The sequence below is a fragment of the Sceloporus occidentalis genome, unplaced genomic scaffold, assembly GCF_023333645.1.
Source record: "Sceloporus occidentalis isolate IW3139 unplaced genomic scaffold, rSceOcc1.0.p SCAF_39, whole genome shotgun sequence".
In the NCBI taxonomy this organism is placed as follows: domain Eukaryota; kingdom Metazoa; phylum Chordata; class Lepidosauria; order Squamata; family Phrynosomatidae; genus Sceloporus; species Sceloporus occidentalis.
Window position 1 is genome coordinate 7796989 of NW_028317019.1, and position 70512 is coordinate 7867500.

Sequence of the window (70512 nt, forward strand, 5' to 3'; positions counted from 1 at the left end):
TAATTGGGAGAAGGGTTGGGGGTTTGGAATTTTAATTGTATTTCTTAAATTGTATGTTATTTTATTACTGTAATCCTCTTTGATTCCATTGAAAAAAGGTGGAATATAAATAATAATAATAATAATAATAATAATAACAATAACTTTTCTTCAAGGGAGTCAAAAGCCCTTTCAGTATGCTCCCAGAACTGGGGGGGATGTTTCTGGGGCTGTGGGTCTCTCTGTTGGTCCTCCTCTGCAGGGTTGTTGTGAAGGAAAAGATAACTATGTGAGGGAGGATGCCCAATCTGGATCCTGTGGGTCTCTAAGCCTACTTCCCAGGTTGACAGGGGACTGCCAGAGTTTTGAGCTCCCTCCGTCTCCCTCCTCTTGGCTTTGGCCAAGAGGATTTTGGCTCTTCTCTCCCCCCCCCCAGAGCCCCCTCCCCCAGGACTCCATAGGAAACCCCCCCCCAAGAAAAATGCCATTGAATCCTATCCTGTGCAATGCTTTCTATTTGGCACAAAACTCTTCCATAAATGAGGCATCAGAAGAGAGGGGTTCTCCTCAGCCCCACTTCCCACAAGGGAGGGGGCTCCTCAAAGACCTTTTTACCCTTAGATCCCCCTCCCCTCCATGGCCATGCCTCTCTCCAAGGGTCCCACCGGCCTTCATGTCTCATAATAACTCCCCAAGTACCCGGGACCCAAGGAATCCCCCAAGGAGGGGGCAGGGAAGAAAAGAGGGATAGGAGGCCTTGCAGGACCCCTTTCTTTGGGGGGCGAAGAGGGGCTTCTCCCCTCAGCCATTCCTCTGAATGAACAAGGGCTCTCCCCACTTCCCTCCCTCCCTAAGAAGAGACTGTGAGGGCAGCAATGGCTTCTGGGGCTGAGACTGTGCAGGCGCATATAGTCCCAAAGGCCCCTCCTCTGCATGCACAGGGATTGCCAGGTCCTAGATGCTGCTGCTTATTCCGCTGGCGGCCTTTGTGGGAAAGGAAGGTATGCGCCGGGGTTCAGTGGCCTCCCCTTCCTTCCCTCCTTTCTTCCTTTGAGGAGACTGCAATGGAGGCCAAGGTGCAGAGCTGGACTCAGGAGGGAAAGGCAGGAAAGGAAGGCTCTGCTTTGGAAATATAGCTCTCTCTGTGTATCCTGTATGTTTGTGTCTGTGTGTCTGTGCTGTTCTTATGGCTGGGAATGGAGATGAGAACTGAGGAGAGAAAAAAGGGTAAGTTTTGGGCAAATTCAGAAATTCTGTGCATCAAAGTCCAGTGTGTTGAAACAGTAAAGAACTTTATTGAGAACACATAGAAATTCAGTGTTTAAGCCAGAACTGACCACTCCAATCCAAACAATACATTAAAACCCCTAAAACCAAAAACACGACCCTCTTCCAAAACTAGCCCCCACCTCCAATTCCCACAGTCTCTGCCCCACAGGTAACAAGGCCCCCTTTTGCCATTCCCAGAAACTAGCCCTTTCTGTTAATACTTGCCCCCAACTTTCTTAAGCCAAAATCCCAAACATTGCAAAAGCTATAATTCCCATAACTATTCTAACCAGCTGCAACAAATCCCAACCTCCCATCTACCTAACCTATACCACAACCCACAATCCCCAGCCAAATTGACAACCCAAAGCACTTATCTATACTATTGGCAATTAAAACCTAAACTTAACAAAATCCAACTTGAAAACATAGAGACATATTGAGAGAGAAATTTTACAAATAAGATCACAAGGGCCTTTTCTGTATTCTGTATTTTTTGTATTCGTTATTGACAAATATAATGATAGGATTTGTGTGGCTTCTCTCCTCTGTGGACTCTCTGATGTTTCACTAGGTCTGACTTCTGAGAAAAACATTTCCCACAATGCTGGCATTTGTATGGCTTCTCTCCTGTGTGGACTCTCTGATGTGTCACTAGGTTTGACTTCCAAGAAAAACATTTCACACAACGCTGGCATTTGTATGGTTTCTCTCCTGTGTGGACTTTCTGATGTATCATTAGGATTGACCTCCGAGAAAAACATTTCACACAACGCTGGCATGTGTATGGTTTCTCTCCTGTGTGGACTTTCTGATGTATCATTAGGATTGACTTCTGAGAAAAACATTTCACACAACGCTGGCATTTGTATGGCTTCTCTCCTGTGTGGACTCTCTGATGTGTCACTAGGTTTGACTTCTGAGAAAAACCTTTTCCACAACACTGGCATTTGTATGGCTTCCCTCCTGTGTGGACTCTCTGATGTATCATTAGGATTGACTTCCGAGAAAAACATTTCACACAACGCTGGCATTTGTAAGGCTTCTGCCCGGTGTGGACTCTCTGATGTATGACAAGGACTGACTGGAAAGGAAAACATTTCCCACAATGCTGGCATTTTTGTGACCTCTTTCCTGTGTGGACTCTTTCATGACTCAAATGTTTTTCTGTAAAGAAGGACAATTACAAATGAGACTGAAAATCAGACTTAACAAAGGAGGGTGTTACCACATAATTTAGCCCTCATTAATCCCTCCTTCTTAGAGATTAAATTAATAAAGTTGCTGTGAGTAACCCAAGCATGACCCTGCTACTTATGCCCCTAAATCCATTGAATGGTTGCATTCTTACTCATAGGAGCTAGCAAAGAAGAGACCATATGGGAACTGCCTTGAGGGAATCAGTGGAAGAAGATAGTCAAACGACTGTTGAAAAAAAAAAAATTAATTAAACATGTGCAAAAATACTTTGATTGACAGGTGGCATCATATCCTGTGAGACGGCCATAGACTGCTGAGTCAGAGCACATGGCATATGCAAGCTAACTGCAGAGGATGTTTCATGCTATGTGGCACCAGGAGATGACTCACAACCAATACAGTATGCAGCTCACATGAGGATTGGAGTGGATTGGATCTGAGTTGTGTGTACAAGGGATGGTGAAGTTGATGGAAGTTGGAGAGGAGAGCTTGCAAATATTTGTATTATTTTGCAACTCAAGATAGAGAAGCTCCAAGGATTTCAATGAAATCGACTGTGTTTGTGTCTTATTTTTAAGTGTGAAAAGTGGTCAGTGCATTGCAGATGCCTATATCTGGATATTTGCTTCCGTACTCTGCTATGATATTTTTGAGCTGTATTTGGTGCATCACCCTCAGATTGTAGTGTACATTGGCTTGTGAACGCGATCAACATTCAGAGCCAACAAGAATCTGAGAGGCGGTGTGCTAATCCCTTTTGTCTGATGTATTTGCATCAAACACCCTTTGCATTCAGTTTGTTTCACACCATTCTTCCCCCACAAAGGAAATATTCTAAAGTGATATAAACCTTTCTGAACCCACAGTTTCTGCTCCCAAGCACCAATTTCAGTATAAATATCAGCCCCGACTTGCTGTTCTTCGGTGTCAGTCCAGTTACAGATAGAGACTCTGTTTGTTTTCATGGCTAAACACCTCAATGCACTCACCAGCCCAATTGTCATGGGAACTATGGACCTCTCCTTATTTCAAATCCTCAACAGTTGGAATAAAGATCTGGATAGATAACATATCACCATTATCAAAGCCTTACATCTATTCACCACTCCACCTTTGTTACCTAGTTCTTGTGTGTGTGCATGAACACTTATATGTATGTGTCTGTGTGTTTTGCTTTACCCCTAAATAAAACACAAAAACCTATTTCAAATGCCTCTGAATTTCTGTTTGATTCAGGAATTGCTATAGATTGGCTGAGTCCAGAGGTCACTATTGCCCCAGTAAAACTATTTCACTCTATTGAGCTAAGTACCAAAATCCCCTAAAAGCATAGCACTTGCGTCCCACAACATTCCAGAATTGGCAGTTTAGGGTTGAATATTTAGAAACCTTACAAAGTGGAGAACAATAGTGCCTCACTAAAACTAGAAATTTCACGATTCTGCAGGAAGTTGTTATGACAATTAAATTACGTGTGAAAGGGAACTAGGAATGGTAGTAGAGCACAAGTTGAACATGTGTCAACAATGTGATGCAGCGGCTAAAAAGGCCAATGTGATCCTAGGCTGTATCAATAGGAGTATAGTGTCAAGATCAAGGGAACTAATAGTGCCACTCTATTCTGTTTTGGTTAGGGCTCTCTTGCAATAATCCTGTGTCCAGTTCTGGGCACCACAATTCAAACAGATGTTGAGAAGCTGGAGCATGTCCAGAGGAGGGAAACCAAAATGGAGAACGGTCTGGAAACCATGCTCTCGCAGGAATGACTTAAGGAGCTGGGTATTTTTAGCTTAGAGAAGGGAAGGTTAAGAGTGGATATGACAGCCCTGTTCAAATATTTGAAGAGATGTCATATTCTGGATGGAGCAGGCTTGCTTTCTGCTACTCCAGAGAAAAGGACATGGAACAATGGATGCAAGCCACAGGGACAAGAGATTCCACTTAAACTTTAGGAGGAACTTCCTGAGAGTAAAAGCTCTTCAGCAGTGGAATATACACCCTCAGATTTTGGTGGAGTCTCTTTCTTTGGAGGTTTTTAAACAGAGGCTGGATAGCCATCTCTTGGGGATGCTTTGAATGTCTGTTCCTGCATGGCAGAAGATTGAACCGGATGGTCCTTGTGGTCTATTTCAACTATTTGATTCTATAATTCTAAAGTGGAATCATAGCGCTCTGACAGTGAATTATGAAAGGGCCCTCAGTCTTCACAGGAAGTGCAATGGATTCAGGTTCCTTACCCACAGAGGCCACATTCTCATAATTCTCCATCATAACAGAACTGTACATCAGTCTCTGCTTCTTCGTCAACAGTTTCCATTCGTCCTCAGTGAAATATATTGCCACATCCGCAAAGGTCACCTGCAACAGAAAATAGCTCTCATCCAGAAAATGACTAAACAAAAGGGGAGGAAAGCACATGGTGCATTGCAAATATTATTTCAACACTGCAGAAATCAGTCCAGGAAATAAACTTTAAATTCTGCAAGCAAGAAAAAGCTACAGCCTTTGAGATCCAGTTTGTCTTAAATTCTTTCAATATAATATATAATATGATAAACAATATAATTTAGGCCATTTCTGGAATATTATTGATTGATTAAGATACTGACTATGTCAACATGGATAGTACATTTAGTCACCAATGAATCATTTAGCCATATCTCACCTAATTTCAGAGGCAAATTTCCTTTTTAAAGAACAGTTCTGGGGAGTACTCTGGGCTTGAGGGCCACTGGGCCCACCCTCAATTTAAGTCCAGAGATATTCTTCCATATCCCCCAGCATTTCACAGATTGGGAAAGAAAGACTCATGTGGACAAGCAACATCAGAAGGTGGTCCAGATGGCCAAAGTTGTTAATTATAATGATTACACAAGTGAGGAAGGGTACAGAAGTTTGTTTTTGCTCCGACTCCTGGCAAGGGAAAGATCCTGCCCCCTTCCCTCCTCCCCTTTCCCCTATTTTGAGTTGATGGGCTGCACACTCTTTTGAACTTGGAACACATTTTGCAGCAACTGAACTGACCTGAGGAGAAGGGGGAAAGTGGGAGGAGGAGAGTGAAATAGGACATTTTCAAAGCCCCCTCAAAAAATGAGGTAATAGAGGATTAACCAGGACTCTCTCTGCCAAACTGGGACAGTATGTTCTCTGCTTGCTTTCATGAGCCGGCCCAGACACAGATGAAACTAACAGTCAGGATGGCAACTTACCAAAGAGTTGTTGTACCTCTGAAGCCTCTTTCTGTTGGAGCCCAGCTCCCTCTGCTTGGCCTTTGTGTTGGCCATCATGTGGGAAGGGGGATCCTGGTGGCCCTGCACTTCGGTCACTTCCAACAAAAGACACTCCAAAGCCGTGTCCAAGGTGTCCAAGATGAAGTTCCTGAGAAAAGAGACAAGGGTTAGGCTTGGTTTGGCTAGAAACCCTGCAGCACTCAAAGTCACTGTATCATCATGACTTCTCTTTCACAAAGAGGAGGAGTGGGAGGACCTGCTTTATGTCCCAGGTGGAGAAGCTGTAGCTCCTGGGCTGCATAAGAGCTACATTACCTTAGAGATCTGATCCATGGTCTCCCCTCGTCATGGCCCCCTCCCCATTTAGACACTGATCAAAATAATTATTTCATTTTTGTAGATGATACTATTTCTCTGAGCTTAACTGCTGTTTTTGTTATGTCACTCATAGCAGGAGCATGAAGTATGCACCTCCTCCCTCTGCTTGCTAAAGCCACATAGAAATTGAGGTATGTACATTTGGGTGCATTGTTTCTGAACGGATCTATTGTCAAAATGACGATTTCTTCACTTTTCCTTGTATATTTTTTAAAAAGATGCACACTGCTGAATATGTTGCACTTATACAACAAAAATCTATAAATGTATAGGCTTATGACTGAACACTGAACCGTGGATTATGCTCATTTGGGGGAAGTGAAGATGTATGTAAACTCATTTTATAAACCCAGTGAAACTAATACCTCATAAAACTCTAGCAAACACCACATACACACACAGTCCCCACACAAAGGACTCACTGGAGCATTGTGTCTGAGGTCTTGAAATCTCACTTCCACCTTCTGGGAAAACAATGCTGCTAGAGACTGAAATTGGGGCTTTATGCCTGCAAAGCATAGGCTCAGTCTCTCAGCTGCAACCCTTCCATACAATCCTGGACTGAAACATTTAAACAAAGTCCTCTTTCAGCTCCAGGAATAAAGGTCTACCTTCAGTACAAAGACACTGACTTCTTCAGCCCCAGAAAGGCATCTTCTGCAGTCCTTTATGGCCGGAGCTTCCCTGGGTCAGAGTCCGTCTCCTCAGCCGTAGGGAAGGGTTGCTCTGAGTGCGAAGGAGGAGGAGGTCCACAGGGCTGAGGGAGGGAAGGCAATGGGGAAAGGTCAGTGCCAATGGCCATGGAGGGCAGAAGGTGACAATGCCTAGGAAACTCCTCTGAGTCCCAGCCATTCTAGGAATGAGTGGCAGGAGTGAGTCCAGGGGGCTGAGGGGGTCTCCTTTCCCAAAGGGGGAGGCAAGGACCGGTGGACCCTCCCCAGCTAGGGCCCAAAGGGAGGGTCTCTTTCCCCACCTCTCTCTCCCAGCTCCCAAAGCCCAGCCTCCCCACTGGCCCTGAGTCCCTGCCTCCCCTTCCTCAGACCCCACAGGCCCCTTACTTCTTTCCTTCCTTCCTTCCTTCCTTCCTTCCTTCCCCCCAAAATGGAGGGCCCGAGGCACAAAGGGACACACTTCCTTCCTTTTGGCCCAAGGAGCCTGGCCTCCTTCTGACTCTGGAGCCTCAGGAGAGGAAGAGAGGCCTCTGTTCAACTGAGGCCTCAGAGAAGGTTCCAGAACATTATTCCCCACAGTCACAAGCAGAACAAAATGGCCACCGGAACACAAAAGCACTGCCAGAACACAAAACGGCCACCGGAACACAAAATGGCTGCCAGAACATAAAAGCGCTGCCAGAACACAAAATGGCTGCCTCTGCCTCAACGCTTGGCAGTTGGCAGTTTGAGGCCTTCAGGGGAGAGAGAGACAGGCTGAGGGAAGAGTGGAAGGAGGCCCTGGAGGGATGGGGTCTTGGGAGATAGAGCGCCTTCTTGAGATATTCGGTGTTCGCTTCCTAACAAAGGGGTTTCTGGCCTCATAAAAGATTTGGGGCAAACTGGATCTGAAAGGCAGTAGTAGCCTTTTCTCTTGCCAATGGGATTTACAGTGTATTTCCTGGACTTGATCTCCCAGCATCCACATGGCCAGAAAGAGGAGGGGTCCTGCCCTGCAGTAAAGCCCCTCCAGTCCCTCTGAAACAAGGACTACAACTCCCACGTCTTCTTTCTTTCTTTCTTTCTTTCTTTCTTTCTTTCTTTCTTTCTTTCTTTCTTTCTCCCTAGCTGCCTTGTGTTAGTGGTGTTACTTCACTTTTGTCATTTTGTGCTTTCAAGTTGTTTCTGACTTATGGCAACCCTAAAGAAAGCCCTTGCAGGCTTTTCTTGGCAAGATTTGTCCAGAAGTGGTTTTCCAAGTGCCTCCCTCTGAGGCTGAGAGAGTGTGACTTGCCTAAGGTTAGTCAGTGCGTTTCCGTGGCAAAGAGGGCATTTGAACCCTGGGCTCCAGGGTCATAGTCCAATGCTCCAGCCACTGAACCACACTGTCTCTTTTTTGAGTCTTTGTCGTTTCTTGTGGAGTGGCTCCAAGTCATTGTTGACTTCTGGGGAGCCTCTCCTGGGGTTTCCTTGGCAAGAATTGTTCAGAGGAGGTTTGCCATTGCCTTCCCTGAGGCTGAGAGAGTGTGACTTCTTGTCCAAGGGACTCAGCTGGTTTCATGGAGGATTGGGGCACTGGACCATGGATTCCAGAGTTGTAGCCCAACATTCCAACCACTGCACCACACTGCCTCCCGTTTAGGGATGCCATAATCCGGTGGCCCCCGTGACAATCATGCTTTTCGAGGGGCCCTCCCGGTCCCGGCCCAGTTTGTGGCCCCCCATGCCTTGTTCACGGTTCAGGGTCCGCTCCTCCTGCGACCATAGCCGTTGCCGCTAATGCAGCTGGCTGCGGCGCAAACCCACCTCCTCCTCCTCTTCGTGGTGGGCTGGGCAGTGCAAACCCACCTCCTCCTCCAGCTCCACCTTCCTCCTCCTCCTCGGCGGCAGAAGCGCCGCCGCCGCCACCGCATCAAGGCTTGCCCACCCGCGCGCGTGCCATTGGTCAGCTGGCCAGCTGGCCAAAGAGGACGGGCTCCTCACCACGCGCCGCCCAGGCCTCAGCAGGCACGCCAGCCAGCCTATGGAGGAGGAGGGGGGAGCAGGAGGAGGAGGAGGAGGAGTAAGGAGCCGGAGGAAGGGTGCCTGAAGGCCAGGGCAGAATTGGGCCGGAGGAGGAGGAAGAGGAGGAGGAGGAGGAAAGCTGAGTCAGTGGCCATTAGGTCTGCCTTGGTTTTTTGGGGTTTTTAAATTATTTTTAAAAATATAAAATACTTATTTTATTTTATTTTATTTTATTTTATTAATTTTTATTATTGCTTTTTATTTTTTATTTCTTTAATTTTTATTATTGATTGTTTTATTTTATTTCATTAATTTTTATTATTGCTTATTTTATTTTATTTCATTAATTTTTATTATTGCTTGTTTTTATTTTATCTCATTAATTTTTATTATTGCTTGTTTTAATTTTATTTCATTAATTTTATTATGGCTTGTTTTTATTTTATTTCATTAATTTTTATTATTGCTTGTTTTTATTTTATTTCATTAATTTTTATTCTTGCTTGTTTTATTTTATTAATTTTATTCTTGCGTGTTTTATTTTATTTTATTAATTTTTATTATTGCTTGTTTTATTTTATTACATTAATTTTTATTATGAAATATATACACCCCTGCCTTGTTTTTTATTTTCCCCCCATTATTTTTTATTATTAAATATATGCAAGTGCATTTTCTGTGTATTTGTGGCGCTTTGAATGCTAACAAGTCTGCCTTTCTTGGCCAATTATAGTGATGATGATGATGATGATGATGGTGGTGATATTGATATCACGAAGCCTCTGAGGCACGGCCAATGTAACTTGCTGTGATTTTTACAAACTCATGTGCAGTGAAGAAGAACAACAGTCCCTTGACCAAGTACACACTTTGGAGAAGTACAGTTGAACCCGAGGGCAAGTCCATTTCTGCCATCTGTCTAGGAATAATGCCAAAATGTCCTCCATTTTGATCATGCCAAAAAAACATGCATTTATATTAACAGTTAAAAAAAATCCTCAATTTTTTGCACGTCCTCCATTTTTTAAAAATGTGTCCTACATTTGAAATTGTTGCCCTACATTTGTCCTACATTTGTCCCGGTTTGGAGCTCCTGACTTATGGCAATCCTACTCCCGTTCCCATGTACAACCTGAGAAATAATTGCAGACTTTTATCTGTTCTTCATGTGTGTCTTCAATTCAATTACAACTTATGGCAACCCTAAGGCAACGTTATCATGGGGTTTTCTTGGCAGGTTTCTTCAGAGAGGGGTTGCCATTGCCATCCTCTGAGGCTGAGAGAGTGTGACTTGCCAAGGGTCATCTAAGTCCAAAACAAACTGCAGCAATAATCCAATCTGAGACTGCATTAACTTCTACGGAATTCTGGGAAATGTAGTTTTGTGAGACATTGAGCCTTCTCTTTCAGAGACCTCTGGTGCCATAATAAACTCCATTTCCCAGGATTCCCTAGCACTGGGCCAGGGCAGTGAAAGCGCTCTCAAACTGGACTATTGCTGCCGTGTGTTTTGGACCTTACTTGGCCGCAAACTGTCCATAGCCTGCAATGCATCTCCTATTTCTGTTGGCAGTCCCTCCCTCCCAAAACTTTCTCATTTCCCCCCAAAACCAGCACAAAGCTGGCAGATGGAAAGAGGTTTTAAAGCAGCATTTAAATGTGCCATATTTGTTATTAAAAGACTAAATGTCCCAAATGCTATTATCAGTTTTGTAGCTATTATTACAGAAAGACGTAGAGTGCAAACTCCTCAAGTACCTTTATTTTCTGGAGTGAGATGGGCTTTTCCAACTGACTCTCTGTGATGATCTCCGGTGGTCCAAGCAGCCAAACTGCGGCCCTGTAATAATAATAATAATAATAATAATAATAATAATTTATACCCCTTTCTTCAGCCAAAAGGCTATCAGAGTGGATTACAAATTGTTAATTAGACATTTAGACATTATGGCTCTTAGCCCAGCAGACCCTTAAATTCCTTAAATCTCGCTGCCTCCACCCAGTGAATTATAAAAGGGTTTCCCTTAACCTACACTGGGACCAGTTAAGGAACCTTATTTCTACTTCTTTACTGATCTTCCCAAGCATCAACTGAGCCAAAACACGTGTAAAAGGAGCGTCGAGTAGTAGATATGTATTATAGATAACAAAATATAACTAAAATATAAGTCACACAAGGTATTAAGAATCTTGCAGGTTACAATATTTGTAAGTATATAATATTCAATTCATACAAGCTATTAAAGAAATAAATAAACCTAAGCATCCAATTCTGAGACTAACTTCCAAGATCCGCTCTTTAACTCTCTCTCTCGATCTCCAACCGACACAATTCCCCCAACTGTCTCTTGCTCTCTCAGGCCTTATATCTCCTTCTCACGGAAGCTTCCAGAAGAACCTTCATCTTGCTCTCTCATTGGTCAAGCAGTGATGTCACTGTGCATTTGCATAAACCTTCCTTTACTGCCTGAAGACCTCCATTGACTTTCACTTTCCTAAGCCACTCACCAGCCTCACCTTCCTTCACACCAAATACAAACTTATGGGGTTCCAGGTTCTCTTTTCTTCTCGCTAGCAGCAATTGTTGTTGTGTGCCTTGAAGTTGTTTGGACTCATGGTGACCCTAAGGAGAATCTATTATAGGGTTTTCTTGAAAGATTTTCATCAGAGGGGTTTGCCATTGCCTTCTTCTGGAGCTGGGAGAGTGGGACTTGCCAAGTGTCAACCATTGGGGTTGCATGGCAAGCAGTGTTTCACTGACTTCAGCCTGTTACAGATGGGCTCTTGAGGCGCCCCCATCATGTGCTAGGGATTGACTGGGGACCTAGGGTCCACACCGGCCTCACTCCTAGCACGTGACAGGGGCGTAATAATGGCAGCGCCCTATACACACAGGCACCGCCATTATTATGTGCCATAACCGCACCGCGGGAAGAAGTCCCATTTTGGGGCTTCTTTTTTGCTCCATGCAGGAGCCGCACGGTTTGGCTGCTGCGGCTCCCTCACGGAGCAACCAGCAGCGCCAGCAGACCGCTGCTTTTAGGCAGTCTGTAAGGGGCCTTCATTACCAAAACTGACCCAAAGCAGCCACTTGCCTTGCTCAATATACCAGTACTTTCTCTCTTCTCTCCCTCCCCCCCCAGTAAAACAGTGGACCTAACGCCATGAAATAGGTATGGAGGGTGCTAGGGTTGTTCCTCAAGAGGAAAGGGGGCAGTCGCCCAAAAAAGTTTTGGGACCACTGATCTAGACAGTATATTTCTATTAAAATAGCCTACAATCACACTGGCCTTTTTAGGTTTCGTCGGGGGGGGGGGGGGTTGCTATTGCCTGCAATAGAGTGCCTTGGGTTGCCCACCCCCAGAAGTCATGCCCCTGGAAGATTGAAGTCCTGGCCCCAGAAGTCCCACCCCCAGAAGGGGGACGTCCCGCCCCTGAAAGTCGCGCACTGGCACCCAATGAGTCCCAGTGCAGGAATGCCACTGACTTATGTATTTATGGCACCCTTCCTGCTCCATGTAAAAAGAGTAAGGGAAACACATGTTACAGAAGAAGCAAACCCCCCCCCCCCCCCAAATATAATACTTTCTAGCCAAGGTTTAAGTCCTGGGAAAAAGAAGGAAAATAAGGGTTTGATTCAGGGGTCATCAAATGTTGTGTGCGTCAATGAAAGGCTAGAGAGAGGTCAGAAATGCATCTTCAGCATCCTTTCTCATGGTCACAAGCCAGTTGAACTCTAGCAGCCCCTCATTAATCCTTAGACTGATGCTTCCATAATTGATGCTGTCTTTCACAGATTCTAGAAATGCAATGAAGAATACAGAATGCTCCAAATAATGCAAAGGTTTATTCAATGTTCTTATAAGGATAAGATACTTTCAGACCAAAAACTTTGTAGAAGATGTGCCATAAATGAAGATTATAATAGAACATTACAAATAGAATAGGACAAAATGTATAAAATATGCCTCTCCAAAAAACTATATTCAATTGCTGACATTTATACCATTTCTCTAAAGGTGTAAATTCTGAGAAAAACATCTTCTGCAGTTCAGGCATTTCCATGGCTTCTGTCTTGTATGAATGCTCTTGGAGTATGTAAAGATAGCACCTGAAGTAAAATATCTGCATCTCCATTGCATTGATGGCATCTCCAAGGTTTTTCTCCTGTGTGGACCCTCTGATGCACTTCAAGCTGTGACTTCTGAGCAAAGCATTTTCCACACTGCTGGCATTTGTGTGCTTTCTCCCGAGTGTCCATGTCTTTGGTACTTACAGATTCAAATAGACCCAGTATGATCTTATTCACAGAGTCACTGGACACCTTACCTATAGCCTCTGCAATAATGCCAGTGTCCAATTCGGCTCTTATCTGAGAGATGTTCTCTGTGAAATAGTAATTTAAATTGTCAAAGTGAGCTGTGGAAGACTCTAATAATGAGTTCTGGGGGGGGGGGGAAGGTGCCTGAGTCAGGTCCCAGATGCCCCCCCCCCCCCAACTTCAGCACTCCCTTTATGCTTTTCTTTCCTTGGCACTTTCACTCCTTTATTCCTTCCTTCTTCTCCTTTAACATACATCCCTTCAAGGGAGTCCAAGGCCCTTTCAGCATGTTCCCAGAACCGCGGAGGGGGGGGGGGCTGAGGGTCTCTCCGCTGGTCCTCCTCCACAGGCTTGTTTTGAAGGGAAAGGTATGTATGTGGGGGGGGGGGGGCGCTAATCCGGAAAATGTGGGCCTATAAGCTTAGTTCCCAGGTTGCCGGGGGGTGTCAGTATCCCCAGAAGGGGTTTTGGGGTCCCTCCATCTCCCTCCTCTTGACTTTGGCCTAGATTTGGGTCTTCTCTCCCCCCAGACAGATCCCCCCCCCAGAGAAAACTCCACCCCTCCCGAATAATGTTGTTTCCAATGCTATTGAAGTACCTGGGCCCCAAGGCCATGCCTCTCTCCAAAGATCCCACCTGCCCTCTTTTCTCATAATAACCCCCCAAGTACCTGGGCCTCAAGGAATCCCTTGAGGAGGGGGCAGGGAAGGGAGAGGAGGAAGAGGAGGACTGCCTTTCTTTGGGGGGAGGAGATCAGGGTTTCCTTCCTTCTTACAACCCCCCCAACTCCCCCCTCCCGAAGACCCTGCAGCCAAATCTTTGAACGAACGAGGGCTCTCCCCACTTCCCTCCTTCAGAGCAGGCTGTGAGGGCGGCAGGTTCCGGGGCTGAGACTGTGCATGCACATTTGCCACCAAAGGCCCCTCCTGACCATGCGCAGGGACTGCAAGGACCATGCTGCTGCTGCCGCTTACTCCACTGTCGGCCTTTGGAAGAAAGGAAGGAGCCCTGGTGGCGCAGTGTTTAAATCCCTGTACTGCAAAACCATAAGGTTGTGAGTTCAATACCTGTGAAAGGGTTCAAGCTTGACTCAGGCTTGCATCCTTCTGAGGTCGCTAAAATGAGTACCCAGATTTTGGGGGAGCAATTAGCTTATCATTGGAAACCGCTCAGACACTGTTAGTTCAGTATGAAGCGGTATATAAATGATGCTGTTTGTTTTTTTTTGTTCCAGAATGGAACCCAAGCTGCGGAGCTGGACTCAGGAGGGAAAGGCTGGGAAGGCTCTGCTTTGTACATATTGCTCTGATATCTGTCTGTCTGTCTGTGTGTCTATAAATATGTGTGTGTTTGCCTCTGTTCTTATGGCTGGGAATGGAGCTGAGGCCTGAGGAGAGAAGAAAGGGTCAGTTTTGTGCAAATGCAGAACTTCTGTGCATCAATCAGTCCAGTGTGTCAAAACAACAAAGAACTTTATTAAGAACACATAGTCAGAAATTTGGTGTTTAAGCCAGTACTGCCCCCCCCCAATCCAATGAATACATTACAACCCCCAAACCTAAAACTCCACCCTCTTCCAAACCTAGCCCCCACCTCCAATTCCCACAGTCTATGCCCCACAGATAACAAGGCCCCCTTTGCCGTTCCCAGAAACTAGCCCTTTCTCTTAATACCTGCCCCCAACTTTCTGAAGCCAAAATCCCACACATTGCAAAAGCTAGCATTCCCATAACTATTCTAGACAGCTGCAACAAATCCCAGGCCCCCATCTAGCTAACCTATACCACAACCCATAATCCTTAGCCAAGTTTATAACCCAAAGCAATGATCTATACTAATAGCAATTAAAACGTAAACTTAACAAAATATAACTTTAAAACATAAACAGACATATGGACAGACAAACCTTACAAACAAAATCATAAGGGCCTTTTTGCTGCTGCATTGAAAATACATTTTCTTTTTAAAAAATTATTGAACATTCATTAAAAAGACATACAAAACAAAACATTAGTACACACTTAAACATATTTACACAATATACAAAGAATATATATATATATATATATATATATGAAAAAAGCCAAATTAGTTTCTGTATCTCTAAACTATGTATACTTCCTAGATGGTGTCTAAACTTCTTAAATTTTCATTTCTTCTAGTATCCTGTTTTAATCTTTCAGCAAAGAAAAATAGAGCTAGATAAACAAAAAACCAATCTCCATTTTTACTTGGTTCTTGTTTCTACTCTTTAAGAGAAGAGGAGATTAATTCATCCTAATTTATATATGTTTTCATAGTTGATTTGAATTGAAAAATCAAGAAAAAAAACATTTTTTCTGAAAATATATTTTCTGTATTCCTTCCTTACAAAAATAATATTAGTTCACTGCTGGGATTTTTTTGGCTTCTCTCCTGTGTGGACCCTCTGATGCCTCACTTGGACTGACTTCGAAGTAAAACCTTTCCCACAATGCTGGCATTTATATGGCTTCTCTCCTGTGTGGATCCTGTGATGTTTCAAAAGGTGTGACATCTGAGAAAAACCTTTCGCACAATGCTGGCATTTGTATGGCTTCTCTCCTGTGTGGACTCTCTGATGTGTCATTAGGACTGACCTCCGAGAAAAACCTTTTCCACAACGCTGGCATTTGTATGGCTTCTCTCCTGTGTGGACTCTCTGATGTGTCATTAGGACTGACCTCCGAGAAAAACCTTTTCCACAACGCTGGCATTTGCATGGCTTCTCTCCTGTGTGGACTCTCTGATGTGTCATTAGGACTGACTTCCAAGAAAAACATTTCCCACAATGCTGGCATTTGCATGGCTTCTCTCCTGTGTGGACTCTCTGATGTGTCATTAGGACTGACCTCCGAGAAAAACCTTTTCCACAACGCTGGCATTTGCATGGCTTCTCTCCTGTGTGGACTCTCTGATGTCTCACTAAGTGTGACTTCGTAGAAAAACATTTCCCACAATGCTGGCATTTATGTGACTTCTCTCTTGTGTGGACTCTCTCTTGACTCACAAGTTCTTCTGTAATAAAGGACAATGACAGATAATTGAAAATCAGAGTTACGAGAGAAGGGTGTTATCTCCAGATTTAGCCCCCATTTAACCTTCCCTATTTGACAATAAATTAATAAAGTTGGTATGAGTGATCCAAGCATGATCTTGTTCCAGATACCCTAAATCCATGGAACGATTGTATCCTTACTCATAGCAGCTAGCAAAGAAGAGACTGGATGGGGACTGCCTTGAGGGAATCAGTGGAAGCAGATAGTCAAAGGTCTGTTGAAAAAATATTCCTTTAAAAATGTGCAAAAATACTCTGATTGACAGTTGGCATCATTTCCTGTGAGGCTGCCATAGAGAACAGAGTCAGAGCCCAAGGCATGATGCAAACCAACTGCAGAGGTCTAAACAGAGATCTGTTTAAATTTTTGAAGGGATGTCATACAGAGGAGGGAGCAAGCTTGTTTTCTGCTGCTCCAGAGACTAGAACCCGGAACAATGAATGCAAGCTACAGCAAAAGAGATTCCACTTCAACATTTGGAAGAACTTCCTGATAGTAAGGGCTGTCTGACAGTGGAACACACTCCTTCCTCGAAGTGTAGTGGAATCTCCCTCCTTGGAGGTCTTTAAGCAGAGACTGGATGGCCATCTGTCGGGGATGCTTTGATTTGAATTTGCTGCATGGCAGAATGGGGTTGGACTGGATGGCTCTTGCGGTCTCTTCCAACTCTATGATTCTATCTTGAAATAATTATGACATAGAGTCAGTCTACTGTTTTAAGTCTATATTTCTCAAAATTATTTGGGACATTTTTTACCTGCAAGGTTTAGTATTTCATTTTATGAACTGATGTTTACCCTTATTGGTAGAATGCAATTTACTTATTGTGATGCTTTGTAATACTTGTTTTTACTTTGTTTATTTTTTTAAGCTGGCCATGTGCCATAATAAATTATTCATTTATTCATTTGTATTATTTTGTAACTCAAGACAAAGAACCTCCAAGGATTTGAATGAAATCTACTGTGTCTGTGACTTATTTTTAAGTGTGGAAAGTGGTCTGTGTATTGCCAATACCTATATCTAGATATTTGCTTCCATACTCTGCCATGTTAATGTTGAGCTGTATCTGGGAGCGTCACCCTCAGATTGTAGTGTACATTGGATTGTGAACGCGATCAAAATTCAGAGCCAACAAGGACCTGAGAGGAGGTGTGGTAATCCCTTTTGTCTGAGGTATTTGCATCAAACACCCACTGCATTCAATTCGTGTTCACGCCATTCTTTCCCCACCCAGGAAATATTCTAAAGAGATATAAACCTTTCCGAACCCTCAGTTTCTGCCCCAAGCACCAATTTCAGTATAAATATCAGGCCCAACTTGCTGTTCTTCAGTGTCAGTCCAGTTACAGACAGACACTCTGTTTGTTTTCAATCCACTCACCAACCCCAATTGTCGCAGGAACTACTGACCTCTCCTCATTCCAAATCCTCAACAATTGGAATAAAGCTCTGGGTAGGTAATAGATACCTTTAACAAAGCCTTACATCTATTCATCACTCCCACCTTCGTTACTTAGATCCTGTGTGTGCAGATGAACACTTATATATATATAGTATGTGTGTCTGTGTATTTTGCTTTCCACCTAAATAAAACACAAAAACCTATTTAAAATACCTCTGACGTACTGTTTGATTCAGGACCTGCTATAGCTGGGCTGGATCTAGAGGTCACTGTTGCCCCATTAAAACTATCTCGTTCTATTGAGCGAAGTACCAAATTCCCCTAAAAGCATAGCACTTGCGGGTGTCCTCCCCAGACTCCAGCATTTTGGGTAACAAAGGGCCTCTTGAATCAATCATGGAGCTAAGCAAGCTCAGGATGGAAAAGAAACATTAGAGAAAAAGCAGGTTTTGTGTCCCCCTTTCTTCCCTTCATAGATATTACTCATAACTGATCACAGAATCATAGAGTTGGAAGAGACCACAAGGGCCATTCAGTCCAACCCCCTGCCATGCAGGAACTCTCAATCAAAGCATCCCCAAAAGATGGCGATCCAGTCTCTGTTTAAAGACCTCCAAGGAGGGAGACGCCACTACACTCCAAGGAAAGAATGTGTTCCACTATCGAATAGTCTTTACTGTCAGGAAGTTGCTTTTTAATTCTAAAGTGGAAACAAAGCACTCTGACAGTGAATGATGAAAGGGCCCTCAGTCTTCACAGGAAGGGCAATGGATTCAGGTTCCTTACCCACAAAGGCCACATTCTCATAATTCTCCATCATCACAGAACTGTATGTAAGTTTCTGCTTCTTTGTCAACAGTTTCCATTCCTCCTCGGTGAAATATACTGCTACATCCGCAAAGGTCACCTGCAATAGAAAATAGCCTTATCCAGAGAGTAAGTAAGCAAAAGGGGAGGAAAGCACATGGTGCATTGAAAATATTATTTCAACACTTCAGAATTCAGTCCAGGAAATAAACTTTAAATTCTGCAAGAAAGCAAAAAGCTACAGCCTTTGAGATCCAGTTTGTCTCGAATCCTTTCAATATAATATACAATATAATAAACAATATAATTTAGACCATTTCTGAGATATTATTGATTGACTGGGATACTGATTACCCCAACATATAAAGTACATTTAGTCACCAAGGAATTATAGTGAATTTAGCCATATCTCTCCTAATTTCAAAAACAGTTCTGGGGAGTACTCTGGGCTTGAGGGCCACTCGGCCCATCCCCAATTTAGGTTCAGAGAAATTCTTCCATATCCCTCAGCATTTCACAGATGGGGAAAGCAAGACACATATGGACAAGCAACACCAGAAGGGGGTCAAGATGGCCAAAGTTGTTAATGATGAAGATTGCACAAGCGAGGAAGGGCACAGCAGTTTGCATTTGCTTCCAACTCCTGGCAAGACCCTGCCCCTTTTTCTCCTCCCCTCTCCCTCTTTTGAGTTGATGCGCTGCACATGTCTTTTGAACTTGGAACACATTTTGCAGTAACTGAAGTGAACTGAAGAGAAGAGGGAAAGTGGGAGCAGGAGAGAGAAATGGGTCATTTTCAAAGCCCCTGAAAAAATGAGGTGACAGAGGATTAAGCAGGACTCCCTCTGCCAAACTGGGACAGTTGTTCTCCGCTTGCTTTCATGAGCCGACCCAGCAGCGACCCAGATGAAAGTCAGGATGGCAATTTACCAAAGAGTTGTTGCACCTCGGCAGCCTCTTCTTTTTGGAGCTCAACTCCCTCTGCTTGACCTCTGTGTCAGCCATCAGGTAGGCAGGGGGTTCCTGGTGGGCCTGCACTTTGGTCACTTCCAGCAAAAGATACTGCAAAGCAGTGTACAAGGGGTCCAAGATGAAGTTCCTGAGAAAAGAGACCAGGGTTAGGCTTGGTTTGGAAAGAAACCCTATAGCACTCAAAGTCACAAAGATCAGCATCCTGCTGGTGATATACGCAGGTGACATATGCCTCCTTTGGCCCAATTGACAGGTGGGCATCACTTCCTCCCTCTGCACCAAACAAAACCCCTTGGACCTAGCATAGACTCACAGCATCTCCCCTACACAACAGTTACTCCATACCTTGTTAGATTAGCTGGGGATCAGGGGATGGGAAATTGGAAAAGGCCCTGGTTATGTCCCCATAGCTAGATGTGAAATGAGGGCATCACCTGCTGAAACCTGCAGAGGTCCCCAGTGGCCCTCACAGGAAAATGTCTTCATTTTGCTTCTGGCTATAGAAACACAGCTGGATGCATCTCCAATACCTTGCACCAAACACCCTCACCAGGCATGGAATGGTCATGCGGGATGGCTTCCACAACTCTATGGTAATACCTGGGTCATTGAATGGCCAGTTGCAGCCTGATTCCACCTGGAGCAACACTGGAGCATAGAAGGTTCTGCTGGGTCAGGCATGTCTGGCCTGGTGGCCCCTCATTCTCCCAGTGGCCAAACTAGTTGCCGTCCATCCCCCAGAGAGGCCCCCGGTCAGGCAGGGCAGGAAAGGAGCTCTCTCTTCTCTGGTTGCCCCCCTTCCATGGGATCCAGCCCTCCTTTCCAATTCCCATGGCAGCCTTCTGCATGCAGAGAAGTCACAATTCTGTGAGTGTCTTTGCCCACATAGAGATTGCCTATTTTCCACACTATTGCCTGGCCATGTTGGCTTGGGAATGTCCTGTTCTAGCTACATAGATTCATAGAATCATAGAATTGTAGAGTCGGAAGAGACCCCAAGGGCCATCCAGTCTAACCCCATTGTGCCATGCAGGAACTCTCAATCAAAGCATCCCCGACAAATGGCCATCCAGCCTCTACTTGAAGACCAAGGAAAGAGACTCGACTGCACTCTGAAGAAGGAGTCTGTTCCACTGTCGAACAGCCCTTACTGTTTCTCCTAATGTTGAGGTGGAATCTCTATTCCTGGAGCTTGCATCCATTGTTCCGGGTTCTAGTCTCTGGAGCAGCAGAAAACAAGCTTGCTCCCTCCTCAATATGACATCCCTTCAAAAATTTAAACAGATCTATCGTATCACCTCTTAACCTTCTCTTCTCTAGGCTGAATATCTCCACCTCTCTAAGTCATTCCTCATAAGGCATGGTTTCCAGACCCTTCACCATTTTAGTCACCCTCTATGATTCTATGATTTATATCCCAGGTGGAGAAATTCCAGTCCCTGGGCTGAATAAGACCTATATTACTTTATGGATCTGATCAATGGCTTCCCCTCATTAGGCCCCCTTCCCCATTTAGACACTGGTGAAAATAATCATTTCATTTTTACAAATGAGACAAATCTCTGAGCTTAACTGCTGTGTTTGTAATATAAAAATATAATAATAATACATTTATTTATATACCGCCTTTCGAAAAAGATCAAAGCAGTTTACAAATTGACAATTACAAAATTTGTGTGTTTGTGTGTGTCAGTCATAGCAGGAGCATGAGGTATGTACCTCCTCCCTCTGCTTGCTAAAGCCACACAGAAATTGAGGTATGTACATTTGTGTGCATTGTTTCTGAACAGATCTATTGCCTCAGAGGCTCCAGCAAATAACCACACAACAACATATTGGAAGAAAGGCCACAATTTTATTAGCAAGCAATTGGTAAGGGTTGGCACAAAGCATGAGGTCAGGATCTGCGGAATCGAACAACCCGATGTTGTCTGATTCAAAACCTGGCACCCACCAGGCGCATGGGATGACCTAGGGGCTAAGGAACACAACCTTGACCGCAAACCATGTCATGCGTTCACATATTCACTAAGCCCCTAGTCACCGGGAGGCGCTCCCACGTATGGCCCCCGCAATGGCCATACGCCTGCCCTATTCGCCCCCGGGTACCTTGTGACTCCCAAACCAGAGCTCCCTATCCCTGGTATCACACCGTGCAGATCCTGGCCTATGCTGCCGCCACAAAAGGCCTGCGAGCAGGCCTACCGCCAACCCTGCCAAGAGCGATGCTAACATTCATTGCATAGGTCCAAGTGCAGATGAACAACCAGCATAGGCCAATTCTTCCCAACGAGAGGCAACGTGCTGCGAAGGCAATCCTGCAGGCAGCAGCAAATCGACAACAGCAACAAAGGGGGGCCTGGCTGTCCCCAGGTGAGAGCCCAGAACAACAACGGACAAAACAAACAGTGTAATCAAATAGCATATTATTGCAGTAAATAGACATGAACACAAATGAACAACCCCAGGCCAAACCTAACAAATTGGAAAAGCCTGAGCAGCCTAGAAATAATTGAACCACAAAGCAAATGAACCATACTGCCAGACCCAGACCGTAGGTTGCACTTGGACCATAAAGGTAAAGTAACACCATGTTACATGAGCAAATGCCATGGCACCACAGCCCCCCGGCACATCGCTCTTGGACCCAACCACCAGCTCTCCCCCACAAGAGCCCTCAAAGAAGACCACCGGATGTAGAACAGATTCATAATTGACGCAATAACAACAGGAAAAAAAGGGGGAGGGGTAGACAATGGATGTCAAATAAAACATATAGAACGCCTGGCAACCTTGGCCGAAGCCTTAGCTCCAACCATCCCATAGCCCCTTATTTTTCTTCGACAGGAGCACCATGGTCACTGGAACCTTGGCCTGTAAATGAAAGAACATCATCTAATTGACCAAAAATATTAGGAGCAAATATATAGTGTAAAACCAACAAAAGCACAAACCACACCTGTGATTCTCGAGCCAGACACAGCAGCAATGCAGAATTATGAAATAACAAAGAAAATATAAAGCATGTTGAATGGCAGGTATCAAGGTGGAAAGGAACTCAGCACCTAGCCATAACAACAAACCTCCAAAAGGCTATAAAAGGCAACATAGAAACACCCCTTCTGGACAAACTGAGAGCTGTGAAAGAAATTACCGTTAAAAACATAACACATAATAGACCATATTCCTAATTCCTTGAATCAAATTTTGCATGGCTCAAACTACCATAACCAATTGAACAAGGGGGAGACGAACCTGTTACTGAGGAACTCAGCCCAAATAGGCTGCTTGAAAGAATGAAACAGCTCCAAATGGACAAAATTTTTTATGAAACTGACCCATAACACCCCTCAAGCCAAATAGAAAACCAAAGGAAGAAGTGTAGAGGAGGAAAAAACAAAATTGGCCAGACACACAGCTGGGCTAGAAATTAACAAATTCTGGGACTAGAGCCTGAATCTGGAAGGGAAACTGAAGCCAAGCTGAGGCAGCTAAAGGTTGGGGAATGCTACAAGCCCCAGGTGAAGGAGCACCAGGAATCAGATCAAAGCCAATATAGTTTTATAAAAGCAGGGAAATATTGGTTAATTACGGCCCCAAAGAACCAGCAACTAGGCCCCCTTCACCAGCAGGCTTGCCAATGGTGGCAGGAGCAGTGCGCCCTCCACGAAAAGTCTGATTTGTTTGAGCCGGACGAAAACATGAAGATCTAGGATGAGCCCCTCTACAGCCAGTGCAACTATGTTCAAAATTACATTGGATACGAGCACAATGACCAGAATTAAAGTCCCAACATGGTAAGAATTTAGAGTCCTTCTTGACAAGTCCCTTCTGTCGTTCCTTGAGGGCAGCAGGTGTGCCAACCTCCAACAACCAAATTTCGTGATGGAGCAAATCCCAACGCTCCCTGGAATTCTGGGATGCATGTTGCCGAAAGGCCGCATCGTAAGCGATGGCAGCTGCATCTCCCGTGAAGTCCCTTGCCCGCAAAACATTTAAACAATGGCTGTCCAAATGCCAAGCACGTTCAGGGAAGGCCATAGAAACCACAGCCCTAAAGATGGCAAAACCTTCCAACCAATTGGAAAAGGTGGGCTCCACCGGAACCACCTGTGGCTCACGCTTGCTCTTCTTAGCTGAAGTGACAGCAACCACATCACTTCCTTTAGGCTGCAGCAGGGTAAAAACATCAACGTAGCAACCCCTTAAGATGTTTTTGCGCACCTTCTTGGATAGATGAGCACCAGGTGGACGCTCACCTGGCGAACAAACAGGAAAATCCGCCGCAAGCGGATCCATCCACACACCTTGAAGGCCCGGGCGCCAAGCCCTTTTCTTGATGGCCCACGTAGGCAGACCTGGAACCAAGGCATGTTCCACCCAAAAACCATCCCTCCCAACAGGCACCCCACGAAGATCTCGACCTCCTGCGGCAGGCTGAAGAACTCCCTCGCGGCGCACTCTGCGACGTCTCCTCTTGGCCTTGCGTTTTCTTTTCTTCTCCTTTCGACACTCAGCCGATGAAGTCGACGACGAACTCGAGCCCGACGAGCTGGAGGAACTTAACCCCCACCGATTTAGATGACGAGATGCAGGAGCTGCAGAACTGGAGCCTTGACCACCAGAAGATGTCGAAACTGGAACCGACGATCTGGGGAGTTGTCGATCGGACGCTCGAGGCTCGGGTGCAGCAGATGCTGAAGGACCGGGTTGACCAGATGTAGTAGCTTTCTGGATGAGTTTTGCAATGGATTCGAACAGATCAGCCAGAGAGTCCTCAGTCAGCCCAAAGGCCCCAGCCGGCAATGGCAAGGTACTATCAGACTGACCAGCAGCAAGCGAAAGCCCTTCGTCTATTTCACTGCCAGAACTGGGAGAGATGTCTCTAGGACCTGGAATCTCACTGGGAGCAACCGAAAGTCTGAGCTGCTGTGCAGCTCCAGAGCTCTGGCCCCCACTCTTGTTGGACTTCTTGGGAGGCATGATAAAAGGCAAACTTGCAAAAGGGGGGGGGGGGAACCCCCAAAAAACAGTATCAGGCAAAATAATTAAAACAAAAAGGCAGGCAAAGATAGAATTTCTGGTGGACACCCATCCAAGGGATATCCAATTATGACCCTGCTTAGCTTTCCAAATAAAATGTAATGGACAAATATACCAGGTTCATGAAAAGGAGCCCACAATAAAACCTCACATGAGGCTAATAGATGTGACTTCCAAACTGGCGGCATCCCGCCAAAACAAAATGGCGGCTTCCCGCCAAAACAAAATGGCGGGCGCACCAAATTTTCCCGCTCAGGGAAACAGGATGGCGGGCGCACCCCAAAGGCCTCCTAAAAAGGAGACAAAATGGCTGCCGCGCCCTCTGGCAAGGCCCTAAACGGGGCCGCATGGACCCCCGCGGGTCCGTTGGCTGTGGAGCCGCGGACCGGGGCAAATAGCCCCAGTGGAACGGGGATGGGGGGAAGACAACTGCCCCCCACCACACCGCCCCACTTACCCCGGCCCTGGCTGGCTCCAAAGGAAGGGAGGCCAGGCCTGGGAGGAAGATTCCCGGTCTTCCTCCCTTCCTATCTTGGCTCTGCACCGTGCAGAGCCAAGCGCCAACTGAGGGACTGGGCCGACAACGCGGCCTTAAATAGGCCTAAGCCCCGCCCCTCCAACGTGTGGCTACGGAGCTCCTCCTCCAAGGCAACCCGGCCAATGGGTTGCCCTGGAGGACCGGGAGCTCCAACCACAGAGCCCGGCTCCCAGAGCATCGCGGGGAGGAAGGACTGCCCCTTCCGCCCCGCGCACCAATAGGGAGCCGGGGCAGGCCCCAGAGCACTCTGGGGCCTGTAGTTCTTTGCCGCCGCGTCGGCCAAATCGGCTTGCCCGGCGATACGGGCAGCCGTCTTTTGTCAAAATCACAATTTCTTCACTTTTCCTTGTATATTTTTTAAAAAGAAGCACACTGCTGAATATGTTGCATTTATACAACAAAAATCTATAAATGTATAGGTTTATGAGTGAAGATTGCATCCTGGATTATGCTCATTTTGGGGAAGTGAAGACCTATGTAAATTCATTATATAAACCCAGTGAAACAAATACCTCACAAAGCCCTAGTAAACAACACGTACACACAGTCCCCACACAAAGGACTCACTGGTGCATTGTGTGTCTGGGGTCTGGAAATCTCACTTCAAACTTCTGGGAAGACAATGCTGCCACAGACTGAATTTGGGGCTTTATTCCTCCAAAGCAAGGTCTCACTCTCTCAGCTGCAACCCTTCCATACAATCCTGGACTGAAGCATTTAAACAAAGGTCCTCTTCCAGCTCCAGGAATAAAGTCCTACCTTCTGTACAAAGACTGTGATTCTTGCAGCCCCAGGAAGGCCTCTTCCGCAGTCCTTTATGGCTGGATCTTCCCTGGGTCAGAGGCCGTCTCCTCAGCTGTAGAGAAGGGTTGCTCTGAGTGCGAAGGAGGAGAAGGTCCACAGGGCTGAGGGAGGGAAGGCAATGGGGAAAGGTCAGTGCCAATGGCCATGGAGGGCAGAAGGTGACAATGCCTAGGAAACTCCTCTGAGTCCCAGCCATTCTAGGAATGAGTGTCAGGAGTGAGTCCAGGGGGCTGAGGGGGTCTCCTTTCCCAAAGGGGGAGGCAAGGACTGGTGGACCCTCACAGTCACAAGCAGCACAAAGTTTCTTCCAGAACACAAAATGGCTGCCTCTGCCTCAGCACCTGGCAGTTTGAGGCCTTCAGGGAACCCAAAATGGAGGATGAAAGGGCCCCAAAGTCGGAAGGGACTCCAAACAGGATCTCTGACCCTAAACAACACAGAAAGGTTTTCCTGATGGCACCCGATGGTTGTGAGAACACAAAAAGTCCCCAAACAGGATTTGCAAACCTTAACAACACCTAAACATTTTCCTGATGCTATTGAAAGGAGGAACCTGATCCCCTCCTTAATTACAATCAATAGTGAAAGATATTAATATTAATATCAAGAGTGCCCATCGTCCACAACCCAGCTCAGGTCTTGACCGCTCAGGGAGGCCAGTCCAGCTGCAGGTGGCCCTCCATCTGTCCATCCTCCTTTCCCTCTTCATTCCTCCTCTTTTTCCTAGCATCAGCCCCTTTCCCAAGAAGGCTTCATCCGCACTATAGAAATAAGGCAATTTGACACCATTTTAACCGCTCATTCCTATGGAATCCTGGGATTTTACCTTTGGACACTTAGCCTTCTCTGCCAGAGAGCTCTGATGCCACAACAAACTACAAATCCCAGGATTCCACAGGATGGAAACAGGAGAGTTAACACACTTTAGAACTGGATTATTTCTATATTGCAGATAAAGCCTGGGTCGGATGTAAAAGTCTAATTATTATCCTGTTAAAAATGGTTTTGCTTTTTTAAAATATAAGCAGTTTGTTTTTCTGTCTAATCCTTGTTCTTCTTCTTGTTGTTTGTTTCCTTCTTGGTAATCTGAGTTATTCTGGTCTGCCTCCTTCCTTCCTGAAAATCTCTTAATAAGGAAACTGGGGAGACTCTTAAAACCTCCCAGAGGAGCCACTTTTGGCTTTTTGGGGGGGACTAGCTTCCTCTTAGGAGCCAAAGCCCAATGTTTGTGAAGAAGATGAATAAGGCTTGTATTAAAACTATCCTCCCCATTTCTGATCCCTTTTAAAACCCATGATCCCCAGAATGAGCAGAGCTTTGTAATAGGAAAACCCTCTCAGAAAACATACACACAAAAGACACACAAAGAGACACACTTCCTTCCTTTTGGCCCAATGAGTCTGGCCTCCTTCTGACTCTGGAGCCTCAGGAGAGAAAGAGAAGCCTCTGTTCAACTGAGGCCTCAGAGAAGGTTCTGGAACATTATTCCCCACAGTCACAAGCAGCACAAAATGGCTGCCAGAAAACAAGGAGGCAGGGGCTGAGATTCTAGCAAATCAGGGCCAGGGATGGTGGGAGGGTGTGGACTCCAGCCAATGGCAGCCCTCAGAGTGTCCTCAGGAGGCAATCATGTGTCAAATACATGTCATAAAAACATCACAAAGTATAGACATTCCAATTGCAGTAATCGCAGGGCAGTTATGCTGTTATGACCGGAAGTAAACATATATACAATTATAATTATATATACATGCTGATGTTGACCAGAACCTGGGGGGTGTATACATGCGCATTCATATGTACTTACATAGTCCTCTATGCATTTCTTTATGTTTAAATTGTATGCAAGTAGAAGAGTATATATAAATATATAAATCATATATATATGATCCAACATATATGTGTACATGTGTTTGCATCTCTCTCTCTCTCTCTCTCTCTCTATATATATATATATATATATATATATAAAAATACATGTGCGTACACAGGTATCTATGGGTATGTATAGATGTATCTATGGGTATTGTATGCAAGATCTATAGACTTTAAACATTCCATGTCTGTGTGTGTAGGCTCTTAAAAGTATAAGCCAGAATGCACTTAGATAGAGATGCCTCCACACACACATATATATACACATATATCCATATATGTATATGCGCAAACACACATGCCACATCCATCTGTTGTTGTCCATTGTTCTGGTCCGTTGTTCCAGGTGATGCTGGAGAAGAGGCCCTGCCTCCAACGGAACCAGAGGCTGCAGGAGATGACCCAGCCCCCATATTTTAAACCAAACCTTGCGGTTAGCAGTGGCCCAGAACTCCAAGGCCTGTCTCTTATAGTGGAATTGTATTGGGTTAACAAAGGAAGTGTGTCCCCACTGCTTGGTTAGTTCTCTTTCCGCTTTCAGGGATCAGTGCAGAAGCTCCAGAAGGTGAAATGAGAGATCACACACCTGTCACCAATCTAGGTGTTCTTCTTTACATCCAGAGTGGTGAGTAAATACAGAATTGGACTATAAAACTTTTAATCAGACACATAAGAGACCAGATCTGGGTTCAAACACTTTGTATGTAACATTTATTCTAACATTAGGGACATTCATTCTAATATATTACATATCAAGAGGCCTCAAATCATGCACACATTCACACAATGCTCATGCACACAAATCTTCCCAGAGGTCCATCAGTTTTCTGAAAGAGCGATGGGTGCCAGTTCCAGCTGATTTTGGCACACTAGCACCATGGTTTTGAATATTCCTTTATGCTTTTCAATATGTGCATCATTTTTCCTGATGAGTGACTTCTTGTTCCCATTCCATTCTTGTTCTGGTGCTCTTTACATCAAGTTGTGTTATACACAGTCCATTCTTCTTTTAGTACATTCGGTTTCATGTCCTTGCATTATGGTGTCTTTATCTTTTGCACATTCAGTTTGAGCTTTTCTTGCTTCTCTGTGCCAGATCCTTCATCTCATACTTCATCTTCTAATTCTGTCACATTCACACATAACACACCTACCCACCATGCTACGTCTTTCTGTATGGCAGGGGCTTGGACTAGATGGCACTTGTGGTGCATTACAAAGCCAGAATCCTATAAATCCATGCTTTGTCATCCTGTGTGTCGGGGGTTGGACTGCATGGGTCTTGTGGTCCATTCTTATTCTAGAATTCTATAAAAAAATAAAATAAAAACAACTACAACAACAACCCAACACAACACAACAACATACAAAAATCAATAACTTTATGAACAGACAACCCTTAAAAACAAAACCACAAGGGCTTTCTCTTATCACCAATGCATTGAAAATATTTTTCTTGTAATACTTCTTAACAAATACAGTGTTAGTTCACTGCTGGCATTTATGTGCTTTCTCTCCTGCATGGACTCTCTGATGTATCATTATGTATGACTTCGAAGAGAAACATTTCCCACAATGCTGGCATTTGTATGGCTTCTCTCCTGTGTGGACTCTCTGATGTTTCACTAGGTCTGACTTCTGAGAGAAACCTTTCCCACAATGCTGGCATTTGTATGGCTTCTCTCCTGTGTGGACTCTCTGATGTTTCACTAGGTTTGACTTTAAAGGAAAACCTTTCCCACAATGCTGGCATTTGTATGGCTTCTCTCCTGTGTGGACTCTCTGATGTATCACTAGGTTTGACTTTAAAGGAAAACCTTTCCCACAATGCTGGCATTTGTATGGCTTCTCTCCTGTGTGGAGTCTCTGATGTGTCACTAGGCTTGACTTCTGAGAGAAATATTTCCCACAATGCTGGCATTTGAATGGCTTCTCTCCTGTGTGGCCTCTCTGATGTCTCACTAGGTGTGCCTGCTGAGAAAAACATTTCCCACAATGCTGGCATTTGTGTGGCTTCTCTCCTGTGTGGACTCTCTGATGTGTCACTAGGTTTTGCTTCTGAGAAAAACCTTTCCTACAATGCTGGCATTTGAATGGCTTCTCTCCTGTGTGGACTCTCTGATGTATCAGGAGGTTTGACTTTGAAGAAAAACATTTCCCACAGTGCTGGCATTTATGTGGCCTCTCACATGTATGGACTCTCTCAAGACTGACATGTTCTTCTGAAAAAAAAAGAACAATGACACACAAGACTGACTCTCTGAATCAAGAGAGGAATGTGTTACCCCAAGATTTAGCCACCTGTTAACCCTTCCCTATTTGATATAAAATTAATAAAGTTGGAGTGGGTGCCCTGAATTTAGCATTTTTGCAGGTATGGATCCCTACTCATAGGAGGTAGCAAAGAAGAGATTGTAGGAGAACCTGCCTTGAGAAAATGAATGGATTTAGCTGCATGATCCATTTATGTCTGTAGAGGTTGAAGGGATTATGGCTAAGGAATGGGACTGGAAGGAAATAGTCAGAAAAAGGCTCTGAGAATCAGTGTGCTAATCCCTTTTGTCTGAGGTACTTGCACCAATAATAATAATGATGCTGATGATTTATTTATAGCCTGCCCAATCACAAGGAATCCGGGTGGGTTACAACAATAAAAATAAAGAGAATAAAATAAAATACAAAAATAAATACAATACAGTAAAATAAAACAGAGCGACGTGAGTTACAGTAAAATTCACAGTTAGGCCTGATGGAAATCGGGCCTGTCTTTTTTACTCCCTCCTAGGTCTGATGATGACACTTGAAATGGAGGGAGGGCTCTTCTTTTTGAGGCCAGAATATAATTTTAATTTAATTTAATTCTCCTCATTAATTTAAGAGAAGAAGTGATGGACAGAGTGAAGGAAGTCACAGTAAATGGGGAGAGGTTAAACCAAGCCCTCATTGCATTAAATTTGGTTTCAGACCATTCTTTCCTCACCCAGGAAACATTCTAAAGCAATTTAAACCTTTTCATACCCTCAGTTTCTGCCACTAAGCAACAATTACAGCATAAATATCTGCTCCTAGTGGCTGTTCTTCAGCCTCAGTCCAGTTGCAGGCAGACACTCTGCTCCCTATTGCATGGGGTAAGAAAGCCAGGGTACCTTTCCCAAACAGAATTTTAATTTGGGCTATGTCCGGGTCCAATCTTATGTAAATCACTGCTGAATCTATTGGCCAAATCCATCCCAGATGTAGCCTGGGTCCGAGGCATGCTCAGCCATCCCCCCTCTTTTTTAAGTGGAAGCTTCCAACACTAAAAAAATGGCCGCTGAAGTGCTGTGGGGATTCGGGCTGAATCCAGGATGGATTTGGCTGGTGGATTCAGCGGAGATTCACATATGATAGGACCCGGATGCAGCCCGAATCAGAATTCAATTCAGAAAAGTTAAGCTGGCTTTTTTATCCCATGCGATAGGGTCCTCTGTCGGTTTACATGGCTAAGCACCTCAATACACGCTCCAACCCCACTTGCCATGGGAGCTACTGACTTCTCTCCCCATTCCGGATTCTCAGCAACTGGGATTGAGATCCATCCAGGCAACATATTACCATTAGCAAAGTCTTACATTTATTCACCACTCCCACCTTTGTTACCTAATTCTCTCTGTGCATGTATGTTCATTTTGCCTTTCAAATGCCTTTGGAGTTCTGTGTGATTGCAGACCTGCTATAGCTTTGCTGGATCCTGAGGTCACTGTTGCCTCAATCAAACAATATATGTCCCCTTTGAGCTAAGTATCTAATTCCCCTAAAAGCATAGCACTTGCAGGTGTCTTCCCCAAACTCCAGCATTTCAGGTAAAAGACCCTAAGCAAGCTCAGGTAGGAAAAAGAAACATTAGAGAAAAAGGAATTTTTGTGTTGCCTTTCCTTTCTTCATAGACATTGTTCATAATTGCTAAATGGAAGCCCTTAATATGTCTGAAAACCAGGGCCTGAACCGGTTCTCACCAGTTCAGTTCTTAAAACCTGTCAGGTTGGTGGCTGCCTCCCAATCCCCAAGGCCCCTCTCTTGACCCTTCCCAGAGGTCCTTTCCTGTCCACATACCTCACCTTATTTCCCCTCACCTTCCCACTAGGGCCCTCCGTTCTGGTAGTCAAGCCTGCTGTCCCAGCCCAGGATTTCCTCTGCCCCATCTAGGATTCGCCCCTTCTCACTCGCTGCCCCTCACTCCTGGAACCTTCTTCCCCCGCAAGCAAGAGCCATCACTTCATTAACCAGCTTCAAAACGGAGCTGAAGACCATCCTGTTCAGAGAAGCGTTCCCAGGCATTGCATAATTGTCACTTGCTATTTGATGTTCTTTTATTGTCTGTTTTATTGAATCATTTCCGGTATTGCTATGTATTTTATATGTATTATCTTAGTAGACAGGCCCCTTAGCCACCACCACTCCCTTCTCCTTCTGTGTCATGTCTTTTTAGATTGTAAGACAGAGGGCAGGGAACCGTCCAATTAAAAAGATTGTATGTACAGCGCTGTGTAAATTTACAGCGCTTTATAAATAAAGGTTAATAATAATAACAACAACAACAACAACACAGAGCTAGGCAATCCTGGCTTTGCTCCTGCTTTCCTTTCCTGGCTCCCAGAGACCTGATCCCCTTCCCTTTCTCCCTCCACTCTCCAACCTTCCCTCTTGCCTATCCGCACTGCTTCAGCATTCACCTTCAGCATCTCTTTCCTGCCTTTCTGTTTTTCCCATTCCCTCCATCTCTCTATCACAGACACACATCCACAGCATGTGATGCACAAAAGGGACATTCTGAGTCCCATTTGTTGAGAAAGGCAGGATAATCAATATACAAATAAGTCATTGGGAAAGCAAGAGCAAGGGGGCTGGGACCTGGACTCCAATTTTGGTGAGGGTCAAGTGCCAGCCTTAAGGCATCTATAAGACAGGGATGGCCTACTGTTGGGGATGGGGGGGTCACACTGGCCCACAGGGGATCTCAGGAGCAACCTAACATTGTATTGTCTGGGGGTGAAATGAAATACTATTTTCTCCTCAGTATCCCACAGCATCCCTTTGGGGAACCAGAGGCCATTTTGCCACTATTGGGCTCTCTCTGAGCCATTGTAGGGCCAAGGGAGGCCTTTTCCCCAAGAAGACTCTCCTGAGCCTGAAAAGCCTGGAAGAAGGGCCAAAAAAGCCAGGAAACTTAGGACCTTTCCAGAAGGGCACCCTAGTACGTACTGTGTACGTACTAGGGTTGCCCGGGGGCATCTTTTTCAGACGCCCCCAACCCTAGTACGCACACAGTACGTACAAAATGGTGGCGCCCATTCTACATGCAGATGGTGATGCCCATTAGGATGTCACGACTGCGCCGCATTCAAACGGAGCGGCATGGACATGACGTCCTGGTGTCATGAAAGGGCGCTTGTGGCGCCCTTTCCACGGTGCAGGAAGGAACTCCATTTTGGAGCTCCTTCGTTCATTTGTGTCGCTGGTGCAGCCTTTAGAGAGCTGCGCCAGCGATACAAAAGAGAAAGGTGCAGAGTGGCCCCTTTCTCCTTTCCACGCCGCTGTTGGGGTGTCTTTGGTGCTTGAAGCCCCAAGGACACTTTTTCCAGGCCATGGCGTGGAAAAGCAGTGGATTGGGGCCTCAGGGCTGCCGCTGTGGCAGCTGAGGCCCCGATCCGTTGATGAAAGGGGCAGGTACAGGCCACCCCAAAGGGGGGGAGTCTGTAAACCGCCCTACTGAGGGATATGCTGAGGAGCATTTGGGGGTGAAAAGCTTTTATCTCCATAGTTCCTTCCCACAGAATCCTAGAATTGGCAGTTTAGAATGGGATATTTAGAATCCTTAGAAAGTGGAGAGCAATAGTGCCTCACCAAACTACAAATTCCAAGATTACACAGGATATTGTTATGACAATTAAACTACGTGTGAAAGTAGCTTAGGACTCATAGTAGACCAGAAGTTGAACATGAGGCAGCTAAAAAGGTCAATATGATCCTAGGCTTTATCAATAAAAGTATAGTGTCTAGATCAAGAGAAGTAATAGTGCCACTCTATTCTGCTTTGGTCAGGCCTCACTTGAAATAACCCTGTGTCTAGTTCTTGGCACCACAATTCAAAAAGGATGTTGAGAATCTGGAGAGTATCCAAAGGAGGGCAACCAAAAAGGTGAAGGAACTGAAAACCATCAAGCCCTATGAGAAGTGGCTTAGGAGCTGGCTATATTTATCCAGGAGAAGAGAAGGTTAAGAGTGGATATAATAGCCCTGTTCAAATATTTGAAGAGATGTCACCTTGATGGATCAAGCTTGCTTTCTCCTATTCCAGAGAAAAGGAGAGGAACAGTGGATGCAAGCCACAGGAAAAGAGATGCCACCTAAAGATTAGGAGGAACTTGCTGACAGTAAGGGCTGTTCGAGAGTGCAATATACTTCCTCTGAACGTGGTGGAGTATCATTATTGTTATTATTGGCCTGGTACAAATGGGCACTTTGTGGCATGCCGGCAGTGATTTTAGGGTTTGGGAGCATGCAGTAACTGCACACTCCCAAAGCCTAATACTTATGGGCAGCACAATCTTGACGCAGTGCCATCCATACGGCGCATGCATCCATGACGTGTCTTGTGTGACGCGTCCAAACAGCACGGCGCATAAGACATATCACCGTGACGCTCCAAGGTGCAAATGGCGCCTTGGTGGCATCACAGGAAGGAGTTCCATTTCTGAGCTCCTTTTGGCTGCAGATCGTTCTTGCAGCCATGAGGTTGCTGCGGCAATGATCCGGAGGAGAAAGGGACAGCCTGTGGCCACCCCTTTCTTCTAATCTGTACTGAGCCATTGTTATTATTATTATTAAGATTTATTTCTAAAGCGTTCCTTCTTTGGAGATCTTTAAACAAAGGCTGGATGACTATCTGTTGGGGGTGCTTTGAATGTGTATTCCTGCATGGCCAGGGGTTTAACTGGATGGCCCTTGTTGCCTATTCCAACTCTATGATTCCATAATTCTAAAGTAGAAACATAACACCATAACAATGTAGTATGAAAGGACCCTCAGTCTTCACAGGAAGGGCAGTGGAGTCAAGTTCCTTACCCACAGAGGCCACATTCTCATAATTCGCCATCATAACATCGCTGTACAGAAGTCTCTGCTTCTTTGTCAAGAGTTTCCATTCATCCTCGGTGAAATATATCGCCACATCCGCAAAAGTCACCTGCAATAGAAAATAGCCCTGATCCAGAGAGTGACAAATAAAAGGGAAGGAAAGCACATGGTGCATCCCAAATATTATTTCATTACTTCAGAATTTATCCCAGGAAACAAACTTTAAATAATGTTAGCAAGCAAAAAGCTACTGCCTTTGAAATCCAGTTTGTCTCGAATCCTTTGTGAGGCTACAAGCCCCTCTGTTTGGAAGAGAAAACTGAATTTCTCAGGCAGGCTCCATGCTTTTACACAGGAAAACTTGTAGGTGTTGATAAGGTAAAACATGCCAATGCTGTCCCAATTTAAAAGATATTTTAAAACCTTTGTTGGAGGTAGCAACCTCCAATAGTACAGGTCCCATCCATTGGCCTTCTCTTTATCATTCTCCCGTGAAGCCTAAAATGTGGTATATTCACATCCATATAACATATCCGATATCCTAGATTTGTGGATTTGGGATGCTACTGCTATATGGCCAACATGGCTCCCGCTGGATATGTCAATTGTGTGTGTCTTTGTGTAGGATAAAATCTGGGAAGCAAAGCTCTGAGTTTCTGACATTCTCTGGGTGTCAATAGGAAGGTCTTTTCACATCATCCTGTTTCCCATCCATTTCCTCCTGGGTTCACCCCACTCCATTTTCTTCCAGAGCCCCCCAGCTCTCTGTCCCCTCCAAGGGACTGACCGGGTCTGTGGCCTTCAAGTATGGCCTCCTTTGGAGGAAATGGTGAGCTAACAGGGAGGGCTGAAGGACAAACTCTGCCAGAGCTGGAGAACCATGGTGGCTGCATTACTGGCTCTGGTCAAAGGTGGGGCAGCCCTTGAGGAGGGTGAGGAATGCCTGGAAAAGACACCCCAGCCCCACCATCACCAGACACATAGAGGTTAGAAGTCAGTTGCTCTGCCTTCCCTGAGGCCATCTCAGTAGCAAGAGCCCCACAGAGTGAGAGTCCAAAAGGACAGGGGGCTACCTGGGTCTCAGACATTTCCTATCCCTTCTTGTTCCTCCCAGGAATGGTCTATTGCAGTTGCTTGCATGGCCAGAGGAATGCAGCCCATAGCAATGTGTTGTGGCTGGGAAGACCCGTTTCCGTCCCACTGACCACTGGGGCTGAGCTCTGAGGGGGTGAGAGGAGAGGGTCAGGGGGCTGTTGCCAGAGGAAGGGGCACAGACCAGGTTCAATGCTGCAATATCTTTCACACAGTTGGTCTCAAGGGTGCTGCAAAATCCCTCTGCACACAATCACTACATCTTATAAGTATAACCCATCCAATCATATTTGATTCACTATTATTCAGTCTGAACCATGAAATGATTTTCATTACCATGATAAGGGCCTGAATCATACTGTTAGTCTCAGTGCAAGAAGACCTATTGATCCCATAGGATTTACAACCATGTGTGGAATAAGCTGAGTTTCACAAGTATTGTGATTTCACATAAGCAAAACTGCCTCTGTTCCTCACCAGAGTAGACCCACTGAATCAGCTGAATTTACCTAACTGTTGAAGAATCATTTAGTAGTTGATTGAATGGGTCTATTCTAGCTCGATATACACAATATATAATATATAAACCAAAGATAAGATATAAACAAAATAATTTAGGCTATGGCTGGGATATTGAGGATAGATTAAGATATTGACTATAACAAAACATATACTACATTTAGCCACCAAAGAATTATAGTGCATTTATCCATTTGTTGCCAAATTTCATGGCAAATGTCATATTTAAAAAACAGTTCTGGAGAACGCTGTGGGCTTGAGGGCCACAGTTTAGATCCAGAGATGTTCCCCCATATCCCCCAACATTTCACAGATGGGAAAAGAAAGACACATGTGGACAAACAACACCAGAAGGTGGTCAAGATGGCCAAAGATGTTTATGAGGAAGGTCACAAAAGCGGGGAAGGACACAGCAGTTTGCTTTTGCCTCAGACTCCTAGCAAGGACTCCCTGCTCCCTTCTTTCCTCTTCTCTCCCCACTTTTGAGTTGATGGGGTTCAAAATCCTTGGCACTCATTTTGTAGGAACTGAAGTGAGCTGAGGACAAAGGGGAAAGTGGGAGGAGGAGAACAAAACCGGGACATTTTTGAAAGCCCCTGAAAAAGTGGGGTGACAGAGGATTTACCAGGACTGTCTCTGCCAAATTGGGAGAGTATGTTCTCCACTTGCTTTCATGAACTGGCCCAGCAGTGAAACACATGAGACTAATAACCAGGATGGGGACTCACCAAAGAGCTGTTGTACCTCCGCAGCCTCCTTCTCTTGGAGCCCAACCCCCTCCGCTTGGCCTCTGTGTCGGCCATCAGGTGGGCAGGGGTCCTGGTTGCCCTACTCTTGGGTCACTTCCAGCAACAGAGGCCCAAAGCCGTGTACAAGGAGTCCGGGATGAGGTTCCTGAGAAAAGGGACCAGGATTAGGATTGGCTTGGAAAGAAACTCTGCAGCACTCAAAGACACAGAGAACAGAATCCTGCTGGTGACATACGCAGGTGAGCAGAGCTGTGTCATAAGAAAACCCTCTCAGGAAATATACACAAAAGACCCACAAAGAGACACACTTCCTTCCTTTTGGCCCAAGGAGCCTGGCCTCCTTCTGACTCTGGAGCCTCAGGAGAGAAAGAGAAGCCTCTGTTCAACTGAGACTCAGAGAAGGTTCTGGAACATTATTCCCCACATTCACAAGCAGCACAAAATGGCCACCAGAACACAAAATGGCTGCTGGAACACAGAATGGCCACCTCCACCTCAGCGCTTGGCAGTTGGAGGCCTCAGCACAGCAGTGAAGCCTACCACTTCCAAGCCTTGTCCCTCTCCTTCCTCCTTGTCTCTCACTCTCTACTCCTCACTCACTCTTCTGCACAGAGAGCTAAATAGAGAGGCAGAAGCTCCTCCCCTTCTTCAGTCTGGCCAATGGGGGCAGAGGAGCTGGAAGACCCCGCCCCCTGCCCCACCCTCACAGGCTCCTCCTGCAGTTAATATGGAACAAGGCAGGAGGGACTCTGGAGCCCCAGCCACACGGACGCTGGCCAAAGGCACACGTTCCCAGAGCCTAAGGCACATGAGATGGCAGCCCTATGCAGGGCAGGACCCTCCTCTTTCTGGCCATGTGGATGCTGGGAGATCCAGTCAAGCAAATACACTGTAAATCCCATTGGCAAGAGAAAAGGCTGCTACTGCCTTTCAGAACCAGTTTGCCCCAAATCCTTTATGGGTCCAGAAACCCCTTTGTTAGGAAGCAACCCCAAATATCTCAGGAAGGCCCTATATCTCCCAAGGCCCCCTCCCTCCAGGACCTCCTTCCCTCAGTCTCTCTCTCCCCTGAAGGCCTCAAATGTCAACTGCCAAGCACTCAGGCAGAGACAGCCTTTTTGTGTTCTGTCAGCCATTTTGTTTTCCGGTGGCCATTTTGTGTTTTGGAGGCCATTTTGTGTTCCAATGGCCATTTTGTGTGCTGTTTGTGAGTGTGGAGAATGTTCCAAAACCTTCTCTGAAGCCTCAGTTGAACAGAGGTACACTGTTGCCAATTTTGTGACTTTCACACGGAAATTGGGATTTTTGAGTGCTTTCCGTGTGATTTCTGTGCCTGGCTCTATTCTGTGGAGATTCAGGGACTTTTGCACATTTCAGCTCCAGCCCTGAAAAAAAACAACCCAATTTCCGGGACAAACCCCCGAAATTGGCACCAGTGGCCCTGACTCTGAGAGCGAGGCTACAGAGCAACCAGTCCTGTTGGGAGTCACACGGAGAGTTTTCAGGCAATCAGAGAGAGGAGAGTGGTCGTCCGCCCCCCCTCCGCCCTCAGGAAAAGCTCAGCCAGGGCAGACGTGCGGGAGACAAGGCTCTTATACACACACACACACACACACACACACACACATATATATATACACACACAACACACACACACATATATACACATACATGTCACAACAAACTACAATTCCCAGGATCCCCTGGTTTGACAAGGGAATTGCCTCCACGCTTAGAGATCACAGCCCCAGAGAAAGAGTCTACAGTACATCAGTGTTGCCAATTTAAGTCCACTTCTTCTGCTGCATTTGGATTTAATAATGATAATAATAATGGTGATGATGATACAGAGATAGATCTTGTAGCACCTTTGAGACACACGAAAGAAAAGTTGCCAGCATGAGCTTTCCTAGACATAAGCGTACTGCCTCAGATGCATGGGAATTGTAGTTTATTGTGGCACCAGAGCTCTTTCTCAGAAAACTACAATTCCCAGGGTTCCCTAGCACTGAGCCAGGGCAGTTAAAGCAGTCTCAAACTGGATTATTTCTGCAGTATGGATTGGATCTTGAGCATTTATAATAACAAAGGTCCAAAACACACTGCAGAAATAATCCAGTTTGAGACCGCTTTAACTGCCTTGGCTCTGTGCTAGGGAATCCTGGGAATTGTAGTTTGTTGTGGCACCAGAGCTCTTTCTGATAGAGAAGGCTCAATGTCTCACAAAACTACAATTCCCAGGGCTCCCTAGCACTGAGCCAGGGCAGCTAAAGGGGTGTCAAACTGGATTATTTATGCAGTGTGGTTGCAGCCGAACACGTTTCTATTTGGCACAAAGCTTCCTGGACCCCCTTCATGTCAAAATAAATATCTTAAAGGTATTAGAAGGACTGAAAGATTCTTTGTTTGGTCCAATGGTAATTTTGAGAGTTGAAATAAGTTACAATTATTTTTATTCAATTAGGGTTACGTTTATTTGCAAAAGATCCGCCATATTAATAAATATATAAATACATCCTATTATTATGATGATGATTATTATTAACATTACGGGAACGTTACAGGGATTTTGACTGAATATTCCGTGTAATATATGGGGGGGGGATTCCATGGATTTTGGTAAAACATGCCGGGAAATATTTTCGAGGATTGTTAGCAACACTGGTCCTGCCCTGCAGTAAGGCCCCTCCAATCCCTCTGAACCAAGGACTACAACTCCCACATCTTCTTTCTTTCTTTCTTTGTTATTTTCCTTCTTCCTTCCTTCTTTTCTCCCTAGCTGCCTTGTGTTAGTGGTGTTACTGCTCTTGTTGTCATTGTGTGCCTCCAAGTTGTTTCTAATGTATGGCGACCCTAAGGGAAGCCCTTCTCAGGCTTTTCTTGGCAAGATTTGTCCAGAAGAGGTTTTGCAAGTGCCTCCCTCTGAGGCTGAGAGAGTGCTACTTCTTGCCTAAGGTCACTCAGTGGGTTTCCGTGGCCAAGAGGGCATTCGAACCCTGGTCTCCAGGGTCATAGTCCAGTGCTCCAGCCACTGAACCACGCTGGCTCTTTCTTGAGGCTTTGTAGTGTTTTGTGGAGTGCTCCAAGTCATTGCCGACTTCTGGGGAGCCTCTCCTGGGGTTTTCTTGGCAAGAGTTGTTCAGAGGAGGTTTGCCATTGCCTTCCCTGAGGCTGAGAGAGTGTGACTTCTTGTCCAAGGGACCCAGCTGGTTTCATGGAGGAGTGGGGCACTGGACCCTGGCCTCCAGAGTTGTAACCCAACACTCACCACACTGCACCAGACTGCCTCCCATTCCCATGTACAACCTGAGAAATAAGTGCACACTTTTTTCTGTTCTTCATGTGTGACTTCAAGTCGTTTCCAACTTATGGCAACACTAAGGCAACTTTATCATGGGGTTTCCTTGGCAGGTTTCTTCAGAGATGGGTTGCCATTGCCATCCTTTGAGGCTGAGAGAGTGTGACTTGCCAAGGATCACCTAAGTCCAAAACACACTGCAGTAATAAACCAATCTGAGACCGCTTTAACTGCGCTGGCTCAGTGCTAAGGAATTCTGGGAAATGTAGTTTTGTGAGACATCGAGCCTTTTCTGTCAGAGAGCTCTGGTGCCACAATAAATTCCATTTCCCAGGATTCCCTAGCACTGGGCCAGGGCAGTTAAAGCGCTCTCAGACTGGACTATTGCTGCCGTGTGTTTTGGACCTTTCTTGGCCGCAAACTGTCCATAGCCTGCAATGCATCTCCTAATTCTGTTGGCAGTCCCTCCCTCCCAACACTTTCTCATTTCCCCCCAAAACCAGCACAAAGCTGGCAGATGGAAAGAGGTTTTAAAGCAGCATTTAAATCTGCCATATTTGTTTTTAAAAGACTAAATGTCCCAAATGCTATTATCAGTTTTGTAGCTATTATTACAGAAAGACGTAGAGCGCAAACTCCTCAAGTACCTTTATTTTCTGGAGTGAGATGGGCTTTTCCAACTGACTCACTGTGATGATCTCCGGTGGTCCAAGAAGCCAAACTGCGGCCCTGTAATAATATTAATAATAATAATAATAATAATAATAATAATAATAATAATGTTTTTATACGCCTCTCTTCAGCCAAAAGGCAATCAGAGTGGATTACAAATTGTTAATTAGATATTTAGACATTTTGGCTCTTAGCCCAGCAGACCCTTAACTTCCTTAAATCTCGCTGCCATCATCCAGTGAATTATAAAAGGACTTCCCTTAACCTACACTGGGACCAGTTAAGGAACCTTATTTCTCCTTCTTTACTGATCTTCCAAGCATCAACCGATCCAAGACACGTGTAAAAGTAGCGTTGAGTAGAAGATACTCCAAGGAGATATTTACTATTAATAACAAAATATAACTGAAATATAAGTCATACAAGATATTAAATTTACAGTGCTATATAAATAAAGGTTAATAATAATAATAAGAAGAATAAGAATAAGAATCTTGCAGGTACAAAATTTGTAAGTATATAATGTTCAATTCATACAAGCTATTAAAATAATAGACATAAACATCCAATTCTGAGAGTAACTTCCAAGATCTGCTCTTTAACTCTCTCTCTCGCTCTCCAACCGACACAATTCCCCCAACTGTCTCTTGGTCTCTCAGGCCTTATACCTCCTTCTCACGGAAGCTTCCAGAAGAACCTTTATCTTGCTCTCTGATTGGTCAAGAGAGCCTTCCGTAGCAGTGATGTCACTCTGCGTTTGCATAAACCTCCCTTTTCTGCCTGAAGAAGACCTCCATTGACTGGAGCCCAGTCATTACACTTTCCCAAGGCAAGGCTTGCACCTATTTCCCAATGTTGTTCTTGGGGTCTGCCTCCCAGTTGTTTCCAGGTCTTATGGTGACCTTATGGGAGTCTCTGAAGGGGTTTTCTTGGCAGGTTCCTTCAGAGTGGGTTTCCCATAGCCATCCTTTGAGGCTGAGAGAGTGAGACTTTCCCAAGGCTTCAGTTCTTTTGGAAGCCTTTTTGCTTTATCTTCTAGAAGGAAGCTGAGGGGTTGCTTCTTGAAGAATGAGAGGAACCTTATGGCATCCAAAAGGCTAACATTCCCTGGAGTTATGTCTGATGATATGTATATATAGGATTGAAATACCTGTTCTTTTATTAAAAGGTTTATAGTGCACCCCATATCATAGAATCTCATAGCTATGTCCCTTAATAGCAGTTAACAAAATTAAACAGTATATTAAAAAAAAACATGAAAACAAGCTGGACAAGGAAACTGTTACATGGATTTGTAATTGGTTGACCGGACGAACCCAAAGGATGCTCAGTAATGGCTCCTTTTCATCCTGGAGAGAAGTGACCAGTGGAGTGTCCAGTGGGGCTCTGTCCTGGGCCCAGTGCTATTCAACATCTTTATCAATGACTTGGATGACAGAAATGGAGGAATACTTATCAAATTTGCAGATGGCACCTAATTAGGAGGAGTAGATAATACCCCAGAGGACAGGATCAAAATTCAAAATGACCTGAACAGACAAGAAAGCTGGGTCCAAGCGAACAAAAAGAAATTCGACACAGAGAAATGTAAGGTACTGCACTTAGGGCGGAAAAATGAAGTGCACAGATATAGGATGGGTGACAAATGGCTGAATGGGATCTAGGAGTCCAGGTAGAACACAAGTTGAACATGAGTCCACAATGTGATGCGTCAGCTAACAAGGCCAATGCGATTTTTGGCTGCATCAATAGAAGTATAGTGTCTAGAACAAGGGAAGTAATAGTGCCACTCTATTCTGCTCTGGTCAGGCCCCACCTGGAATATTGTGTCCAGTTCTGGGCCCTACAATTCAAAAAAGACATTGAGAAATTGGAGTGTGTCCAAAGGAGGGTGACTAAAATGGTGAAGGGTCTGGAAACCCTGCCCTACGAGGAACGACTCAGGGAGCTGGGGATGTTTAGCCTGGAGAAAAGAAGGTTAAGAGGTGATATGATAGCCCTGTTTAAATACTTAGAGGGGTGTCATATTAAGGAGGGAGCAAGCTTGTTTTCTGCTGCTCCAGAGACTTGAACCTGGAGCAATGGATACAAGCTCCAGGAAAAGAGATTCCAGCTGAACTTTAGGAGGAACTTCCTGACAGAAAGGGCTGGGTTTTGTTGTTGTTGTTTTTTACATTATATCTTTATTAATTTTTTCAATAATGTCTTCATCAATGCAAGTCACATGAATGCAAACTTCAATAACACAGAAGACATTTGATCTTCTTTCTCTTCTTTTTCTTCACTTCTTGCTTTAAAAGAGCTTATCTGTGTTGCCTATCACACTTCTTTTTGTTTCTTGCAATGAAGTTATACAATCCCCCCATTGAATTATCACATTTCCCCCTTTGTTTTCATATAGAAAGGGTTGTATGTCCATACGTATTCTCCTAATTTTATCCAATAATCCTTATAACTTTGATTTCCTTGAAAAATATTTATTCTCCTGCTCTCTTCACATATTTTATTTTGCTCATATTAATACATAATATCAGACCAGGTTTTTATCCACAGCCCATCTTTTCTCCCAATACGTCATTATCTGCATCCAATCCTTTTCTATTTTGTCTCTCTTCTTATCCTCCAGAGTACATGAAAGTCTATACAACTCTCTAATCTCATTAAGTCTTAACAGCCACTCATCTACCTGTAACTTCTCCTTTGATTTCCAATATTTTGCTATCAATATCCTGGCCAGTGTTATCATGTATAGTATAATTCGCCATAGCTTGTTCTCATCTCTGCCTTCATGAAATGTGTCATATTCAGAAGGTACAATTCCGGTCTTTTCTTGTATTTTATACCATAAATTTGCTGTATTATTCTGTGTATATCTTCCCAAAACCCTTTTACCTTTTCACATTTCCACCAGATGTGGATCATCATTCCTTTTTCTTTTTGGCAGTTCCAATAACTATCTGTTTCTATTTTAAACGTCTTTTTCATTCTACCTGAAGTATAATACCACCTATTGCTGATTATTAAAAATGTTTCCCTTAAATCCTGACATTTGGTGAAAGAGTTTGTTTTCCCCCAAGCTTTCTCCCATGCTTCTAATGGGATTTCATGTCCAATATCCTTTGCCCAGTCTATCATATATTGCTTTATTGCTTCTTTTTCTCACTCTCTATCTCTGAATAATTTATAATATTTAGCTATTTTTTATCTTCTTCTTTTATTATTAATTCCTCAAATTCTGTTGTATCTCAATTCCCACCGTCTTCATGTCCTCATTAAATCTATATTTCATTCGATAGTAACTATATCAATTTATTTCTTTTTCCCCAGAATCAATTCCTCCCTAGATTTCATACAAATTTCTTGTTTTTCATTTATTTTAATTATATCATTATATCTTAACCAATCTTTTTTATGAGTCCCATCTATTAGCAAAAGCCTCCTGTCTTGATCCCCAACCCAGTATTTTGTAATAAAATTTTGCTTTTACCAATTTCCATGTTTCCGACAGTGCTCTTCGAATTGGGTTGTTATTGAAGTCTTTATTCACCAAAGCTTTATTGTACCATAGGAACGCATGTCACCCAAATCGTATGTCTGGTCTTTCCACATTTAATGTTGTTTTATCATTTAATTTAATCCACTCCTGTAGCCATATCATCTTACATGCCCATCTAAAGATGTTTATATCTGGCATGGCACATCCTCTTTCTTCTCTTTTAAATTGTTCCACTTAATTCTTGCTTTACCCCCTTTCCAAATAATTTGTTTAAGTTCTTTATTCCATTGATCTATGATTCTTGGGGTTATACTAATTGGTAAATTCATAAAAAGGAATAGAAACTTAGGGAGTGTGGCCATTTCTATTGCATTTATTCTGCCAAGGAAAGATAAATTTAGGTTTGACCATCTATACAATTCTTTACATATCTTATTCCACATTGTTTTATAATTATTATCAAAAAGATTCATGTTGTTATTGGATAACCAGACTCCTAAATATTTTACTTTATTTGTGACTTGAAATCCCGTTTTTTGTTTCAATAATTCTTTTTCTTGCTTATTCAATTTTTTTGGTATTATCATAGATTTTCTCTTGTTGATCTTAAATCTTCCGAACCAATTTATTTCACACATTAAATGTTCGGTATTATTTATTGGGTCTTCAAGAATCACAATTAGGTCGTCCGCAAAGGCTCTCACCTTTGTTTCTTCTCCCTTTATTTTAAGTCCTTTTATCCTTGAATTATTTCTAATCTTATTTAACAAAAATTCCAATACAGTTATGAATAATAATGGCGAGAGCGGACATCCTTGTCTCCTTCCTCTTCTTATATTAAATTCTTTTGTTAGTTCTCTATTAATTTTTAGACAAGCTGACTGGTTTTTATAAATTTCTCTCACTCTATCTTGATCCTCTTCTTTCTCTTTCTTTCTTCTGTAATCTCTCATTCTTTAACCTGAACCTTTGCTTTCCTTGATTCTTCTTGTCGTATTCTTGTTTGTAACTCAGTCACTTACTTTGCCTTTTGCCCCTTTCTTCTTAAACACTAACACTTTCTCTCTACTCTTACATCCATAACACACACATTACTACTTATCTATGACTTCCTCCACTTTGTGAGAATGAACCAACTAAATACTCTCTTATACCTTGTTCTCTCGTTTATACCCTCCTCCTTCAATGTCTTAACAATACTATACTTTCCAAATGTTCCAACTACTATATTGTATCTGATACGGATATCTTTGACACAGATAATAACCACTAGGTTTTCCAGTCTTCTTTTTCTTTCGCTATATTAGTCATCGTCGAGATTCTATAATAAGCTATATCGCTTTTTTGTTATTTGTTTGTTTGTTTCTATACTGCTTCCTTAGTTTATCTCTTTCTCCCTCTAACAAAAATACACATTATTTTCCTATATCATGAAATTAAAAATACACAGTAGAATAACATAGTTAGTAAATTAAAGTACAACAAGAAGGATCGTCAATAGATAATCAATATCATTTCCCCATTTCTTCCTAATGAAACCTAATACTTTCCCCCACTCTTCTGATATACTTTCTCCCGAATTTTCTCTCAATATGCGCGATAGTTTGTCCATCTGCAATAAATCATAGAGATAGTTAATCCATCCTTCTGTTTCTGGTATTCCTTTTGTCTCCCATTTCCTGGCGTATAAACCCTGGCGCTAGATAACATAGACATCCATATCCTCCCATGCTTCTTATCTGTATTCTCCTCCAACATCCTTAATAACATTCATCCTGGGGTTTCTTCTGGTGTAATTTCTAGCATCGTATTTATTGCATCTATTCTCTGCCTCCAGTATTCTTTCGCTTTTCCGCATTTCCACCAACAATGAAAATAGGAGCCTGATGTTTTTTCACATTTCCAACATAAATTCTTCCTTTTCTTATACATTTTGGCTATTTTTATTGGGGTTAGATTCCATCTCAAGTACATTTTCAACCAGTTTTCTCTCAAGCTTTGTGCCAATGTAAATCTGATATCTTTCTTCCATATGCTTTCCCATTTGTCGTAATCAATCGCGTCTCCTGTGTCCTTTGCCCAACTGAGCATTACTTCTTTCACTGTTTCTTGCCTCGTGTCCCACAATAATAATACTTTATAAATTTTGCCCATCATACCTTTTTGTTTTCTCTAATTTCTAATATTTCTTCTCATTCAGATTTTTTTAATCCGTCCCCATTCTTTTAAATCACATCATGTTCTCTCTTGAATTTGTCAATATTCAAAACAATTGAAACCAATTCCTTCAACTTTTAACTCTTCCTGAGATTCCTTCCTTCTCCCAGACAGCCTCACCTTGAAGAGCGGTGTTCCCAAGACAAGTCTGGGGTCCAAAGAAACTTGCTCAACCCTTCCCTAAGCCAGCCCCCAATTCCCAAGCTAAAGCAACACAAGGGGAGGTTACATAGATACCAAGGTTGTCTTACTTCCCTTCCCTTTTCCCAGACAGCCTTACCTTGAAGAGCAGTGTTCCCAAGCCAGCTTCACTCCTCCTTGATAACCATTCTCCAACTGCAGCCCCAGCCCCTCTCCAAACGCCCTCCTTCATCTAAAAGCCACTCCATCTGTCTTTGTAACATTTCCCACTACATGCTTTCTATGACCCATCACTCTACATTACCTACTATGAACTACAACTATAACTCCTACTTTAACTCTAATAATCAAACTCTAATATTTTACCCTTTATGACAGAACCCTTATACCCTGTTTCTGACACACAATGGGCCAGTCCCAATCCTTCAGGTATACAGCACCAGTCTGAAGTGACAATTCTCCCATCTCAATCTTTCAGGCAAGAAGCATGAGCCTGAGGTTGCAAAGGGCCAGTCTCAATCCTTCAGGTAAAGAGCACCACCCTGAAGTCACAATAGTACTGTCTCAATCCTTCATCCAAGGAGCATCAGACTGAAGTCAAAATGGTCACATCTCAATCCTTCAGGTAATCAGCATTAGCCTAAATTCACAATGGTTCCATCTCATGGCAGCAGACAAGGAGCATTGGTCTGAGATCACAATGGGCCAGTCCCATTCAGGTATGGAGCACCAGCCTGAAGTCACAATATGTCATGAATCCCTTCATTCATGCATTTAGGGATTCATGCCATAAGTGTTATAGGTTTAGGTTTAAATTAGAGTCAAGATAGACAGGATTTATGGTGGGTTAAAGTAATATGACTTAATATGTGCTTTAATAAAAGATACTAGAAAGAGGTAAGGAGATCATGACTAAAGAATGTGATTGTTTGCTAGGATTGGAATGTGTGGGAATCATCCCAACAGAGGCTTGAGTTTAAAAGACTGGTCTCTGTAAAAGGAGGGGGAACATAGAGAATTATTGGTATTTTTATATTGTATTATGTTGTTATGGATTTATGCTTATTATATTTTCATATGGTATCATATTAGATTGGGATGGATGAGATTTCATTATACACACACACACACACACACACATCGTTAAGCCATAATGTTAATTAAACTGTTGTGTGGCTGAGTTCTGTGGTCCAAGGCCACAGATGCAGTGGTTGAGAAAAGGCACATGAGAGCTTAATTGTTTTTAGAAAAGCTGCCAGAATCCCAGATGGGAGGACACTGAGCAGAAAAGGGTGGGAGAACACTGTGCGGGAAAGGGCTATCCAATTAATCAGCTTTATTGGTTAATGGAGTGGAGTTAATTGATATGGATATAAAAGTGATAAGTTTATACTCTCTTTCATTCCTGACATAAAAGTCACTTCTGTTGCATGTATCTTCTTCATTACAAGCTGTTCCTTTTTCAAAGTACTGCCTTTTGTGTTGCAAGAGGGGCTGCAATTAGGACCCTGACAGATATCTCTCTCCCCTTCCATTCACCCTGCTGTCCCAAAAGGGCTGGAGAGCATACCAAACCAGCCACAGACCCTTTCCCTGCTCTTGTGTAATGCCAGGTCAGTCAAAAATACAATGCAAATAGTCCAAGATCGCCTACTGGACGAAGAGGCTGACCTGTCTTGTTTCACAGAGACCTGGCTGGGTGATGATAGCTCAGCCTCCTGGGCTCAGGCCTTACCAGTTGGGTTCTCCGTCAGTGAGCAGGTAAGGGGACATCGCTTTGGTCCATGCATACAATCTTGCTTTGGCCAGGATACCTATCCATAAGATGGACCACATCGAATGTATTTGCCTCAGCTTAAAGACTAGGGAAAGTCTGGGGATTCTGTTGGTTTAATGTCCACCCTGTTGCTTAACATAAATACTCTCTGGAAAAGATAACATCAGAATTAACACAAACCAGGGAAAGAGTGACATTCCTGGAGGAAGAATATTAAAAATTGGGAAAAGAGATAGAGAGATTAACAGAAGAACATACTGAAGATACAGCAGAAAGAATTAAATTAGAGCAAAGATTTAGGGAGAGATGTCTTAGAATAAGAGGTCTTCCCGAACAGAAGGACGAAGATCTATATAAAAGGATAATACCAGCCTTGGCTGAATTTATGGACCTAGATAATGAAACTTTTCTCCTTGAGGAGGACAAGATGTTTAGAGTAAGCTCCTGGGTCGCAAAACAGAAGAGACTGCCCAGAGATATCGTCATTTATTTTGTTAGGACTCAAATGAAAGAAGCAATTCTCCAACAACACTTTCATACAAGATTCAGAATTGAAGCAAATGAAATTTTATTGTTTAAAGATATCTCTGGGAAACTGTTAAGGAAGAGGAAGGAATATGGACCACTGACTAAGGTTTTACGCAGCAATGGGATCTACTACAAATGGGAACTAACTCAGGGCCTATCTTTTAAATTCAGGCAAAAAAGATACCAAATCAACTCGGTACAAAAAGCAAGAAATGTTCTACATGAGAATGAAAAAGAACTTAATAAAGGGGACAGTCAGAAAGAAGAAAGAAAAAAACCCGGGAAAAGGAGAAGAGGAAAAGGAGGAAGAGAGCTTAGAAGAAGAAATAGAAGAAGGAGAATTGCTTAGGAAACCAGATCCAAACACAAGAGAGGAAGATATAGATGGAGAATATGAGGATGAAACGGGAAAAGGCAGACATCCTATCATCGAATGTTAAAGGAATTAACAGCCCAAAAATGAGGTAAACTTTTTCATTATTGAGGGAAACAGAGACTTGATGTAATTTGCCTTCAGGAAACCCATATAAAGAAAGAGGATATAAGATTGTTAAAAAACGCCAAATTGGGGAAAGAATACATAGCAGCCTCAAAAAAGAGGGGAAAAGCTGTAGTGATTTATGTAAAGGATAAATGAGAATCTAAAGAGGTATTCTCAGACCCCAATGGATACTTGGTTGGTGTAGAAGTTACTTTACAAGACCAAAAGATCCTAATGGTGGGAGTTTATGTACCCTTAGGAAATAAAGGCCTGTTCTTTGGAAAATTGAAAAAAACAAATGCCAGACCATATGTGCGATAGGACCTTAACAATGGGAGATTGAAATGGGGTGATAGACCCCCAGATAGATAGAAAGGCAGAAAACTAAATATACTTAAAGCAAGGGAAATTACTGAAATCTTTCTTTGAATTAAAAGAAGCCTTTGCATTAGAAGATACTTGAGAATCAAGTATGGTCTGTCTAAGGATTTACGTTCTTTTCAAAGACCCATCAATCCTGTTTGAGAATAGATATGTTCTTGACTTCCCCAACTATTAGCACAATGGTGGAAGCAGGAGAAACTCTACTAAAAATCCTATTGGGTCACAATCCAATTTTATTCTCTTTGAAGAGTAAACCTAAGGAACTGATATGGAGACTAGATGAGACTTTGTTAAAAGATGGAAAAAGTCTAGATAAAGCAAAAACAAACCCACTTAAATCCTTCTTTGAATAAAATCTGAATGGAGAAGTCAGCCCAGAGATCGTCTGGGACACAAGGAAAGCGCTAATGAGGGGTTTCTATTTGAAACAGTCTTACGAAAGGAAACAAAAATAGAGAAAAGAATTGGAAAGAACTACAGGAAAAGTTAAAGGATAAGGAACAATTACTTCAAGAAAACCCCCAAAACAAAATGATTCAACAACAGATTAAGAAGATTCAAAAGGAAATATCCACATGACTAATAGAAGACCAGGATAAAATGTTAATATATATCAAACAGAAACACTTCTTGAATGCTAATAAACCTTGCAAATGGTTAGCATGGAAACTGAAAAAAGGAAAAGGAGAAACGGATCTTTTCAAGTGTTAAAGAAGGGGACAAGATTTATTCCAACCAAAAACATATGAAAGAATGTTTATATAAATATTTCACAAATCTATACAAAGAAGAATATATTTCCCAGGAGAGGATACAAGAATCTTTGGACAGAAAAGACGTAGTAGAGATTGATGAAGAACAGAGAATCGAACTTAATAAACCAATAACGGCTCCTGAGGTGCTAGAAGCAATCAGTAAAACCAAGGCATCCAAAGCACCAGGGCCAGATGGCCCAAGTGCAATGTATTACAAGAGCTTACAGAAAGAGCTACTTAAACCCCTAGTAGAAATCACGGATAGACTCTCACAAAGAAGAACGCCTGACTCTTGGAAGAGAGCTGATATTGAACTGATTCCTAAAGAAAGTAAGGAGCTGTTAAGGATTTCTCTCCTTAACAACGATTATAAAATCTTTGCAATGGTCTTAGCAGAAAGATTTTTTAAAACCCTACAAAATATCTTAAACGGAGACCAAATGGGCTTCCTCCAAAAAAGGCACCTTAGAAACAACACGAGGAATTTACTAGATATTAGAGAACTCTATGAGTAGAAAATAGATTAAAAAGCAGCTACATTTTTTCTTAATACCAAAAAGGCGTTTGATGAAATTAATTGGACCTTCATGCTGGAAACCTTAAGAAAAATGGTTCTAGGAGATAACTTTATCAGCTGGATAGATGCAATCTATAGAAAACAAACAGAGTATCTAAAGTGGCTATAAATAACAAAGGTGAGAGGGGTATCTCTCATTACAGGTAACGCCTTCGCTTTTCCCCCATCAACAATAAACCTCGCTGTTTGTTTTCTATAGATTGCACTATACTAGCATTAAAGAAGATAAGAAGACCAAAGGCCTGAAAATAAAACAGGAAGAGTACAGACTTAAACTATACATGGATGATGTGGTGATTTACTTATCTGACCCAATAGAAAGTGTTAATCCCCTGCTTTATAAATTAAAGGAATATGGACAGCACTCAAGTTTCTGGATTAACAGGGATAAGACAAACATTTTACCAATGAATTTAACAAAAGAATGATCAGGAAAATCTACAAGAAGTGACTGGCTTTAAAGTAGAAAAAAGGTCAAATATCTAGGTGTTGGGTTCACCTCTAAAAAGCGATAACCTCTTTAAAAACAACTACGAGAAAATATGGGGTGATATCAAACAAGGTCTCAATAGATGGGCTAAACTCAACCTGTCCCTCTTGGGAAGGATCAGGACAGTTAAAACGAACGTACTTCCTACATTACTATTTTCATTTCAGACTATACCTATCCTTCTTAATGACAAACCATTTTTAGAACGGCAGAAGGACCTGCAAAAGTCCATCTGGGCAGGAAAAGACCTAGAATCAGATTTAAGTCTCTAATAGATGACGTAACGATTCACAATCCTCTCTTCTATTTTGACCCGACACTTCTTTGGGTGTTTGAAGGACAGTTGTGTGGATGGATTTTAAAACACAGACCAAGCGGCTGATTAAACAAGGATATAAGTTTATTTTTAAAACACAACAGGCAAAGGTATCTTTGAGATGGAGTTGTTACTATGTCTTCTTTTGTTACATATATACAGGGCTGGTTTTAACTCAATAATAATAATAATAATAATAATAATAATAATAATAATAACAACAACTCTGCCCCGCAGGCTATAGTATCACTCAAGAAATAATGTAAGCCAAAGCCCTCTTCCTGAGTCTGGTTCCACTGAGTCTCTCTTCTCCAGACTCTCCAGAACTAATCCTGTCCCTCTCTGGACAAAGCAGTTCCTTAAGTAACCATCCCTCAGGAACTATGGGAACCCAGTCCTCTCTTGGACTCTGCCGTTCCCATCCTCTCTATCACTATCTCCCACTGAACTCCCGCTTCATCCCTCAGGATTGCAAACCCTAACTGACTCCACCCAACTGCCAAGCGGAAGCTTCAAACTCCTCAGCCAGCACCTGATTGGCTTAGAGTCTCTGGCTTCTGATTGGCTGGTTTGGAAGTCAGTCCGTCACACGCCTCCCCCCTTTAATAGGTTCATTGAGACACAGAACCAAACGGTTCTATGGTCCAAGGAACCCCCAGTTATCAATTATACTTACCCATTATACATAACATTATACACACATCAGGTGACACATATGATATACTTCATATACCTGTTTTATCAATAACCATTTCCAACTTAAATATCTTTGGTATTTTCCTGTATGTTCCCCTTTTAAACATATGTCTAATATCAGTTCTACCTGTTATAACAACTTACCATCATTTTCTTATAAGTTTAGCATATTATATCCATACCCCACATCACTTGTTGGGTTTTAATATTTTAATAACACTTAAATAACCTTTTCCCCCAACTTTAGATCTTTATATGTTCCATTTAAATGTCTTTATCAAACATATTTAATCTTTTAACCCTTTTCTCTTATTGATGGAGCATCATCTCCAACTACTTTGCCCCGTTCCCACTATGGTTTTGAAAACATTTCATCTTCCATTATACTAATGGCAAACTACAATATATTGGTTTTCCAGTCTATCAACTCAATTATATCCTTGTCCTTTTTAGGAGTCTTCTCTGGATCAGTCCTTGTAACCGACCACGTGTTTCTTTTTACCGGCTGTGGACTTAACACCTCATCTAGTAAAAAGTCTTTGCTTCCTCCTGTTTCACTGGACCACGTTCCTTGAGTGCGTTCAGCAATCTTTACATCTTCTTCTGTAGACCGTAAAGTGTCCCTTATCAAAATCATCCCATTCTCTAGATAGTTCATCACAATCTTTGGTCTTTTTCCCTCTGTTGAATCTCCTTTTCCAGTTGGTTGATGGCTTTTGGGGTCCCAGCGACGCTTGTCTGTCATCTGGTCGCCACCAGTATGTTTGACAGTGAGGTTTATAGACGTGAACATGTTCTGCATTTACACATCTATTCTTTCAACTTTTACTTTAAGATTCTTCCAGTCTCTGTGAACTAAACCATTTTCTTGGGTTATATCACCCATTTGCCAAACTACATCTCTTTCAACACTGTCCCATTTAATATATAGCTTCCAGAACCCTGAACTCTTTATTAGAACCTACAAAAGCCTGTTGTGATGCTTTTAATAACTACTTCACGGACAAAATCTCTCAGATAAGAGCCGATTTGGATGCTGGCCTTACGACAGAAGTGACAGGAGAGGTATCCAGAGCCTCCGCCAATAATGTTATTCTGGATCAATTTGAGTCATTAGTACAGAGGATGTGGAGAAGCTCCTTGGGAGTATGAAAAGACGACTTGCTCTCTTGATCCTTTCCCATCTTGGCTGGCCGTCCAGGGGGAGATACCATCAAGATGCTGCTAAACATATAACTAATGCATCTTTCAGGGAAGGCTGTCTTCCATCTTGCTTCAAAGAGGCGGTGGTTAAACCACTTCTACAAAAAGCCTTCCCTTGACCCTCTGGACAGAAACAATTACAGGCCAGTTTGGATCTTAATATTCTTAGGCAAGGTAATGGAGAGGGCAGTCGCTATTCAACTCCAAGCAGTCTTGGAAGAAATGGATTTTTCTACATCCATTTCAAACTGGATTTAGGATGGGTTACAGAGGTGAGACAGCCATGGTCACATTAGTCGATGACCTCCGTCTGAGCATCGACAGCTCTTTGAAAAGGGGAAGTCTGACCCTTCTGGTGCTATTGAAGGCCTCTCAGCGGCCTTCAGTACCATTGACCACAGTATCCTTCTGGAACATATGGGAGAGTTGGGAATTGGGGCACTGCTTTCCAGTGGTTCAGGTCCTACATCTCAGGCAGATTCCTGTCACTTGGGGACAGTTCTTCATCCAGAGGGAGCTCAAGTCGGGCGTCCCTCAAAGCGTGATTCTGTCCCCAATGCTATTCAACATTTACATGAAGCTGTTATGTGAGATCTTCTGGAGACATGGGGCGGGGAGCAGGGAGACCTTGAAACAGTAGTACATGCGCAGGTCACCTCTTGGCTCGACTTCTGTAACACACTCTACATGGGACTACCCTTGTGCCAAGTTCAGAAACTTCAATTGGAACAGAATATGGCAGCCAGGTTGGTTACGGGCTCTTCTAGAACTGACTACATTACACCGGTTCTTAAATCCCTCCACTGGCTGCCCATTAGTTTCTGGACAAGATACAAGGTGTTGGTTCACTCTGGAACGACCTCCGGATGAGATCCGTCCTATTAACACCTTGGAAGCCTTTAGGAAGGCTATTAAGACGGACCTCTTTCCAGACTAGATTAGATCTATTGACCTGCCTCCCCCTCCTCCTGACCCCTTGCCATCATTAGTGTGATGGAAATTGCTATTGATGTATATCGTTCCTGCCCTCCCACCTCTCCTTCAGAAAACGACCCATTTCTTGCCCGAAAAAACTTTTTTACTGTATTGTGTTATGAAAGTTTTAAATTTTCTTGCTGTTTAATAGGATTTTTAAAGGTTGATTAATGTTTTTATAATTGGGAGAAGGGTTGGGGGTTTGGAATTTTAATTGTATTTCTTAAATTGTATGTTATTTTATTACTGTAATCCACTTTGATTCCATTGAGGAAAAAGTAGAATAATAATAATAATAATAATAACGTCTCTTCAAGGGGGTCAAAAGCCCTTTCAGTATGCTCCCAGAACTGGGGGGGGGGGTGTTTCTGGGGCTGTGGGTCTCTCTGTTGCTCCTCCTCTGCAGGGCTGTTGTGAAGGAAAAGGTAAGTATGTGAGGGAGGGTGCCCAATCTGGATCCTGTGGGTCTCTAAGCCTAGTTCCAGGCTGACAGGGGATTGCCAGAGTTTTGAGGTCCTTCCGGCTCCCTCCTCTTGGCTTTGGCCAAGAGGATTTTGGCTCTTCTCTCCCCCCCCCCCCCAGAGCCTCCTCCCCCAGGACTCCAGAGAAAACTCCCCTCCCCCAAGAAAAATGCTATTGAATCCTATCCTGTGCGATGCTTTCTATTTGGCACAAAACTCTTCCCCAAATGAAGCATCAGAAGAGAGGGTCTCTCCTCGGCCCCACTTTCCACAAGGGAGGGGGCTCCTCAAAGACCTTTTTACCTTTTGATCCCCCTCCCCTCCATGGCCATGCCTCTCTCCAAGGGTCCCACCGGCCTTCATTTCTCATAATAACTCCCCAAGTACCCGGGACCCAAGGAATCCCCCAAGGAGGGGGCAGGGAAGGAAAGAGGGATAGGAGGCCTTGCAAGACCCCTGCCTTTCTTTGGGGGGAGAAGAGGGGCTTCTCCCCTCCAGCCATTCTTCTGAATGAACAAGGGCTCTCCCCACTTCCCTCCCTCCCTCAGAACAGACTGTGAGGGCAGCAATGGCTTCTGGGGCTGAGACTGTGCAGGCGCATATAGTCCCAAAGGCCCCTCCTCAGCATGCACAGGGATTGCCAGGTCCTAGATGCTGCTGCTTATTCCGCTGGCGGCCTTTGTGGGAAAGAAGGTATGCGCCGGGGTTCAGTGGCCTCCCCTTCCTTCCCTCCTTTCTTCCTTTGAGGAGACTGCAATGGAGGCCAAGGTGCAGTGCTGGACTCAGGAGGGAAAGGCAAGAAAGGAAGGCTCTGCTTTGGAAATATAGCTCTCTCTGTGTATCCTGTATGTTTGTGTCTGTGTGTCTGTGCTGTTCTTATGGCTGGGAATGGAGATGAGAACTGAGGAGAGAAGAAAGGGTCAGTTTTGGGCAAATTCAGAAATTCTGTGCATCAAAGTCCAGTGTGTTGAAACAGTAAAGAACTTTATTGAGAACACATAGAAATTCAGTGATTAAGCCAGAACTGACCACTCCAATCCAAACAATACATTAAAACCCCTAAAACCAAAAACATGACCCTCTTCCAAACCTAGCCCCCACCTCCAATTCCCACAGTCTATGCCCCACAGGTAACAAGGCCCCCTTTTGCCATTCCCAAAAACTAGCCCTTTCTCTTAATGCCGGCCTCCAACTTTCTTAAGCCAAAATCCCACACATTGCAAAAGCTATAATTCCCATAACTATTCTAACCAGCTGCAACAAATCCCAACCTCCCATCTACCTAACCTATACCACAACCCACAATCCCCAGCCAAATTGACAACCCAAAGCAATTATCTATACTATTGGCTATTAAAACCTAAACTTAACAAAATCCAACTTGAAAACATAGAGACATATTGACAGACAACTTTTACAAATAAGATCACAAAGGCCTTTTCTTTGCACTGCTGGATTGAAAATATATTTTTTGTATTCGTTATTGACAAATATAATGTTAGGATTTGTGTGGCTTCTCTCCTCTGTGGACTCTCTGATGTGCCACTAGGTGTGACTTCTGAGGAAAACATTTCCCACAATGGTGGCATTTGTATGGCTTCTCTCCTGTGTGGACTCTCTGATGTTTCGCTAGGTTTGACTTCTCAGAAAAACATTTCCCACAATGCTGGCATTTGTATGGCTTCTCTCCTGTGTGGACTCTCTGATGTATCATTAGGATTGACTTCCAAGAAAAACATTTCCCACAACGCTGGCATTTGTATGGCTTCTCTCCTGTGTGGACTCTCTGATGTATCATTAGGATTGACTTCTGAGAAAAACATTTCCCACAACGCTGGCATTTGTATGGCTTCTCTCCTGTGTGGATTCTCTGATGTATCATTAGGATTGACTTCTGAGAAAAACATTTCCCACAACGCTGGCATTTGTATGGCTTCTCTCCTGTGTGGACTCTCTGATGTTTCACTAGGTCTGACTTCTGAGAAAAACCTTTCCCATAATGCTGGCATTTGTATGGCTTCTCTCCTGTGTGGAGTCTCTGATGCATGACTAGGATTGACTTGTAAGCAAAATGTTTCCCACAATGCTGGCATTTATGTGACCTCTTTCCTGTGTGGACTCTCTCATGACTCAAATGTTTTTCTGTAAAGAACGACAATTACAGATGAGACTGAAAATCAGACTTAACAGAGGAGGGTGTTACTGCATGATTTAGCCCTCATTAATCCCTCCTTCTTAGAGATTAAATTAATAAAGTTGCTGTGAGTAACCTAATCATGACCCTGATGCTTATGCCCCTAAATCCATTGAACAGTTGCATTCTTACTCCTAGGAGCTAGCAAAGAAGAGACCATATGGGAACTGCCTTGAGGGAATCAGTAGAAGAAGATAGTCAAAGGACTGTTGAAAAAAAATATTCAATTAAACATGTGCAAAAATACTTTGATTGACAGGTGGCATCATATCCTGTGAGACGGCCACTGAATGCTGAGTCAGAGCCCAAGGCATGATGCAAGCTAACTGCAGAGGATGCTTCATGCTGTTTGGCACCAGGAGAGGACTCACAACCAATACAGTATGCAGCTCACATGAGGATTGGAGTGGATTGGATCTGAGTTGTGTGTACAAGGGATAGTGAAGTTGATGGAAGTCGGAGAGGAGAGCTTGCAAATATTTGTATTGTTTTGCAACTCAAGATAGAGAAGCTCCAAGGATTTCAATGAAATCGACTGTGTTTGTGACTTATTTTTAAGTGTGAAAAGTGGTCATTGCATTGCCAATGCCTATATCTGGATATTTGCTTCCTTACTCTGCTATGATATTTTTGAGCTGTATTTGGGTGCATCACCCTCAGATTGTAGCGTACATTGGCTTGTGAACGCGATCAAAATTCAGAGCCAACAAGAATCTGAGAGCCGGTGAGCTAATGCCTTTTGTCTGATGTATTTGCATCAAACACCCATTGCATTCAGTTTGTTTCACACCATTCTTCCCCCACAAAGGAAATATTCTAAAGTCATATAAACCTTTCTGAACTCACAATTTCTGCCCCCAAGCAGAAACCAATTTCAGTATAAATATCAGCCCCGACTTGCTGTTCTTCGGTGTCAGTCCAGTTACAAATAGACACTCTGTTTGTTTTCATGGCTAAACACCTCAATGCACTCACCAACCCCAATTGTCATGGGAACTACTGATCTCTCCTTATTTCAAATCCTCAACAGTTGGAATAAAGATCTGGATAGATAACGTATCACCATTATCAAAGCCTTACATCTATTCACCACTCCACCTTTGTTACCTAGTTCTTGCGCGTGTGCATGAACACTTCTATGTATGTGTCTGTGTGTTTTGCTTTACCCCTAAATAAAACATAAAAACCTATTTCAAATGCCTCTGAAGATCTGTTTGATTCAGGAACTGCTATAGATTGGCTGAGTCCAGAGGTCACTATTGCCCCAGTAAAACTATTTCACTCTATTGAGCTAAGTACCAAACTCCCCTAAAAGCATAGCGCTTGCGTCCCACAACATTCCAGAATTGGCAGTTTAGGATTTGATATTTAGAAACCTTACAAAGTGGAGAACAATAGTGCCTCACTAAAACTAGAAATTCCAAGATTCCATAAGAAGTTGTTATGACAATTAAATTATGTGTGAAAGGGAACTAGGAATCATAGTACAGCACAAGTTGAACATGTGTCAACAGTGTTATGCAGCAGCTAAAAAGGCCAATGTGATCCTAGGCTGTATCAATAGGAGTATAGTGTCAAGATCAAGGAAAGTAATAGTGCCACTCTATTCTGTTTTGGTTAGGGCTCTCTTGCAATAATCCTGTGTCCAGTTCTGGGACGACAATTCAAACAGATGTTGAGAAGCTGGAGCATGTCCAGAGGAGGGAAACCAAAATGGAGAACGGTCTTGAAACCATGCTCTCTGAGGAACGACTTAGGGAACTGGGTATGTTTAGCTTGGAGAAGAGAAGGTAAAGAATGGATATGACAGCCCTGTTCAAATATTTGAAGAGATGTCATATTCTGGATGGAGCAGGCTTGCTTTCTGCTACTCCAGAGAAAATGACATGGAAAAATGGATGCAAGCCAGAGGGACAAGAGATTCCACTTAAGCTTTAGGAGGAACTTCCTGAGAGTAAAAGCTCTTCAACAGTGGAATATACTCCCTCAGAGTCTGGTGGAGATTCTTTCTTTGGAGGTTTTTAAACAGAGGCTGGATAGCCATCTCTTGGGGATGCTTTGAATGTCTGTTCCTGCATGGCAGAAGATTGAACCAGATGGTCCTTGTGGTCTATTTCAACTATTTGATTCTATAATTCTAAAGTGGAATCATAGGGCTCTGACAGTGAATTATGAAAGGGCCCTCAGTCTTCACAGGAAGTGCAATGGATTCAGGTTCCTTACCCACAGAGGCCACATTCTCATAATTCTCCATCATTACATAACTGTACATCAGTTTCTGCTTTTTTGTCAACAATTTCCATTCCTCCTCGGTGAAATATATTGCCACATCCGCAAAGGTCACCTGCAACAGAAAATAGCCCTCATCCAGAAAATGACTAAACAGAAGGGGAGGAAAGCACATGGTGCACTGCAAATATTATTTCAACACTGCAGAAATCAGTCCAGGAAATAAACTTTAAATTCTGCAAGCAAGAAAAAGCTACAGCCTTTGAGATCCAGTTTGTCTTAAATTCTTTCAATATAATATATAATATGATAAACAATATAAATTAGGCCATTTCTGGAATATTATTGATTGATTAAGATACTGACTATCCCAACATGGATAGTACATTTAGTCACCAATGAACCATTTAGCCATATCTCACCTAATTTGAGAGGCAAATTTCCTTTTCAAAAAACAGTTCTGGGGAGTACTCTGGGCTTGAGGGCCACTGGGACCACCCTCAATTTAAGTCCAGAGATATTCTTCCATATCCCCCAGCATTTCACAGATTGGGAAAGAAAGACTCATGTGGACAAGCAACATCAGAAGGTGGTCCAGATGGCCAAAGTTGTTAATTATAATGATCACACAAGTGAGGAAGGGTACAGAAGTTTGTTTTTGCTCCGACTCCTGGCAAGAGAAAGATCCTGCCCCCTTCCCTCCTCCCCTTTCTCCTCTTTTAAGTTGATGGGACGCACACTCTTTTGAACTTGGAACACATTTTGCAGCAACTGAACTGACCTGAGGAGAAGGGGGAAAGTGGGAGGAGGAGGAGTGAAATAGAGGATTAACCAGGACTCTCTCTGTCGAACTGGGACAGTATGTTCTCTACTTACATTCATGAGCCGGCCCAGACACAGATGAAATTAACAGTCAGGATGGCAACTTACCAAAGAGTTGTTGTACCTATGAAGCCTCTTTCTGTTGGAGCCCAGTTCCCTCTGCTTGGCCTTTGTGTTGGCCATCGTGTGGAAAGGGTTATCCTGGTGGCCCTGCACTTTGGTCACTTCCAACAAAAGACACTCCAAAGCTGTGTACAAGGTGTCCAAGATGAAGTTCCTGAGAAAAGGGACAAGGGTTAGGCTTGCTTTGGCTAGAAACCCTGCAGCACTCAAAATCACTGTGTCATCATGACTGATGAGAATCTGACTTCTCTTTCACACAGAGGAGGAGCGGGAGGACCTGCTTTATGTCCCAGGTGGAGAAGCTGTAGCTCCTGGGCTGCATAAGAGCTACATTACCTTAGAGATCTGATCCATGGTCTCCCCTCATCATGGCCCCCTCCCCATTTAGACACTGGTCAAAATAATTATTTCATTTTTGTAGATGATACTATTTCTCTAAGCGTAACTGCTGTTTTTGTTATGTCAGTCATAGCAGGAGCATGAAGTATGCACCTCCTCCCTCTGCTTGCTAAAGCCACATAGAAATTGAGGCATGTACATTTGTGTGCATTGTTTCTGAATGGATCTATTGTCAAAATGACGATTTCTTCACTTTTAATAATAATAATAAAATTTTTATTTATACCCCGCCCTTCCGAATGATCAGGGCGGCTAACAAAATGCACCGAAGCGCAGATAAAATACAGAATTAAAAACACACACAACAATAACAATCCATCAAAACAATAAAAAACCCCATTAGCCCAACCTCACGGCCACGAGAGAGGAGGGAGGCCCACAGGATGTTTAGTCGGGGAATGCCTGATTAAATAGGAAGGTTTTTAAGCCCTTCCTAAATTGGGCCAGGGTGGTGGATGAGCGGAGCTCCGTGGGCAGCGTGTTCCAGAGGGCTGGGGCAGCTATGGAAAAGGATCTTCTGGCCGTAGCAGCCAACCTAGCCCCAGGCACCTTCAGGAGTTGCTGCCCAGATGTTCTGAGGGTGCGAGGCGGAATGTACGGGGAGAGGCGGTCCTTCAGGAATCCTGGACCCAAGCCATTTAGGGCTTTATAGGTAATAACCAACGCCTTATATTGTGCTCGGAAGTGGATGGGCAGCCAATGGAGATCTTTAAGCACAGGTGTTATATGGCTGGTCCTGAGAGCACCAGTGACCAGCCGTGCTGCCATGTTCTGCACCAATTGCAGCTTCCGAGTTTGGTATAAGGGTTGCCCCATGTAGAGTACATTACAGAAATCCAGTCTCGAAGTTACCAGAGCGTGTACAACAGTTTCAAGGTCCCTCTGGGCCAGGTATGGGCGCAGCTGGCGAATCAGCCGAAGCTGATAACAGGTACTCTTGACTGTCGCGTCCACCTGAGCAGTCAGGTGAAGGGAAGAGTCAAGAAGCACCCCCAGACTGCGCACGGAGTCCTTCACGGGGAGCGTGACCCCATTCAGGACAGGTGGAACCACCGTCATTCCTGGACCAGGGGAACCTATCACTAGTACCTCCGTCTTCTCTGGATTAAGCTTGAGTCGGTTTTCCCTCATCCAGCCCATTACTGACTCCAGACAGGCCGCGAGAGCAGAGGCGCCATCCCTGGTCACTGCATCAGTCGGAGACATAGAGAAAATGATTTGGGTGTCATCAGCGTACTGATAACCCCGCGCCCCATGTCTCCGGATGATCTCTCCCAGCGGTTTCATGTAAATGTTAAATAGCATGGGGGACAGAATGGCTCCTTGAGGGACCCCAGTTTTAAGGGCCCGCTCACTGGAGCACACGTCCCCCAGCTGCACCATCTGGGACCTCCCAGAGAGGTAGGAGCGGAACCACTGGAGCGCAGTGCCCCCGATTCCCACCTCAGCCAGGCGCCCCAGAAGGATACCATGGTCTATGGCAGGGGTAGGCAACCTGCGGCCCGCGGGCCAGATGCGGCCCGGCAAGGCCTTGGGACCGGCCCCTGCCCAGTCCTGCTGCCGATTGCCGCCAGAGCCTTTGGCATCTCGCGTGAGGGCGTGGGGCCTTTGGCCTATCAGGAGGAGGCGGGCAAGGGGGGGCAAGCGGCAGGCAAGGGGGGCAATTGTCTATAGAAGCCTCAGAAATATGCATTTATATTAACATTTTTTAAAAAATCAGCAATTTTTTTTTGGCGTGTCCTCCATTTTTATAAAAAAGTGCCCTCCATTTGAAAATTTTGTCCTACATTTGTCCCGGTTTATTTATTTATTTCATTTTTTTAAAAAAATTATTTAATTATTTATTTTTTGACTTCGGCCCCCCAGTTGTCTGAGGGACAGCAACCCGGCCCCCGGCTCAAAAAGGTTGCCTACCCCTGGTCTATGGTATCGAAAGCCGCTGAGATGTCCAAGAGCACCAACAGGGACACGCTTCCCCTGTCAATGCCCAGACGGAGATCATCGACCAAGGCGACCATGGCCGTCTCAACCCCGTGACCCGCCCGGAAGCCAGTTTGAAATGGGTCCAGATAATCCGTTTCATCCAAGACCGCCTGAAGCTGAATCGCAACCGCCCTCTCAATCACCTTCCCCAAGAATGGTAGCAGCGACACCGGCCGATAATTATTATGAACCAGGGGGTCAAGGGAGGGCTTTTTTAGGATCGGTCTTACTATGGCCAATTTAAGATCCGATGGAAATCGCCCATCCCTGAAAGATGTATTAATTATCCGGCGTAACAAGAGTGTCACCGCCGGTCCCCCCTGGGCCGCTAACCATGAGGGACAGGGATCAAGAGAGCAGGTTGTTTTCCGAACGCTTCCGAGGATCTTGTCCACTTCCTCGGTACTCACCGACTCAAACTGATCCAGAATAATACAGTCCACGGAGGCTCCGTGCTTTTCCTTGTATACTTTTTAAAAAGATGCACACTGCTGAATATGTTGCACTTATACAACAAAAATCAAATGTATAGGCTGGCGCACTGTGTCTCTGGGGTCTGGAAATTTCACTTCCACCTTTTGGAAAGACAATGCTGCCAGAGATTGAATTTGGGGCTTTATGCCTGCAAAGCATGGGCTCACTCTCTCAGCTGCAACCTTTCCACACAATCCTGGACTGAAACATTTAAACAAAAGTCCTCTTCCAGCTCCAGGAATGAAGGCCTACCTTCAGTACAAAGACCCTGATTCCTGCAGCCCCAGAAAGGGCTCTTCTGCAGTCCTTTATGGCCGGAGCTTCCCCGGGTCAGAGGCCATCTCCTCAGCCGTAGAGAAGGGTTGCTCTGAGTGCGAAGGAGGAGGAGGTCCACAGGGCTGAGGGAGGGAAGGCAATGGGGAAAGGTCAGTGCCAATGGCCATAGAGGGCAGAAGGTAATGCATAGGAAACTCCTCTGAGTCCCAGCCATTTTAGGAATGAGTGGCAGGAGTGACTCTAGGGGGCTGAGGGGGTCTCCTTTCCCAAAGGGGGAGGCAAGGACCGGTGGGACCCTCCCCAGCTAGGGCCCAAAGGGAGGGTCTTTTTCCCACCTCTCTCCCAGCCCCCAAAGCCCAGCCTCCACACTGGCCCTCAGTCCCCTGCCTCCTCTTCCTCAGACCCCCACAGACCCCTTCCTTCCTTCCTTCCTCCCTTCCTCCCTTCCTTCCTTCCTTCCTTCCTTTCTCCTGAAATGGAGGGCCAGAGGCACAAAGGGACACACTTCCTTCCTTTTGGCCCAAGGAGCCTGGCCTCCTTCTGACTCTGGAGAAAGAGGAGCCTCTGTTCAACTGAGGCCTCAGAGAAGGTTCCGGAACAATATTACCCACAGTCACAAGCAGCACAAAATGGCTGCCAGAACACAAAATGGCTGCCTCTGCCTCAGCGCTTGGCAGTTGGCAGTTTGAGACCTTCAGTGAACCCAAATGGAGGATGAAAAGGCCCCAAAGTCAGAAGCGACCCCAAACAGGATTTCTGATCCTAAAGAAAGTTTTCCTGATCGCACCTGATGGCTGTGAGAACACAAAAAGTCCCCAAACAGTATTTCCAAACCTTCACAACACCTAAACATTTCCCTGATGCTATTGAAAGGAGGAACCTGATCCCCTCCTTAATTACCATCAATAGTGAAAGATGTTGATGTTAATATTAAGAGTGCCCATCATCCACAACCCAGCTCAGGTCTTGACCGCTCAGGGAGGCCAGTCCAGCTGCAGGTGGCCCTCCGTCCGTCCTCCTTTCCTTCTGCATTCATCCTCTTTTCCCCAGCATCAGCCCCTTTCCCAAGAAGGCTGCATCCGCACTATAGAAATAAGGCACTTTGACACTGCTTTAACTGCTCAGTGCTATGGAATCCTGGGATTTTACCTTTGGGACACATAGCCTTTTCTGCCAGAGAGCTCTCATGCCACAAGAAACTACAAATCCCAGGATTCCATAGGATGGAACCAGGAGAGTCAAAGTGGTTTCGAACTGGATTATTTCTCTAGTGCAGATACAGCCTGAGTCGGTTGTAAAAGGATAAAAGTACCCAAGTCGAATTTTTATCCTGTTAAAAATGGTTTTGATTTTTAAAAATATAAGCAGGTTGTTTTTCTGACTAATCCTTATTCTTGTTGTTGTTTGTTTGTATGTTTGTCTTGGTCATATGAGTTATTCTGATCTGCCTCGTTCCTTCTCCCCTGAAAATTTCTCAATAAGGAAACTGGGGAGGCTTTTAAAACCTCCCAAAGGAGCCACTTTTGGCCTTTTTTGCAGCACTAGACTCCTCTTAGAAGCCAAAGCCCAATGTTTGTGAAGAAGAAGAAGGAAGAAGGCTTGTATTAAAACTCTCCTCCCCATTTCTGATCCCTTTTAAAACCCATGTTCCCCAGAAGGAGCAGAGCTGTGTATAAGAAAAGACACACAAAGAGACACACTTCCTTCCTTTTGGCCCAAGGAGCCTGGCCTCCTTCTGACTCTGGAGCCTCAGGAGAGAGAGAGAAGCCTCTGTTCAACTGAGGCTCAGAGAAGGTTCTAGAACAATATTCCCAACAGTCACAAGTAACACAAAATGGCCTCCGGAACACAAAATGGCTGGGTCTGCCTGAGTAGTACATTCTCTAAGGAGATGATTATAATAAATAACAAAATATAACTAAAATATAAGTCATACTAGATATTAAGAATCTTGCAGGTACAATATTTGTAAGTATATCATATTCAATTCATAAAAGCTATTAAAATAATAAATAAACCTAAACATCCAATTCTGAGACTAACTTCCAAGATCCGCTCTTTAACTCTCTCTCTCTCTATCTCCAACCGACACAATTCCCCCAACTGTCTCTTGGTCTCTCAGGCCTTATATCTCCTTCTCACGGAAGCTTCCAGAAGAACCTTTATCTTGCTCTCTGATTGGTCAAGAGAGCCTTCCGTAGCAGTGATGTCATTCTGCATTTGCATAAACCTCCCTTTACTGCCTGAAGAAAACCTCCATTGACTGGAGCCCAGTCTTTACACTTGCCCAAGGCAAGGCTTGCCCCTATTTCCCAATGTTGTTCTTGGGGTCTGCCTTCCAGTTGTTTCCAGGTCTTATGGTGACCTTATGGGAGTCTCTGAAGGGGTTATCTTGGCAGGTTCCTTCAGAGTGGGTTTCCCATGGCCATCCTCTGAGGTTGAGAGAGTGCAACTTATTATTATTATAATTATTAGTAGTATTAGTATTAGTATTATCATTGTTTATTTCTACAGTGGTACCCCGGGATACGAATGCGCCGGCTTACGAAATTCCCGGGTTACGAAAAAAAAATATTTAAAAAAACTGTTCCGCGTTACGAAAGTTTTTTCGGGTTACGAAAAAACTTTTGGTGCTTTTCGGCACTATTTCGCACCAAATCGCGGCTTTCGCTATTAGCGCCTATGGGCTTTTCGGCTAGCGAAAGTTTCCGGGTTACGAAAGCGGCGGCGGAACGAATTAATTTCGTAACCCGGGGTACCACTGTATAGCACTGTAAATGTACACAGTGCTGTACATACAAATGATCAAGTCAATAAAAATAAAACCTGCCAATCTACAAAATATGTATAAAACAATAGGCAATAATATAAAATAGAATTGGTTAAAATAAGCAAGCAACAATTAGAAACATCAACATCAACATGAGGGACGTTTTCGCCATGCTTCTGGGAAGTGAGCGGAGGACACCTCATTTTATGGCCTTATATTGACCCAGGGGTCCCACAAAACATGGCGGAAATGCCCCTCACATCCCAAGATCTCGAAAAGACCCCAGACATTTTTGACCGCTGTGGGTTACAGAGAAGTGCCTGATGCATGGAGCCGTGGGTCATGCTTTGCCCACCATATTTTAACCTGAAAGGGAAGCCCAGGGTGGGATGGGGAGAATCTGGTGTCACTTTTAAGGCATGTATTATTTAAGCATGAGCTGTTGTACATTATTTCAAATGTGTATTTTTATTTCTTGCAACATAGTAGGGCCCAGGGCAGTTCACCAATGCTCCCAGAAAGGGATTTCAGAGAGGACTATTTTGGGTTCTTGGTGGGAAGAAGCCGTTGTATTCCATGGGCACAAAAGGAAGGTCCCAGAAGGTCCAATGCTTCAGACAGCGACTCTTCCCCAACCGCAGAGGCCCTGCTCCTAGGTCTCTGGCCTCTCAGCCTGGAGAGATACAACTTCTTTCCCAGGGAGCTCTCCATTCGGCCTCCCTCTCTCCTCTCCCAAAATGGAGGACAAAAGACGGTTCTGGCTACTAGGGTTGCCATGACTCTCTTCTACAAACCTCCAGACGCAAGTCTACAAAAGCATATGCTACAACTTTTTTTCACTCAGTCTGAAAGGTGCTACAAGATCCCTTAGGATAATGATATTCCTGAATAACATGGCTTCTGGTTGAATCTGCACTGCAGAATTAATGCAGTTTGACATCGCTTTAACTGCCATTTCTCAATGCTATGGGATTCTGGGGTTTGTAGTCTGTTTTCACACTAGAGCTCTCGAGAGAGGCTACATAGCTCAGAAAACTACAGATCCCAGCTCTCCATAGAATTGACCCATGGCTGTTAAAGCAGTGTTGAAGTGCACTATTTCTGTAATGCAAATTGAACCTATGTCTCTGAATCCTAGCCCCTTGGAAGAGCCCTTCGCAAAAGTGAGTCCCCCTTGACTTCTATGGGGCAGAGAGGGAGGGAGGGAGAAAAGCCCCAAACAGCCATGAGACAAAGAGGGATTCCTACTCTAGGGATCATTTCCAAATGTTGCCATGCTGGCTGGACCATACAGCAAACCACAATAACACCCACAATCCCCAAAACAGGGATACCTTTAGTGGCCAACCAAAATGCACAAAAAAGATGGAGGAAAAAACTTTTGAAGCTCAGCTGGGTTCTTCATTGTGAAAAAGTGTTAAACATCAAACAGGAGAAAGGTATCACAGTTTTGTGGATTTCTGAAGTTATTTGCAGTGTGGCAAAAAAAGACCTTCTCATGGATATGCTTTCTAGATTTCAGGATACTGTATGTTTTTTAACTTTATTACTAAAGAAAGGACCATATAGGACCAACAACAATAACATAGATACAATTAAAAGACTTGACAAATACAAATAATCACAAGCAACATAACTTGTAAAACATACTAAATTTAATCCAAACTCATACTATATCCAACCTGAGATCCCACAACAAACAAACAAAAGACTTCCCAAGTTTATGTTCTTTTGCTGTGTCTTTGTTTTCTTTTCCACCTTTCGTTCTTCTCTTGATTACTTGTTTAGTTAAACATTTTCCATTCGCTTCTTGTACCCTTCAATCCATGTCTCTAACAATATACAAGAAAAAAACAAGAAAAGCAAAACACGAGAGAAACCAGGAATAGATCATCTAATCCTATCAGTTGTCAGAGAATTTATTTTCTCTTTCCCCCCCTCTTTAACTAATCCACCTTTTTGGTTTTAGTTTTTTGATAAAAAGAGGTGTCTTTACCCATAATAGTTTAAAATTAATATCACTTAATTAAATAACATTGATGTAACTTCCTTTAAAGTTGGGATATTTTATCCATTGTATTCCCTTCAGTCTTCCATCCTTTTTTGATATATCCATCACTTTATCCCAGTCTGGTGAGTTTATCTGCTTCCAATACATCAAATAGTCTTAACAGCCGTTCTTCTCCTTCGGGATCTTTCCTTTGTCTTCATTCTTTCGCTAGGGTCATCCTTGCCTTTGATAAAAAATAAAACAATACTCTACCATGCAATTTTTCCACTCCATTTTCGATAATATTTAATAAAAATACTTTTCAAGCAAATTTTAGATTCACTTGCAACATTTTAAATATTATACGCTGTACTTTATGCCAGTATTCTTTCATTTTTACACAGGACCAACAGAGATGGGAAAATGTGCCTTTTTCATTTCCGCACAACCAGCACCTATCCAAACTATTCTTAGATGTTTCATGTATTTTTTCAGGTTTCAAATACCGTCAAAAAAGTACTTTGTTATTATTATTAAAACAATTATTAAAAATAGGGCAGAGGCAGTTAGAGCAATTGTTGGACTAAATCAATAGGATTAATTAAATTAATTGGAGATTGCTGGAATGTAAATCTGGAAAGGCCTGCCGGAAGAGATACATCTTGACTGCTTTTTTAAACCTTTCAAGACTTGTGAAATATTGGATCTCTTCCAGCTGGCTATTCCATAAACTGGGAGCAACAGAAGAGAAGGTTCTCTGGGTAAATGCAGCCAGCCTAGTTTTTGCTGGCTGTAGTAAGTTTTTACTAGAGGACTTCAATGTGTGGGCAGATTTTATGGGAGAAGGAGATCCTGTGAGAAAGCTGCACCCGAGCCCTGAAGGGCTTTAAAGGTTATAACCAACACCTTGTACTGTGCCCAGAAAGTAATAGGCAGCCAGTGAAGTGACTTTAGTATAGGTTTAATATGATCACCTCTAGATCTTCCAGTGATTACTCTGGCTGCCATATTGAGGTTTTTGGACTTGGTGCAAGGGTAACCCTTTGCAGACCACATTACAGAAGTCAAGACGGGAAGTTACCAGCAAGCGTATCATAGTTTTCGGGTCTTCAGGTTGCAGGAAGGACACAGTTGGCATATCTACCAAAGCTAATAATAGGCACTCCTGGCCATCGCATCTATCTGATCTGACATCTGGAGCGACAGATCGAGGAGCACCCCCAAACTGTGACCCCATACAGGACTAGTTGACAAATCTCCATACCTGGATTAGGACCTCCAACAACAAGCACCTCCATCTTATCTGGATTCAGTTTCAATCTGTTTTTCCTCATCCAGCACATTATTGCCCCAAGACATTTATTCAGAGGGGAGATTCCTTCCTTAGTTGACGCTGAGGTTTTGAGGATGAAAAGGTATAGCTGGGTGTCATGAGTGTACTGATAGCACCCCACTCCATGCCTCCGGATGATCTCTCCAGGCGGTTTCATGTAGATGTTAAACAGCATTGGAGACAGGATCACGCCTGAGGAATGCCAGATTTAAACTCCTTTTTAAAGGAACAACTGTCCCCAAGCATCACCATCTGGGATCTGCTTGAGAGATAGCACCAGAACCACTGCAATGCATTGCCTCTGATCCCCAATTTCCTCAGGTGATCCAGAAGGATGCAATGGTCAATGGTACTGAAAGCCACTGAGTAGTGATTGGAGAAACCCATATTTTTCTCCTCGGTCAGTGAGACCTTGAGGAGAACT

General features: G+C 43.8%; 1 protein-coding gene across 1 annotated transcript; it reads right to left on the reverse strand.

Moving 5' to 3' along the window:
• Positions 1-28346: 28346 nt before the first annotated feature.
• Positions 28347-57377, reverse strand: LOC149290516 (uncharacterized). The gene is made up of 2 exons (XM_089489309.1): positions 57010-57377; positions 28347-29734 (listed from the first exon to the last, which is right to left on the reverse strand). The coding sequence occupies exons 1-2, from the start codon at positions 57375-57377 to the stop codon at positions 29041-29043; spliced, it is 1062 nt and encodes a 353-aa protein (XP_089345435.1). The 3' UTR covers positions 28347-29040.
• Between the last annotated feature and the right edge of the window lie 13135 nt (positions 57378-70512).

Excerpts from the sequence above, each read along its gene's own strand:
- LOC149290516 (XM_089489309.1), bottom strand. The coding sequence starts at position 57,377 with ATGATACATCAGAGAATCCACACAGGAGAGAAGCCATACAAATGCCAG. Across the intron at positions 29,735-57,009 it reads AGAGTCCACAGAGGAGAGAA|GCCACATAAATGCCAGCACT; the intron begins GCCACACAAATC and ends TACATGTGAGAG.